The sequence below is a fragment of the Ursus maritimus genome, unplaced genomic scaffold (assembly GCF_017311325.1).
Source record: "Ursus maritimus isolate PB19 unplaced genomic scaffold, ASM1731132v1 scaffold_5, whole genome shotgun sequence".
Lineage (NCBI taxonomy): Eukaryota > Metazoa > Chordata > Mammalia > Carnivora > Ursidae > Ursus > Ursus maritimus.
The window spans coordinates 68,741,360-68,813,448 of NW_024426663.1; positions in this window are offsets into that span (position 1 = coordinate 68,741,360).

The window sequence follows — 72,089 nt, forward strand, 5'->3', positions numbered from 1 at the left end:
CCAAGCAACAGCTAACAGCCATGGCATACTCTGCAGCTTATAAAGTACTTTCACATTCAATTTATCTCTTTGAATCAAGCTTTCTGGAACTGAATTTTTCTCCTCCCCCCAAATAAATCACTTATTGATTTCTCCATTTCTTACGACGGCACAATCGTTCCTTCAGCCACTTAAGCTTTTTCAAAATTTCAGAATAATTTTGACTGGAGGCTTTCAGTAATGCCCTATCACCATCAGTCACCTAATCCTAAAATATGGGACACCCCCCCCCCAGAGTGATCCCTTCTTTCCCTTTGTCTCTGCCTCCTCCTTTGTCAGAACCTTCCTCACCTCCCAGCAATGGTCTGCTGACTCTGCCACCAGCCTACCGCCTCCAAACCATCCTGATGCCAGTGGCAGAAGCCTGTGACTCAAATTTTATTATCGTTGGATTATTCCTCACCCTACCCAAGGTTTACAGGACAAAGACTACAGGACAGTGATGTACAGGCATTCCCTAAACTAAATTCTAGACTGCCCACTAATCTCTCCTGACTTACAATGGACTCTTCCTTCGTAGAAAACATTTGCCAAAACAAGTCTTCAAACATGCAGTAAATTGGGGAGGGGAGAAGGCTACAATTTTTTTTGTGGCTCCCTCTCACTATAAGTGGAGTCTTTCTACACCCCTTGAATGCAGGGTGACCTTGTGATTTGATCTGACCAAGGGAGAGGAACAAATAGGATATATGCAGAGGCTTCACACTTGCTCTTTTGCTGCTCTTGGTATAGTGTTTATTATGTAAAGGGGTCCAGTCTCATCTGCTCAAGAATGGGAGGTACACGTCCTGGTCACCTGTTTACCTGGCTAAAAGCATGGTAACTGCCAGACGTAACTGAAGCCATCCCACATCATCCTGCCACCAGCCCACCCAGCAGCGAACTGAAGATGCCCAAGGGAACCCCGGTCAAGGTCAGCAGAAGAACCACCCAGCTGAACTCAGCCCAAAGCACTGACCGCAGAGTCCTGAGCTTCAGTAGTTGGTTTAAGCAGCTGCATTTTGGGGTGATGGGTTATGCAGCGACACATAACTGATAAAACGTCTGAGCTGATTTGGTCATTTTCTCCTCACAACTCCTTTCCAATTACTATTTAGCATCTTGGGCGCTCGATCGCAAAGTACCTTTCATGTGTCCTAGTTCCTCCCTTCGAAGTGCCTTGTAAAAGAGTCTGTGCGTTTTATATTTTTATATGCCACAAATGCACAAAGTGAATACCCTATAACTACTTAGGAACCAATTAGTGCTTTTCCAGGGCCCGGCCATCCATCTTATCAATTCACAGTCATCATCTCAACACATAACTTGATCATTAACTTTTAAAGCTTAAAAGAGAGCAAAGATGCAAACCATAAAAAATGAAATCTAGTTATCTCACCCATGTGAAGTGCAAAATCATGTAAAGTATATATCATATAAGTAACCGATTCATTGATTCATTTTCAGTAAATTACTCATAACTAAGTCTGCCTATCAATCAAAGGCACACAAGGAAACAAATATATAAGGGTAAAAGTTTCACAGAGGCAATTGTTTGATTTTCGCCAGGATATTATTGTTCTCCCAAGACACATATTTCGCCTATGTGGTTTGCAACTGTAACCTGACAGACTGCCAAAAACAAGGCTTCTATTCTAAGAGTGTCACTGATTCTCTTGTTGCTGTTCAATTAGATTTTGCATTTAAAAGAGAATTTCCCTTGTGTTTCTTATAATGGTGCACCTGCTTCTTGCAAGATTTCCTCTCTTGACAAGCAGTGCCTTAAATCTGGCAAGAAAAACAGCTCCAGGCTTTCTCGGATAATATCAAAGATCATTTGTTTGTATTAGATGTTTGTGTGGGTTTCCCTCCTCTCAAGAGCAGTAAAGTACTACTACAATTCCTTCCAAAACGACAGCGCACACAAAGTTTCTTGGCCTCCGTGGCACATTTCCACCGACACCTGCACCAACCGCCTGGAATATTAGCAAAGCTGGGACATAGTATATAGACAGATTCATCTGCACATCGTATAAGAGAGATTCATCTGCGCTAGTCACTTCCTTTTGGACACCAACACAGGGTAAATGTCGAATCAATAAATGCAGCATCACTTCCCATCTACTCTCTTGTAACCTTTCCTCATGAAATGCTTCTGATGGAGAAAATGAAGTTTACATTCCAAGTCACATCCCGTATGTTTTTATATTGTATTTCTGAGATGTCCAAAAGATCCTGAAGAGAAGCACCATCTTCTTTCTGATTCTAGACCTGGGAACTCCTACATAATTGGTTAGGGGTTAATCTTCAGTTAAAACTGCCTTCGGGAGAGACTGCTGGGATTGGCAGCAAAATGTCACACCTTCTTCAAATAGTTTTCAGAAGCCCTTAAAGCTATCTCCTTCCACTCTAACCCCTCGGACTGTAAATTAACATTGGGCTGCATCAGGAAGAGCCAATAGACGGTCTCTCCCAGATGTGAACACATTAGCATACTGCTTCCCTAGACCTTGTTCTCGCTGCCTTTTAAAATTTCAATACGTACAAATGAAATACAGATTTCAACCCATTCCCAGTTGGGATGTCTGCTCCGTCATCAGAAAAATAGGTTTTTTGCCTTCCTGCAGACTCAGCAAGGAAAGTGGTGCTCGAAAATTACGTGTTTAGAGTGACACCTTGGAGAACTGACATGCTCTGCACACATGTAATCCTCATAAACCTCCCCAGACAGCCCTTATTTCATTTTGCAAACTGCACCCTGGCCGGGCTCCACAGCACGTGGTGTGTGGCGAGACTGTCCTGCACCGGCTCTCCCTTCCTCTGGGCGCTTCCCTGCCTCCAGGCTCTTTGAAGGACACTTGTCAGTAATAGTCCACAGGAGTGAGGAGGCCCAGCCACCAACCAGGGTAAAACGGACAACAACAGGACAGCTTCCTCAATGAACTTTCCCAAGGAAAGCCACGTTCCCACAGGAAAAAACAACACGTTCCCCAAACCACCCCCACCCCCCCTCCTAGCGGTCCATTGAAAATGAGCAACAATGCTGTTGCCTTTTTGTTTGGTAAAGACTTTCTTCGCTGCAAGCAGTAGCGTGTTCCTCAAAGAATGCTAGTATTTCCTGTGGAAACTGTATGGCTGCCAGTAATGGCTCATAATTTTCCCTTCTTTTCTTTTCGTAAAAATGAAATAAACAAAACGTGGCATTTGACAATAGCCAAAATACCGGTTCACCTCACTTACCACCTGCAGATGAAAGTCGTCAGCACGAGGGAAGGCCCGGAGAGGCACATTCCGGGCGAAAATCGAGGCTGACGAGCCTGGGAAGCAGGACAGCGCCCGGGGCAGGTCTGAGCCCCGGCTGCACCGGGCAGCCAGGGAGCCCCCCGGAATGCGCGGGGGCTCCCCGGGGCGGCAGCAACCCCAGGCGTCCCTCTTTCGCGTTGATTATTATTGTCATTTGGTACTGTCGCTGTTAGTATTACTTGGCCCCTCAGTATCTGGGCTTTCAGGAGCCGGGGCACTGCCCATCCCTGCCTCCGATACCATGTGAGGTGGCAGCACGGCTAAAAACCACGCGAAACGGGCAAAGGAAAAGAACAATCCTTTGGCAACCGAGGCGGGGGCTGAGTCCCCCCTTCCCCAGAGTAAAGCTGCCGCTCGGCAGCCGCCGCCACCGTTACTATAGAGACCTTCCCCCAAAGCCTTTCTGCAGAGGCGCCGCCGCTGCCCGGGCCGCCGGGACTCGCGGCACAAAGGGGGCCCGGGGGCTGCGGGGAGCAGGGGCGACACCCGCCGGGGTCGCCCGGTGCAAACTTGGAAAGGCTCAGCCGCCCGCGCCGCCGCCCCCCGCCTCCCCGCCGCGCCCGCGGGGGACCTGGACTCACCGGGGGCGCCCGGCGCGCCGGCGACTCGGGAGCGCGGACCGACTGACGGACGCTCGGGTGGACGGCGGCGGCGGGAGCAGGAACGGCCGCAGCGGGAGCTGGCGGGCGGCAGAGGCGCTGCCGCGGCCCCGCTACGTCACAATGCGGCCGGGCCGCCGGCGCCGCTCCCCCGGCCCCCCAACCGGCGCGCTCGGGGCGGGGGCAGCCCCGGGGCGGCCGGGCGCGGAGCCGGAGCCGGGGGACGCGGGGCGCGGCGCGGGCGCACCGCCGGGGACGGGGGCGCGGCTACACCGCCGGGGCCGCGGGAGCCGCCGCGCGCCCTGCGCCCGCCCCCCCAAACCGGGGCTGCGAGTCCCGCTCCGCCTGAGTGCCGGCGACCCTCCCCGGCCGCCCCACGCCCCTCCCGCGCCGCCTCCCCGCCCGCCGGCTCCGGTCCGCGAACCTGCGCTTTCTTCTCCACCTCTCTCGCGCGTTCACCTCTGCCGCCTTCGCTTCTCCGCAGCTGGGCTGCTCCTCTCCTCCCCTCCTACTTTTTGCCCCCGCTTCCCTCTTTCTCCTCCGCCCCCAGCCCCCCACCCCCACCCCGCTCGGCGGCCTCTCCCCCTGGAAATGAAATCGCCCCTCACCGGGATCCACGCGTCAGCCGCTGCCACCTCATTGGTCCCCAAACCCGTCCGGCGGTCCAGCCTGAACCGGGAAAAGGGACTCGGGGAGGGGAAACAGAAGGTGGGCACAGTCCTGGGACACTGCTGAGCTTGAGAAGCCTTTGGCAGGGGATGTGGCTCTGGCACGGAGCTCTCGCCCCCACTCCTCCCTCCCGCTCGCGAGGCTCGCCCCCTCCAGTGGATGGCAAGGGGGCTTGGCCCGGACTGTCCTTTGCTCCGGCGTGGGTGCTGGGTGGACTGAAATAATGGCTTTTTAATTCGACGACGTTTAATATACCACGGGCCCTACAGTAATATGAACTTTACTTTTAGCGTCTTTTTCTTAATGGGAGGCGGGGGGTGGGGGGCGGGAGGGGGAAGCAGCTGGAAGAGGCGTGTGGGCAAGCCAGCAGTGGTGACTGCCTCTTTCCTTCCTTATTTCCGAAATGAAATCAGGGAGAGTGGAAGCATTTATGGTAACATTGGCTCAGGACCATCTCTCTTTTGCCCTTTGGAAAGCTTTAAATGGTTTTTAAGAAATCTCTTTCCCAGGAGAGATGACTCGAGAAGTTCACTCAGCAAAGCTATTGAGGGCCACTCTCTTGCTCCAGGGTGTGGCTACTTGCCTGATGTTGCCCCAGAGGAAAGTGTGAGGAAGCAAGTTCTCCGTCCATCGGTCCTCTTTGTTCCCTTGCCAGTTCCAAGGGAGCGAGAGTGGCGCCACGATCCTGGGAAAGTCAGCACTTATCTGGGTTAACGGCACTGGCGATGTGTAGCATGTGTGAGCCTGTCATTGAAAATACATCATCGATAATATATTTACTACATAGAATAAAGATAATGTATTTTGCATTAATAGGGTATAATAATGTATTATTACATATGTTAATAATAATACATATTTAATACATAGCAACCAGAAAGGACTTGATTGTTTAAAAACTGGAGTTGTCTGGATGACTAGTGTAATTCTGTACTCAGTGCCTGTGGAGTCCATGGGCTGCTCTGTTGGCGGGAAAGGCAAATTGTAGGATTAGGGGGACATGGCCGGCAATCCTGTTCTGGACCTGTTTGGACAAATACAATAATTACTGAAATGAGGACTACCTTGAAGGCCAGCAGAAGACATTTCACATGCTTTTAATTTGATTTCCTATTAAGAAACTAAATTTCTCCCTCTCTGCTTTTTGACATAAACAGCCAAGAGTGTGTCCTGGAGTGTTGTAATTTGTTTATTGTAATTGATCATATATAAGACCAAGTACATGCATGGAAAGTGGCTTCACAATTTTAAAAACACACATTATCCCTCAGTAGGAAAATATAAAATCAGATGACATCATATGGCACTAAAAATACTTGAAAATATTGGGCTTAATTCATTCACATCTGGTTAAAATAAAAATACTGTTTTTTGTATTCCCCCCCCTTTTTTTTTTTGCCTAGTATAAACTCTGAGAAAAGCACATCTTGCTTCCATCCAGTAGATATGGATGGAAATTGGTGTCATCCTTGACGTGGTCTACAGAGAGCCTAGTTCCACTGCCATCCTGTTAAATATTTTGACATCCTGTTTTTTAAAAATCAGATTTTAATTTATTGAAGGAGTAATTTGTTGAAGAATAATAAATGGACATCTTCCCACTGCTCTGAATATCTACTAGCTCTAACAGTGAGCCAGGTGTTAACTCGCTTTAAATGGTTCAAGAAGGGGACCGATTGTGTCGCATGTACAGAAAATGGGTTGTCCCAGGAAAAAAAACTCTCTGTTGTTGCATAGCCAAAGGAATAGCATGCCATAGTGTAAAAGAGCAATCTCGGAGAAGTTGTTTCGGATAGTTCCCCCCGTTTTTTTTTATAGTTCTTTTCTCATGGTTTATTCTCTTTCTAACATGTTTTTGATTACATGTTTACCATTGTTTCCGTGTGATTATTTTTACACTGTGATTTAAACCTACGCTTATATATACTTTCCTACATAGTCTATGAGTTCACTTTTGCTTGGATCATTTGTTGGTTTGCTTGTCCTGTGCAACCTGTTGCTAAATCCTAAACCGCAAACTGATATACCAAAGTGTGGAAGGAGTGAAGCAGTTGCTAGATTTTAGATTGGATGGCAAGAAAGCCAGCTTCCTCAATATCATGCCGACTTTTTAACAAGTTCATAAACTACTCCGCCTAGTCTTTTAACTGCTGATTCCCAATTACCAGTCTCTGATACTCGCTTTTCTAATCAAGCAGCTGCCACGGTAGGCTAGTGAGTACCAAGGGAATGGCTTCGCCACCGCAGCCACTGGACCATTTACCCCTTTTAAGAGTACTCCCCACAAATGCCTAACACGGCACAGCATGTGCACCTTTAAGAGCAGTTAGCGTATTTCTGCTTCGTGTCCATTTCTTAAAAAAAAAAAAAAAAAAAGATCTACTTATTTATTTGAGAGAGAGAGAGAGTGGAGCTGGCATGCACAGGGGGAGAGGCAGAGGGAGGCAGGCAGGCAGACTCCCTGCTGAGCGGGAAGCCCCTGCAGGGCTCCATCCCAGGACCTGGACATCAGGACCTGAGCCAAAATCAAGAGTCTGACACTTAACCGACTGAGCCACCCAGGGGCCCCTCCTGTCCATTTCTTACCCCCTACTAGACAATATCGCCATCAAGATGCCAGGGAGTTCATATTACTCTATTTGGATCTTCAACACTGAGCACATTTTTATACTCAAGAGTTAGCTACTGAAAATAATTAGTACAAAAGTGCATTTCACTGTCTATCATCTGCCAAAGAGCTGACATCTAATTGTTCATTCAATTATTACAATTAAACATCTGCCTCTATCCTTTTACCCGGTTTCCATAATATATCTTTATTGTGTGACAAACATTGATAAACCTGCTGTAACACTGTCAATGATCAAGTAGAAAGCCATTCTTTTTTTTTCCCCTATTCTTTAAATGTAGATTTTTCTTTAACAAAACAGCTCACTCTATATTAAAGGCTCAGATTTTTTATTCTCATTGCACAGTCCGGGTCATTGAGGGAGGTCCTGTTTGAAGTCCTTTCTGATTTCTGGTTGAGAACTATAATTTGGTTGGGGCAGACTATTATTTTATTCTGGAGTCACGTTTGTTTCATTTGCTTGTACAAATGTATGTAAGTAATTACAAGGTATTTATATCGAGAATCAGACTATACTTCTTATATAAATGTGATTGTATTAGTCAGGATAGGTTAGGTTCCGCTGTAGTAACAATCATGCAACAACTCAAAACTTTCATAGAATTATAAAAATGTGTTTCTTGCTCTCACTAGAGGTCAAGTTCAGGTCAGCTGCATCTGTGCTTCACGTCTGTTTGATTTTAAGACTCCAGCCAAATGGAGCAAGTTGCTAACAGCAATATTGCTCATCACTATGAGGGAGAGAGAACTCTGAAGGGTCTCTAGCCAGGGATTAGATGCTGCAGCTTAGATGTTAGACATATCACTGCTGCTCACAACTCATTGGCAGGACGGAGTCATGTGGCTCCACCAATCACAAGAGAACAAGGAGGAGGGACAACTGGGTGGCTCAGTGGGTTAAACATCTGCCTTTGACTGGGGTCATGATCTCGGGCGTCCTGAGATCAAGCTGTGCCTCAGGCTCCTTGCTCAGTGAGGAGCCTACTTCTCCCTCTCCTTCTGTCTGCTGCTCTCCCTGCTTGTGCTCTCTGTGTGTCAAATAAGTAAATAAAATCTTTAACAAACAAACGAACAGGAGAACAAGGACGGGCATCCTACAACGTACCCAGAGAATTTGGTAAATAATAAGATGGGGAAGCATGAACATTTCACATTTCACTGTAGATAAAACAGGATAAAATTCTCTATTTGACCTAAAAGCCATAGAGCTTAAGTAGGGGAATAGATTGAAACAGCAGAGTAACTGCCATAGCTAGTTTTACTTTTTGAAATAATCGCCAAAACCACACTAAAGAAACGTGACTGGCAAAAAAATGATGAGGAACCCAGTTTTTGAACAGTTTTGAGTTTCACAGAGAAAGGAATGGTTATAGGACATACTCACTTGGTTCTCCCCACCTCCTTTTTCCTGTACATGCCCCACCCCCTCATCTTCCCCCTGCTCTTTAGACAGTGCTCATTTCTGCTGTACCACGTGTCTTCGCCTGTCTGCGCTGAGTGTGACTAGGAATTTGGCATTCCTCACCTGACCAGTTTTCTGTGGTCATTTCTTCACTTTCCAGTGATTTTCCCCCCTTCAATATTTCTTTTCTCTGTTAGCCTTTTGCCTCATCTTAGACTTCTAATAAAGTTAGAATCGGAAGGGAGATGAAATTCAAGTCCAGCAGCTTAGCTGCTTATAATATAGCAGCTTTAATAAAAGATTTGCTGTAGAAGGAAGTTTATGGATTGTTAACTTGATTCACTGAGATTATCCTGGGATTTCAATTAATCCCGTTACTACGCTTTTACCTATTCCTACAGATCATTGGAAGTTTCGTTGTTGGTATTTTTAAATGGAAACCATTAAATCATGTGCAAAAATACGATCAGGGGAAGGACTGTCTTGACATGTGGTTCTGAGGCAGCCTGGGGAAAAAATATGGGAAGACTCTACCAGTGGCAAAGAGGTTTTGTTTTTGTTTTTGTTTTTGTTTTTGTTTTGGTAAATCAACTGATCTGGGGCCATGGCCTTTCCTTTGCACTCCTCCTCCATCGTGAGTTACTAGCAGAGAGCACAGTGAATTTGTAAAGCTGTTGAAATACCTAGAGGAACTCTGGATCCAAACTCTATTCAGGCAGTATGTAAGTGTCATGACTGGATTTAACTATACTTACTTTTACCCAATAGCCAGATTTTTGCAGGTTAGCGCTTTCTTCTACCTGAGGTTGACTTGGGCTCACGCTTCACCTGTGCCCCAGAGAGACTCTCTGCACATTCTTGTTAGGCTTCATCCGTAAACCTTCAGTTTTGATTTAAAAGTGGTATTTCTGGGAGGGGCAGAGGGGGGATGGGGTAGCCTGGTGATGGGTATGAAGGAGGGCACGTGTTGTAATGAACACTGGGCGTTATACGCAAATAAAGAATCGTGGAACACTGCATCAAACGCTGATGATGTGCTGTATGGTGACTAACATAACATAATAAAAATAAATAAATACAAGTGGTATTTCTTCGGCAAACTGCCCAAAGGACGGGTCTCTTTTCCTGGGGATTCTCCTCACATCATCTTTATTAATAGGTTACCTTTTCCTGGATACTTTTTATGGAAAGCCTGCTCCCTCTCAGGGTGGCTTATTGCCGTCAGATTGGTTGGAGCAGACTACCCCTGGGTTATACCCCATCTCCTTATCTGTCTACTGACGCCGCCAGTCTGAATCAGGCTGCCATTGACAATGGCGAGCTCCCAGAAATCAGCAACGGATGAGAAACGCCCCCACGTTTCTGTGTTCCGGGAAATGGCTTACCCCAAAGAGTCACTTCCCCATTTGATTGATAAAACTCATGGTCCACTCTCTCTCATGACTCCCTAAGATTCGCAGGTGGCTCCCTTGTTTACCTATGACAAGGCCAAACACAGACTTTTCCCTTCTGCCTGAACGTGCTGACAAGACTAGACACAGACCGTCCAACTTCCCTTTCTTTGTCTCATGAATGAATAGCTGAGATTAAACTGTTTGTCCCTCTGAAAACTGCTAGACACAGAAACAACATTTCCTGTTCAGCTAACTGACCTAGACTTCCCTTGATTGCAAAACAACCCCAACCTAAGTCACCCCACCTGTGACTTGTCTCGCCCTCCCTATAAAAGTCTAACACAAAATCGCACTGCAGAAACACTCCAATACTCAGGTTTACAGTGCTCGGGCTGTGGCAAGAACCTGAATAAAATCAATCTTAGTTGCCTGTGTTTGGCGTTGATACCATCCTCTCCCCCTTTTGGATTCTAGTGCCTTTTTATCTTCATGAATAGCACGCTAGTCACTGACATGAATGGAGGCCAAGGACCTGTAATTTAACCATATGATGGTTATTTCTAAGCAAACGTTGACATCCAACATTTTTGTCTGCAAGGGAAATTCCTAACGCCCTATAACAATAACTGAGCGGTGTTTTAAATCCTTCAAACTGCACAGTCTCATTATTCAACTTTTCCATAGGTTTCTTTTTTCTGTTGGTGACTTGAACAGCCCTCCCACATCAGAGCATCCAACTTAATAGTTAGGGATAAACGAAAATGCTGTAAGTTGCCAAACGGTCAGCATACTTGCTTTCATAATATGACACGTACACATTAACCATGTCAGTTATTAACTACTCAGCCAGATTCTTTATGCTCTACCATGGGATCAATATATTTTCCAGAGCTTCCACATTAGTAATTTGCCTACTGGGTTACACTACTTTCCAACACGGACCAATAGAAGAGAGAAATATTTTCTAAGAGGGGGGTGCAGGATGGGTGGTTTCAACAATTGGAATAGTCCACAGATTAAAGACCTCTTAAGAAAGGGAGGGGGATGGGGCGCTTGGGTGGCTCAGTCGTTAAGCGTCTGCCTTTGGGTCTGCCCAGGGTCCTGGGATCCATCGAGCCCTGCATCGGGCTCCCTGCTCTGCTGGGAGCCTGCTTCTTCCTCTTCCACCACCCCCCCCGCTTGTGTTCCCTCTCTCGCTGTCTGTCTCTCTCTCTCTGTCAAATAAATAAAAAAATCTTTAAAAAAAAAAAGGTGGGGAGGAGGAAGAGGGGGAGGGAGGGGAAGGGAGTGGGGAGGGAGGGGAAGGGAAGAGAAGGGAGAGGACCGGGAGGAGAAAAGAGAGCGGGAATTCATTTAAGAATGAAACCCTATGGCTGGGAAGTCTTGTGAAATTCTGTATACGTGCAGCCTTCGTCCTCAAGGGCACATGCGGACACTAGAGATTTCACACGTGTGCGTAAACACCGATTAAATCTGGAACTGGAGGTTTTGGTATTTGAAATGAATTTGATTAGATGGTTATAATAAGGAATGCAGGTCAGCAAGTGTGGTTAAATGATTTGAGGAGGAATGCAGGTCAACTTCCGAACACCGTACCATGTTCCCATGGACCTGTCCCAGTTGCAGAATATGAGACTGACGAAAACACGTTCCACTGATTACTTATCAATTGTAACCGCACTGTGTATTTAATTACGCTTGGTCCCTGGGCCACTACACAGTCTCTTGTCTTCATTTTGATAATCATTTCACTATAGCATCTAATCTGTGCTGTGAATATTACTGTGATATATATCCACTTGGATTCGGAGTTTCTGTTGTCTTTATAAGTAATTCACCTTTATTCTTACCTATTCTACCTTGAGACTAAAGCCACGCATTTGGAGACGATGGGATAGGTCTACAGATGACGCTTATCCCTCCAAGGGGTAACAAAGGGATTTCGATGCCATGGATATTAAAGCTGTAATGGACTGTTTTTTCACTTTATTTCTAAGCAGCTTCTGGTAGGGTAATAGAACAAAAACTTTTTCCCCTTGGATAAGCCATGCAAAGACATTAGAACTGGTCACCTCTAAACTGCAGAAGAAAGCCATCAGGAAATGGAATGCAGAAGTCATCATAATCCCCTCTGTTCCAAACCAGAATAAACCCTATGTCCAAACAGCTTTTGGGAAGAAAAACTCTGAAAATGAAGTAAGGTTTTCAGTCTTCTTCGATATGACTCTGTAGTGAGTTTTACTTTTTTCTCTAAATTTATAGCTTCCGGTTCCCAAGTCCTCAGCCTGGGGACATATGGTCCTCTTTAGAAGAAAACAAGGAGAGAAAAGCTAAATTCATATTGAACTGGATGAGGATAGCTGATGGCCGATGAAAAATGTTCCTTGTAAATCATGAGAAATGTTTTAAAGGCGGCTTGTGGATAGAATAGAGAAAGATGGAATTGTTGATAGATAAGTGCTTTTACATTTGAAGTCTAGGGCAACCCCGTAGTGTAGGGGTTAAGCACACAGATCTGGGCGTTAGGCTCTCCGGGTTCAAATCTCAGCTTCATCTCATACCATTCTCAGAGTTGGTTAATGTGGCTGGGTCCTAGTTTTCAGGACTACAAAATAGGATGTTAATAGTGCCTATTTCACCAGATTGTTATGATAAGCGACTAAGTCAATATTCTAAGAGCACTGCAAGTTGAACACACGAAGAATATTAATACGTATTTGTCAAACAAATGAACTCTAGAAAGCCAACAGAACCTGCGTGAATTCCCAGGCAATGTGGGTCCTAAAGCCCGGTGCTATGCTGGCCGGCTGTGCAGCTCGCTCTTTCTCTACCTGTGTCACAGCATGAAATAGCACTGGGATTCTTTGCTCCTGAAGCTAGAAAAGAAGTACATCTTGGATTCCTACACAGTATGTATACAGTTATCCACAGCCCTACTTTTATTATCATCACTGAGACGACATGAACGGTTATTTGGGAAACCTTTCAGTTTGGGTTTAAGTATTGTCACTGGTTCTCCAACAAATGAAGATTTTTAAAAATGTGGATCCTCTAATGTGATATTTAACTTTGGATTCTAAATGGCACTTAACATTTTTCCCAGACCTCCATCGCTGATTTGATGCACAAATCAGGAACAGACGAAGAGGAAGTATTTTGCAAAATGAAACATCTTTAGTCAGAGAAGCATTGTCAGTATCTTTAACTCCAGGGCTGACAATACGATTTTGATGGATTTACCATTAATGTGATAGAAAGAGAAAAACACAGCTCTTGGAAAAATACAAAGTAACTTGTTATGCACTTTTTAGCCAGCAAAGTAATTTTTTGGAGCACCTGCTGTGAGCTGGGCAATGTGCTAGAAGTTTAGGATATATTGGGGTGGATAGAACGGACACGCCAGAATGCCCTTATAGATAGTCAATAAACAAGTATATTTCAGTGTTGCTAAGAGCTATGAAGACAGAAAACAGCTTATTGTGGCAAAAAAAAATAAAATAAAATAAAGGTTCTCGGGGCACCTGGGTGGTTCAGTCGGTTAAGCGTCTACCTTCCACTCGGGTCGTGATCTCGGGGTCCTGGGATCGAGCCCCACATAGGGCTCGCTGCTCAGAGGGGAGTCTGCCTCCTTTTCTGCCCCTCTTCTCCTCATGTTTTCTCGTGCTCTCTCACTCAAATAAATAAATAAAATCTTTAAAAAAAAATAATAGGATCTAATATAACACTGGGTGGTCAGGGAAGGCCTCTGAGATTTGGAGAATGAGAAGAAGCCAACCCTGTGAACACTGAGAAGAGAGTCTCAGGCAGAAGAAATGGTTGGGACTGCTGAACATCCACCCACCAACTACTAAGAAGCCAAAAGAATGTTCAGAGTAGTTCTCAAATAATTAAGCGATTTAAGGAAGGTCATGTCAATCTACCTCTTGGATACCACCACATGCATAGAAAAACAATCAACAACACCATTCACCATACATTCGGGAAACACAAGTGGAAATGCTGACCCATGAGAAGTGCTTGCAAAGCATCTGTGAGAACAGTGTCACTGCGTTTCGCTCATGCTCGTCCCCAGACAGCGAGTCTTCAGAGAAAGCAGAAGCCCCTCTGGCCTCCTCCGTGGTAAAGAGATCAATCATTGTTATTGAACTTGTGTAGCTGAGGGGGAAAGGAGATGAATTTTTCCAAAACCTTGGACAATTGAGACTGGAACACAAAAGACTTTCCAGAGCAAGTCGGGTAGCAGAAAATCACGCTGGGGATGAAAAGGTCTACAAGGTTCATAAATAATGAGGGACATACATCACAAAATGTTTGCTATCTAATGTGGAATTTAAGAATTGTGACTTCAAAATTTGGAGTGCTTTTCCTCAGCTCGAACTTTCCACATTTTCCTAACATCTGTCATGACCTTGGCAGTGGCTTTACTAAGCTAGATTGACTAGGGGAAAAACTTGGAATCTCGGTACAGATTCGAGGAAATGAGCATTTTTGAAAAAAACACAATTCTATTGTTCACAGCATCCTGAACTACCCAGCACTGTGCGGTATTATATAAAAAGCATAACAAGGCCACAGCAAATACTTTAAGTCTAGCCTCCAGGGTCCCTTTCGGGCTACACTGTTCAATATGGTAGCCACTAACCAGAGGTAATTACTGAGAACTTGAACGGTGGCTCGTCCAAATGGAGAATGCTGTAAATGGAAAAAACACCTCAGATTTCGCAGTCTCAGTACAGAAGAGAGAACGCAAAAATATCCCACTAATCACTGTATAGTAGGTGGATATGCTGGATTAAGTGAAATCCTGAAAATTAATTTCACTATTGATTTTTTTCATCCGAATACTTCAACCCTTAAACGCACACATTCCACTCCATCGTGTTGCTCTTGGACAGCTCTGTTCTGGGGAACAGACCTCACCGTACCTGCTCCCTAACCATCTACCCTAAAGCATTCTGTTGCAATGGATGGCAACATTGTCAGAGGGAAAAACAGGTGGCTAACTGCTCTAGCTGTAGGTGGAAGGTAACAGATGGGTGCGACAGTTACACAGTACTGGAAAAATGGATGCTTGGTAGAAAACCCATCAGGAAGTGTTGGGAGAAAATTACTCAGGTGCTCTGAAGATGCTTCCAAAGAAGGAAACCAGGAGCGGAAAAAAAAAACAAAAGAAAATAAAACAAAACACGATGTCATCCTTGCGCCCAGGGACTGAGGGTCCTTCAGATGACTTGTGCTTTTTTCAACAAAAGAGCATGCATGATTCTCCGAACCTATGCCCCACCTCCCAGTCCGTCCCTCCAAACAACAAGTAAACAAGCAGAAAATAAGCCTTTGCCAGCAGTGAGCTAAGGCATCCAGTGTATATTCTGAAAATTTCATGGCAAGGGCCCCACTCCGTGTAGACTATGCAACAGATGTTGATGATGCTTAGCGTGAGCTGAGGACAGGGGAAAAACCTATCATATCTTCGTAGTTGGCTGCAGGAAAAATCTTTTCCCTTGAAAAGATCTGTGCAAATGTACGCCATTAGCAAAGCAGCTAATACGTCAGCCTTCAAAGTGACCAGACTGTACATTCACTGTTTTACTAATCCTCTGGCTTCCCCTGTTTTGAAAGGGTTCTAGAAAAATCCATTTTGGAATATTTTGCCCTTGGCTTTAACGCTTGGCAGAGGAGTTCACTGTCCTCTGCTCTTCCTTGTGTTAGTTATAAAGCTGTTTGTCATCTCTAGTATCCGGAACACCTGCTTTTTTTAAAGGACTGCTGGCTCGGGGAAAAGAACATAAGTTATTTTTATGCAAAACTCACCAGCTCAAGACTTTTAAAACGCCTCTCTGAAACACTGTATTTTCTTCCCCCATAATCAGATAGGAAATCTTAAAAATCAGAATTTTTCATTTTACTGGAGTTTCCTTTTGAGATAAATCACTGGAAGGCAAGTGACAGGACAGTTGGGCAAGACAGAGAAAGAGCCTTTTGCTCGAAATAGGATACACAAGGGAAGAGAATCACAGGCAATCATGTCTTCCAATAAAGTGAAAGAGTTGTAAAGAACTTATGGAAGCCTAAGGATGGAAAAGTTCCAAGAATTGATGAAGATCAAGAAGATGAAAGAGGCTCTGTTACTTCTTTGTATGGAACGTGACACATTTTAAAACCCCATGTTTAGTGTATATCTGTAGTTTTTGCCTACTTAGCAGAGCTTCTCCCTTCTGGTAAGAGCTATTATCTTTTTCTTCTGGGGAAGAAAAGGGGGAACTCAGCCTTCCTCAGTTGACAGATTTGTTTATCACTTGACCTGCCTCCCTCACCATCGGGATGGGCACATGGCCAAGACTAGTCCATCAGAGTCTCTTACTCTCATGGCCCTAGAGATTGCACAGGGATGGGGGATTGGTTGAGTGACTGAGAGAGAGGCATTCTCTCTTGCTCTGTAGGATTGTTAGCTCTTGGAGTGACAGGAGTCTAAGGCAGCCATGTTGGCCATTTGGGCTTCCCCCGCGTCAAGAGCGTAATGGAGAATGGAGCCCACAGAGAGAAAGGCAGTACTGAGAGGGGTAAGAAGAAAGAAAATGTTGATGAAAAAATGTAAGCCCCTGGATTTCTTACTCACATGTTCCCCAAATTCCCAGTCTGTTTTCCTTTTCAGCATAAGCTAGTTTAGCTGGGTTTCTGTCGCTTGTCATCAACAGACTCATAATTAGTAGACTATGTTCAAGAGCTAGTAAAAACTGTGTAAAAGAGAGAGAGAGAGAAAGCAAAAGGAGTAACAAGGGCCTCCCAAAGTAAAGAAAAGAAAGAGGAAAAGTGGAAATGATTACATAATTTCTCCTTCCTTCTCTCAATGTGTTAGCATAAATTACACACACGCACTCAGAAATTCTAAAGAGACTATCAATCTTAACTTACCCATTGGAATTGAACACAGACTAAATCATCACGATGAAATGGACTATTCTTGGCATACAAGGTGCTCTGCAGGCAAAAGTGCACATTTTTGAGCCATATCTCTCAGCTTTTTCCATATTGCTTTTCTGTTTCACCATTTCCCTCTTTTTTAAATAAAAAAATTGACTATTAAAAAATCAATCAACTAATATCTGCTCATTTAAAAAATATATATAAGTGGTAAAGAAGTCAACTCATTAGAAAATGAAAACCCAAACCTTACTTTTCAAACCTATTCTTCAAGCGTGTGTTTGAGAGTACTCTTCCAGATCCTCTCCAAAAAATATCTTTTCCTTTTAACACAAAATTGAATCAAAGTTGGCATCTTGTTCCCCACTTAAATTTTTAATAATTAAAAGCATCTTATGGACATATTTTCATGTAGAATATATAGGTCCACCTCATTTTATTTAGTGTCTAATATTTCAATATATTGATGGACACTTTGTCTTTAGTTTTTTGCTTGCTTTTGCTTTTGCTATTAGATCTAGCGATAAACAACCTTCAGTATATTCTTATACCCTTCCCCTTTTTAAAATTATATTACTTTTACTATTGTTACAGTAGTTTCCTACTCATGAACTATGAGCTAGTGATCAGGACAAGCGCCAGTTAAAATCTCCACCTTGCATGCGTCCTTGTGTGCACACACACTGGGTCTCATGAAATAGGCAGGAGCGAGGCGTGATTCAAGTGTGACATGAAGACAGACATGAATATAAATGATCTGGCCCAGGATGGATGAGGTCTACACCCACAAACACACATGCATAGTTGCCTTCCCTAGGGTTACAGTTGTTGGCAGATGACTGACCTCCCGACCTACGTGTCTGCCATTTTTGTTGTCGGCTTCTGTCAATTACCACCCAAGACAGTTAGTAAAACAGTTCTTCACCTTCGGGCAGATGTCTGTTGTCCATTTGTCTAGATCAAGAGGCTTACGAGCACCTCTAATTCTGAATTCCGTGGGGCTGTTTGAGTCCTGGCAGTGTTGACAAGACAGTTGCTACTCTTTAATCAGCCCAGTGGACAGGACCCATTTATTTTACCTTGTGCCTTGAATTCCTCTCAAAGGAAACTTCTGGAGCTTTAAAAATAGTTTAGATCTTTCTTTTTGCTTTTGTCTCATTATTAAACCTGCAGACAGTATCAGCCCTTTTTTGCGGGGGGAAGGGATGGGTGGTTTATGACACTTCAGGCGACTGAAGACTGAGTCAATTACCTGTAATATTTTCCTCTACCTTCTCCAGGCAGAAGTTGAAAAAGCGATCCCTTCTTGGGGAGGTTTATCACCTGGCTTAATTTTCTTTGTGCTGGCATTTTTATGCCTGAAGCCGGGACGTAAAATGTGCTGATGGACATAGATGGCTTGTTCTCAGATAACCTGAGCAGTCCAGGATGTGCTGGTGCCCGGCCTGGGACCCTGGGGAGGCAGCAGGGCTCACATTCACTTCTGTTTTCTTTTCTCTAGTTCTACCCAAAGTAAGAAAATAACATGAGAGGATTTTCTGGTGAAATCTCCAACGGTAGCCAGTTATTTGGCCAACGAACACTGGCCAGTGAAAACAGCAAGCATCGCCTCCTTGCTGACAAGGAAGGCAGACTCCTGATGGCAGCTTCCTGTCCAACGCTGAAATGCGGAATGGCATTTGAAGCGCAACCAGACTTCTGGGTTGTTCTTTTGTTTTCCATTGGCAATCATCAATGAGTGGTAAATGGCGGCCATCAAAGCAGGGTCCCTTCCTCACTCAAGGCCAGTACTTGACTGCAAAATTGTGGGGTAGGCAAAGCGTATGTCGCCCACCTCATTTCACTATCCAACTGCATTTTCTCTCTCAAAATAGGCCCTGACTTCCCTCGCCTCTAGAAATCCACCATCTTCTCTCTGGGCTGGACTGCCCAGGACCACACTTTATTCTTAGATCAGGACTGTGTACCACCTCCCAGACTTTTCTGTCTCCAATCAACACATGCCACCAAAACATAACTTATGTCCCACTCCATCTGGATCCTAATGGGATCTGGAGTCAAGCCGATAAAGTTATGCAAGTGAAGGCTGCTAGTGGGTACATTTCTTGGAGTATGTGTGCAGTTAACAGGCTCCTCATAAATCTGGTTGGAATCCCCTTTGTGCAAAAGAAATGCATATTACGGTGAGGCCTTGAGGCACTCTCTTGCGGGAGGTATTCAGTGACAGAGTTGCTTTCAGAAACTCCTTCAAGTACATTAAGAGGCAGCTCCCTACCACACCAGCCTGGCCTGGCTTGCTGCCTTGGCCGTTTTGACAGGAAACTTCATGGAATATCCTCACAGAGCTGCGACTATAACTCAGCAGTCATGACGCTCCTCCCCACAGCAGGCGAAGAGAGCCCTGCCAGGGAACATTCTCCGACACAAGGCAGCCTCTTGACATTGCACGAGAGAGGCAGTGAAAGATCCTGTTGTTTGAAATGTGTGGATTTTACTGATGACTTCTCTAGCACCTACCTCTCACTTCTGCCAGGGCTATCCTGCCCTTGTCTTTTAGAAGGCACACGAGTTTCTAGGTGTGCTGACTGCTTCTTCTGAACCTCGTTTACATGCCTACCACATTATGTTCAGCAAGGGAGCTCAAAAAAAAAAAAAACAAAAACAAAAACAAAAAACCCCCAAACCCACCACATGTTGAGTCAAATTGGGATGAAGACGACAGCATTGTTCGAACTGAATAAAACATTCAGTGATGGTTTTTGCTTTTTTGTCTTTTCAATTCAGTCCCATATTTTCTGATACTTCAGACTCCCCATTCATATCATGATTATTTTTTTCTTTAAACTGTATACAGATGGCCCTGGACATACTACGGTTTGTCTTCACAACTTTTCTACCTTATCATGGTGCGAAAGCAATATGCATTCAGTAGGAATGGTGGTTTGAATTTTGATCTCTCCCTGGACTAGCGATGTGCAGAAGGATATCCTGTCACCACGCTGGGCAGCCCCCGCTCCCGATCAGCCACTCGGTCGCAAAGGGAGACAACCAACACAATCACCACCATTCCGTCACCATGCAATCACTCTGTTTTTCACTTTCAGTACGGTATTCGATCAATCTCATGAAATATTCAGCATTTGATGATAAAATAGGCTTTGTGTGAGAATAATTTTGTCCAACTGTAGACTACTGTAAGGGTTCTGGGCACATTTCTGATAGGCTACAATCGTCGGTATTAATGCATTTTTGACTCAACGGTATTTTCAATTTATGATGGGTTTATTGGGATGTGACCCCATCAGAAGCCAAGGAAGATCTGTAGACTCTATGTAGGATTTCAATCTTATTTTCCAAGCATCAGCTAAAAATGCAGTAGGTCACAGAAGTGATTTTTGATTAAGATCCTAGGGAAGAGAATTTAATCTAAGGTTCGTAGGAAAAAGGCGATCTACTTGTATTTTTTAAATATAAGTAAAAATTCACTTCATAGACTGCAGTGTTTCCTCCAACTATGTCCTTAAATTCGATTGATTATTCTCTGGTCAATCCCTCTAGATCCATTAGTTCCTTTTATAAAGTAGTTTGAAATAGATGACTGATGTTCTATTACCAGGAGGAGATCTTCCTGGCTACTTAATTATTGTGGACATAGTTACATCTAAACACAGAACTTTCTAATTTTTCCAGAGATGAAGGCCTTTGTTCACCTTACGTAGCTTTAGCACAATATAAAGGAAATTTATAGGTACAGCATTAATTTTATATTCAGTGATGTAGCTATTTGAAGGATAAAGAATAATTGAAGACTTTGATTTAGATTGCATTAAGCTCTCCTATATCAGTTATAAAATAAAAATTTGTCTTTCCCTCAATTGAATATGTTCACATTCAAGACAAGAATGACCCAGTAGGGGAAACTTCGCATCTCAAGAAATTTAACAAAAATAAGATTGCAGTTATAAATCCCTAATCAGAGGATCTTAAAGTTGGTGACAGGACATTAGGAGCCAGCTAATTGGCCATGTAAGAAAGACCTAGGTCAGGAGGGAGATTTTTAAATCAATAGAGTAAACAACTGGCTGACATCGGCTAGATAAGAGAAACTTGTTTCTGAAAGCTGCATTTCCCCGTTGTTTGCAGTCTGTGAGAGGCAGAATTTATAATGTGAAGTGGCAGGTAGGGGAAGAATCCAGGGGTTTCCGCTCGGGGCTTTGCCATAGTCCTAAATCATCCCTATGGTCTCAGCTCATGCTTCCCTCCGTTCGCTTCAGGCCATTTGGCAAGGCTATAAAAATACCTGTCATTTTAGCATTTTGAGGCAAAGGCTTAGGAGGAAGGCAGAATTCTTTTCAAGAATTTTTTTTCCTATAAAATACCCTTATGGCCTGGATCTGTTTGGCTATGAGACTGGAACCCTTCCTCCTCCTCCCACCTAGCCTAAAAGGTCTAAAAGGTCTTCCACCTTGTGACATAATGACTCTCTGTTAGCCAGAACATTTTCCATAGCCTTCCATCTTGCATTAATAGTACTTTTGCAAGTCAAAAAAAAAAAAATTTTTTTTTATTTTTTTATTTTTTGAGCTTTGCAGCTGTTATGTTGTTGCCCAGTGCCAGGACCACCACTCCTACACGTGCTCCAGAAGATGTCATTCCCGTTGACTACAAAGTGAGCAGTGTCCCCAGGCTCTATGCAGCAAGGTAGCCCTCAGGCTGTCTAGAGGCCTGAGAGAATATAAAAGGGGGTAGGCTGTCACGGAGGCACAGGAATTCAGAGAAAGAGATAAACTGGAAAACAAATCCTTTTAAGAAATCTGTGAAAATAACGGGGAGGGGCACTGAGGTATTGACTGGGTATCGATCCAAATTATTTGGTTTGAAAGAGAAGGGTGGCCCCTGAAGGCTTGAGGACAACCCTGGGGCAGACATTTTGAATACGTCTCCACAAATACATACTTCCCTGCATTTCCTGTCAAAACAGATCACAAATCCGTGATCCTCAGGGAGATTAGTCCTAGAAGAGCTGATAAAGGATAAAGAGACAGCCTCTGTGTCTAGACGGAAATCAAGAGGCACTGTGAGAAGAGTCACTAACGAAGTTTGTTTTCCTCAAATTCTTCCTTTTCATTAATCTTAGCATATCTCAAAGGCTAGAGGGTAGGTTCTCTCACCCAAAATACCCAAGTCTGAGCCCTGAACACTGTACATTAATTCAAATACGGACATAATGGATTTTAATTAAATATTTACATTCTTTTTTTTTTTTAAAGATTTTATTTATTTATTGGACAGAGATAGAGACAGCCAGCGAGAGAGGGAACACAAGCAGGGGGAGTGGGAGAGGAAGAAGCAGGCTCATAGCGGAGGAGCCTGATGTGGGGCTCGATCCCAGAACGCCGGGATCACGCCCTGAGCCGAAGGCAGACGCTTACCCGCTGTGCCCCCCAGGCGCCCCTGAATGTTTACATTCTTAATAAAAGACTGAGAAAGTGGGTGGACAAAAACCAGCCTCAGATCATTGGGTTTTACAAAGGCACGTGCTTTCTTCTCTCTTTCCAGCATAATTTTTCAAGAACAGTCTAGGATCTTATTTCTTACACACGAACCTGCCTTGGCCCGGAAAACATTATCAGAGAGAAAAATCATGGAACCATCGCAGTGCAGATCTTGGTATGAAGCTGACATAAAACATTTTGACCCCCTGTGCCCTAAAATAGGCAGCCCCTTCTTATTTAAATTAAAAAAAAAAATCCTTTTTTAAAAATCTGAGTTTAGGAGGTTGAAATTAAGGTCCTCTGAGCTAATGTGTATCTGACTCAAAATATTTTGCATGTGAAACAGCCGCGTTAGAGAAAAACCGGTTCAGCTGCGGAACCATGTGACATCTATGGGGGGGGGGGCGTTTCATGGCGTGCCAAATAAGAAGCAGCTGGGGTTCCAGCATTCCTCCTCATCCCAGACAGTCCAAACCGGGAACTCAAGTGCCAGCTTGATGCGCACGCTGTGAGAGCTTATCTCTAAATAGTCTTCCCGTTAAATTCATCTTTCATCTATTCATAGGAATACTCCCTCTGACTCCAGCCCCCAGCAACACCAGAGGGGCCTAGATCTCAAAGGAGGAGTGAAGAATCCTTATTCTCTTGTGCTTTGATGACGAGGTGCCAGGACGGGCACAGGTCACCATGAAGTAGAAACCCACGAGCCGTGAAAATACAAATCCGCCAGATTGGATCAGCAGTGAGGCAGCTCGAAAACAAACATCCCTGACACCGGCGAAGCACCTGGTGAAAGGATTTTACCGAGAGCCAAAAGAGCTGGAAAATTCTATCAGGAGCTGGTCCCCCCACAGAACGGGGATGTACACGAAAGGCAAAGCATGCTTTAGGCATAAGGAACGCTTGTGGGTCCAAGAAAATGGGAAGATATTTTAGCTATTGTCACATTTGATGTTACTACCAAAAGGCTGCTTACTGCAAAGACGTACCTGCAGGATGCTCGCCTTCCGGCTGCCTGCGGGTCAGGATGAGGACAGAGATGCCGGGGCCAGGCGTTCAAGGTGCAGTTCAGACAATGAGTGCCTTTGTATCCCTGTTCGCTGTAAAAGCATCACTAGACTCATGTCACAGCAAACTCTCCAGGCTTCCTACAATGCTGCATCTGGCCCGGCTACCCTTCCAAGGGAGGATCTGGCCTATGTACATAGACAAGAGTCTTAGTCTCTTTGAGTTCTGGTAGGCAGACACAAAGAACTTGGAAAATTTGCCATTTACATTGAGCACAACCCACAGAGGAAAAATTGTGCTCAATCGTGTCAGGAGTAGCCACGTTATTATCTCCCCCCATCCCCTACTCACAACCACTGCAGGGTCAGACCTTTTGCACCGGGCCGGTCTATATTTCGGGAGAGGTTGGCCACTGGGAGACCACGCCTGCCGGGAAGTGGGGATGGTGTGACCTGACCACTGTGGGAGCTACTTACTCTAGGTTCGGGCCATGCCCTTAAAGTCTGCTGAGACCGCCGAGTGCCCAGCACAGGAGAGGTTAGAATGGCCCACCTGCTCAGGGCTTACCTAAATGTTCAAGACCCACCCAGACCTGCCGCGGACCTCCTCCCACTTGCCAAAGTAATTGTGGTCCTGCGCACATTCGAGAAGGTCTGAGTCACTCTGTGATTTGCAGATATATGCCTTGGGGTGAGGAAGCTGATAATGGCCCACAGCTGCTGTCACCACCCTAGATACCCGCTCGTTCAGGGATTGCTCTCTGCTCCATCTCCTGGGAAATTCATGTTCTCCTCCCCCTGCCAAACGACCCTGGTCCTGACATTACTCCAGTGATGGATGGCCTGGGTTCTGAGTCTACCTGACCAAAACACATTTGCACAGCCAAATAGTTCCATCAGTACGAAATAAACACATTTGCCCAAAACGACAAACCCGCAATTCCAATCTGTTAACACTTGTGAAAGATAAAGATACCAAACAACCAGTTTCCTTGGATTCTTTAGTCTCCTGTGTGAACTTTAACTATTGTTTTTAATTACCTTTCAGTTCCTACTTGGACGCAGGGTAAGTACAGATTTTAAGAGAAACCTACGCGCCAGGGTTAAGAGTTACCGATCCAGGCCCTCAGAACAATTGTCAGGCATCTTCGTGTAGAGTGACTTGTCTGATGTGGAACCTTTCATAATTTGGAACCCAGGCTTTAAAACTTTGTACTCAAATAGTTATGCACCCTTTAAAATAATCGTAATTCCAGTTATTCAGAGAAACACAGGCTTCCTATGTTTCTGCATTAAGTATTATCTATGGAAGAAAACGCTGATCTCATACTCATGACGTAATGTATACCAGAGGCCAGTTTGTTCAGGTGAGTGAACTAGACCTTCACAGGAGGGAGAAAACTCATGTTGGATCTCTTTGCCTGGGATGTGGTATTTGACATGACCACATCAGCTTATAAGTGATTGTTTTCTTTGGAGATTCTTCGTTGGGACTGATTGCTTGCGAAAATGTACAGCCATGTTTTATTCTGAGCCGTAAGAGTTGAGACATTTTGTTTATAAGGTTAACATGAAATGTACTCATCAGAGTTGAGGGTAAGCTCCATGGGGCAATGTAGTAATTAAACTTCTCTGTGAAGTTGTGGGTTCTTAGACGGCATGTCTCCCAAGAAGTTCAGTCCTGCAATCTTGTGATTACAAGAGTTGGCTTCAAACGGGGAGGTTTCTGTCCGTGTGTGTGTGTGTGTGTGTGTGTGTGTGTGTAAGCAAGTGCCTCTTAAGCCTCCTATCTACATGGCTGTTTGAAATACAGCTCATCAGGCTAAATTAAAAACACTCTTTGTTGATCTGAATATTTTCCTTTTTTTGAAATGTGCTGATTGAAACAGGTCTGCTCTATGAAGTCACACTATCTCTAAGGAATTAGAAAGTGGGAGGAACCGGAGGGGGCATGAAGGGCCTTTGTGTTTATATTTCAAGACTTTGCTTATAGGTTGTTCTAATAGCTTCCCATTAGTCAAATTAGAGGTGGGGCATAATGAAGGCCAACTATTTAAACATTTACAAATTTTTCGAGATCAAAACCTGAGGTTTCTAAAATTATCTGAAGAAATTGATAACTCAGTTACGTCTGGGACTTGATCAATACATACTCACACCGCACATAACTTCACAATTGTAGGGCTCATTACATTTCATTTTGCTGTTTTTTACTAAGATGAAAATAACCTTCTAGTTATTGGAAGTAGTTCTTAGAGTTTCAAGGAAATTTAAGGTCAATTTTCCAATAGTTTATACATGATACGATCACCTTCATGTCTTCGTGCTTCCGTATCCCAACGCACTCACACACACATGTGCAAATACACACATTTGGGGGATGTCCAGATTCTGGGGGTGTCCAGATTCGGGGAACAGGGAAAGAGAAAGCTTAAATTTGCAAGCAGACACTTTGACATGAAGAATTTACTGAGCATCTAATAAGAAACAGTATAGAAGAGCGCCAGGAAGGATGTCACCAACTAACTAATAAAATATGCAAATGAAAAAAATCTCAGCCCCTCCCTTAAACTCTTTAGAGGATTAATGGTAAATAACATAGGCACTTAAATTAGTTACTACCTGAACTTCACCCGATACAAACAGCCACAAAAATAAAAGAAATTTACATCTGATATATTCTCACACTGACTTGGTCAACGTTCTACTCCTTGCAATGCCCTAGATGGTCAGTGTCCATTTCTCTTTCCTTGCGGGGACCAGCCAAAGTCCCCCGGTACTTCAGTGCTGTTCTTCTTAAACCTGGTCCCCACCGCCCCCCACACATACACAGACACACGATTCATGCTTTTACTTGATTTCCTATCTGACTGCTAAACTTTGTGCCTACTTTCTCTTATTCTATCTTTTTTCCTGATGAAAATACTAAAATTATGTATTCATTTAGGTACTCGAGGAATTTGTGGTTCCTTAATTTCTAGAAAGCTTATCTTATGCATAAAGTACAAGGTGCCAGTAAGAAATCCACTGAATGGCTGAAGAAACATCACTGCAGGGTAGTCACTGACCTGTCCCTGAGAATCCAAGCAAGCTTCAGTCACCAGTGTCAGAGATGGAATCAAGTCCATCCCTTTATCAGCCCAGGTGGCCTCAGCCTTCTTTGGCAATTCCAGATGGCCTTGACTCCTGCTCTGTTCTAAACCTTCACTCTCGGTTTGTTTAAACCTCACTTCCTTAAAAATTCCACCAGACATCATTCTCTCCATAAAGCCTTCGCCAGTTGCCCTGAGTTGGAAAGACTCATTTCCTCTGAAGGCTGACTGTCCTTTGCTTATATGGTCTGTATCTTAGGGCATTTAAGACTTTCTATTTTGTACTGTTGGTATTTCTGGATGTGTGTTACTCTGAAGTCTGCTTGAGGGCACACTTTCTACTCGACTTCAGGGCCCAGTGTAATTTTATGCACATGCGCTGTTCTTAGGAAATGTTAGTTGAATAAATGAATATAAAATTGAATAAATTAATAGATAACAGAATACATGAATGGCATGTTATCTATGCTGTCAAGGTCCATACGTGATGGTGTGAAGAGTAAACAAGAGCTCGTGGTGGCAGCCTCCAATCCTAGGCCTCAGTTCCTAGATTGCAATCTCTTATAATGATTTTCTTTGTATGGAAATGATGAGATTTTCATTTCGCAGGATAGAATCACTCCAATTAACAAACAATCCCACATTAACCATCTTAATGTTAATAAATGTGCCATCATCAGAGGGAAAAAACCTCATTAATAAGCCTGAGTAGTAATCACAGAAGAAACACTATTTAAAGCCATGGTCTGGAGGAAATGAAGATAGAAAGGCCACTCTGTTAACATTCCAGATGGAGAATCTGACATTGTATTCACACCCAATATACGTTTGGTTGGTCGCACACCAAATTGTTCCATATGAGATCTGGGGAGGCAATGCCATGTTCTGTTTGTCTTGCAAGATCCCATAGGGAGAGCTTCATGTTTATAGTACATGCTATTAGTATTATAAGCATGAGTCAGTATTCAGTAAAACTGATTAATAATTCCCCTTCGCCTCTCCCATAGCATTATAATTTGATTCCTAGGTCTTTTTGGCATTGATGAAAAATTCATTAAATAATTAGAAGGTGGGGAAAGATTAGAACTGATTTTTTTAAATTAAAGTTTTAATTTGAGTTACCCGGAGGTTCATATGAAGTTTAAAGAAATGATTCAGGGAGATCCCACATATTCGACCTGGTTTCCCTCAACGGTAACAATCTTACAAAACTATAGTACAATATCACAACGAGGATACTGACGTTACTACAGGCAAAGAGCCTATTTGTTGCCCCTTTGTGGCCACAACCACCTACCCCTTTGCTTCACAATAGCATCCTGTTATCCTTTACATTTTTTTTTTTAAGATTTTATTTGTTTATTTGTCGGAGCAGGGAGAGAGAGAGAGAGAGTGAGCACAAGCAGGGGGGAGCAGCAGGCAGAGGCAGAAGCAGGTTCCTCTCTGAGCAAGGAGCCCAATGGGGGACTCAATCCCAGTACCCTGGGATCATGACCTGAGCCCAAAGCAGGCACTCAAGCGACTGAGCCGCCCAGGTGCCCCTCCTTTCTATTTCTATAATTTTATCATATTAAGAATATTGTATAAACGGAATCATACAGTATGTAATCTTCTAGGATTAGCTTTTTCACCCAATGTAATTCCCCAGCGATTCATCCACGTCCTCCCAGGGTATGCATTTGATCGCTGGGTCGTGTGCTATGGTACGGTCATACCACAGTTTGTCTAACCATTCACCTGTTGAAGGGCATGTGGGTTGTTTCCAGTTCTTGGCTATTATTAAAACATCCATTAGCGTTCTTGTGTGAATATAAGTTTTCGTTTCTTTGGGATTGCCCAAAGTCAATTGCTGGGTTATAGGCTAGTTGCATAGGTAGATGGGTAAGAAGCGGCCAAATGATTTTCCAGAGTAGTAGTACCACTTTTCATTCTCACCAGCAATGTAGGAGTGATTCAGTTTCTCTGCCTTCTTGCCAGCACGTGCTGTTGTTGTACTTTACTTTAGTCATTCTGATGGGTAGGGAGCGATATCTTACTGTGCCTATACTTTGCATTTCCCTAATGACTGATACATTTTCACATGCTTATTTGTCATCTGTATATCCTTTTTGGTGAAATACTTCTCCATGTCTTTTGCCCATGATTAACTGGATTATTTGTGTAGCATTGAGTTTTGAGGGCTCGTAATATACTGTAGATACTAGTCCTTTGTCAGATAGATGCTTCGAAAATATTTCTCTGAGCCTGGAGATTGTTTTTGTGTCCATTGAACGGTCTTTTATTGAGCAAAATTTTAAAATTTTGATGAGGTCCAATTTATTAATTTTACATTTTTTGGATTGGGATATTAGTATCAAGTCACCAGACTGTCTGTTATTAATCAATTACCAAAGATTTTCTCTTGTTTTTTTTCCTTCCTTCTTTCCTTCCTTTAGCTCCTGGCTGGAACTTCCAGTCCTACATTAAATAAGAATGGTGAGAATGGATAGCCTTGCCTGGAGGCTTTCACTGTTAAGTATGATGTTGGCCTAGGTGTTTTGTAGATGCATTTTATCAAGTTGAAGAAGTTTCCCTTTATCGCTAGTTTGCTGAGGGTTTTGTTATGATCCAGTATTGGAGTTTGCAAGTACGTCTTCTACATCAATTGATATGATCATATTACCTTTCCTCTTTAGCCTGTTGATATGGTGATTTCCACTGATTGATTTTCAAATGTTGAACCAGGCTTACAGACCTGGGATAAATCCCACTTAGTCATGGTACATAATTAATTTTATACATTGCTGGATTTGATTTGCTAGTATTTTGTTGAGGATTTTTGCAGTTAAGTTCATGAGAGATATTGGCCTACAGTTTTCTTTTTCTGTATTGTCTTTGCCTGATTTTGGTATGAGGGTAGTATTAGCCTCATAAAGATGAGCTGGGAAATGTTCCCTCCTCTTCTATTTCCTGGAAGGGATTGTGTAAAATTGGTGCTAATTACTTAAGTGTTTGGTAGAATACTCCAGTGAAACCATCTGGGCTTAGAAGTTTCTTTTTCAAGAGCTTTTTAATTACCAACTTGATTTAACGTTTGTAGGACTATTCAGGTTGCCTATTTCATCTTGGCTGAGTTTTAATACCTTGTGATTTTCAGGTCCATTTCTTCTAAGTTGTCAAATTTATGAGCATAAAGTGGGTTGTAGTATTCCTTTATCATGATGTTTGCAGGATCTGTATTGATAGCCCCTGTTTTGTTCCTAATATTGGTGATTTGTGTCTTTTCTTTCTTTTTATCTTTGTCGCTCTTGCTAGAGATTTATCAATTCTATTGACGTTTTTCAAAGAACCAGCTTTTTGTTCCATTGATTTTCTCTACTGTTTTCCTGTTTTCAATTTCATTGATTAATGCTCTAATCTTCATTATTTCTTTCCTTCTGCCTGATGGTGCAAAAGTATATTTTTCTATATTTATATTTTACATGTTAAAAGCTAACAGTTTCTGAGTTGACATGACAGCCAGTCTATAAATATTATTTTAACTGTGTTAAATACGGAATATTCTTTAAATTGGTAACAATGTTTAGTATTTAAGTGTTTATTGTCACGAATTTAGACAGAAAACAGGAAAATCAGTTCACTGTCATGGAATAAGTTCAAGTCTTACTTCAGTTTCTGTCTGAAAAGATTCTGGGTATTTACAAGTATTCTCTCTCAAACTAAAAAGTCATTATTTGAAGACAATTTGTAACATAACTCTAAATCACTGTGCATAGATATGTTGAGAGCTAGAAAAGTTCTATAAAAGGTCTTTCTTCCAGGGAAGGGCAGGGAAACTGCAGAGTAGAAAATAAACTGGAGAAAAATGAATTACCCACACAGGAAAGAAGGGATATTTTAGCTGAAATATAGCTGGAAAATTTAGGTAGAGGTCTTACAGGAGAGAGGGGAAAAGGCAGAAATGTCTGAGTCAGAGAAAGATCGCTCCCTAAAGAGAAGAGAGCTGCCAAAAAGAGCAGAGGTTTGCAACTGAGCTAAGTTGAGAATAAATGTAGAGAGAAAACAAGACATTTCTTAATGTGTGTGTGTGTGTGTGTGTGTGTGTGTGTGTGTATATATATATAAAATATGGGATAAATATATATGTATATAATATACATATAAAATAAATATGGGATAAACATAAATATATGTAATAAATACATATATATAAATAACATTTTAAAAGAAGTAAAGGGTAAGAGTAGAAGTAAAAATACTAGTTAATTAATCTTCGGGACCTTATGAATTTAAGTCACAGTTCCTGCCTGCCTAAAGTTTGCAATCTGACCAATTGAGTCTTTTATTGGATTGCTTTAAAATATATTTCACTTAAAACAGTTGTTCATATGTCAAAGTTTTAATTGCTTAAGAAAGACAGTGTTTTTAAAAACTGCAACTTCTAAATTTATTTGAGTCCGGGAGGTTTAGCCAGTGTGTCTGCCTTAATAATCAGTCCTGCTGGGCTATAATGTATTGAGTTTTCTGTAGACTACAAATCTGATAAGAAGCTAGATGCTGGTTGTTTATGCCCACTGGAGTCCAAGAACAATCAGTAGGTAACCCTATGTTATTTTTAAATTTACCTCTGGACATTAGCTTCTCCCAAGTCTCTGAAGATGCCCTCACTCTGTTTTGCTTTAGCTTCCTCCCTTGTCTCCTTAAATGTGAATAAACTTTCATCAGTGTTTTGTCTTTAGACCTTTCCTCTTCTACTCTTAAGTTCTGTGACATGTCAGTCTGGAATGTCTGTCCCTCCCCCATACCCTTCTCAATATATGTTCAACTCCCATGTGTACCTTTAAATTCAGCTCAGAAGTCACCTCCTTTCATAAGTTGTTTCTAAATACTCTTTCCCTCCAGCACTCATTCTGTTCCTATATACATTGCTTGTGGTCACACCTACAACAGTGCACTCTGTTCCTCATCTTACACTGGCTTTCCTAACTGGACTTGATGCCTGAGACTGGGTCTTAAGATTCTGGTGTTCCAAATTCCTAGCACAGGGAAAGCACTTAATAATAGAGGCTCTTGAACTTATGGATACATATACAAGCTAGTGATCGATGGCTATTTAATAACTACTCATTAAAACAGTTTTAACACAACCATAAAAAAAATACTCAGCAGAGTATTCTTCCTCTTCCGANNNNCAATAAAAAGGTAGTTTAAAAGATATTTTTAATAATTCAAGAAGACAAGTCACAGACTGGGAGAAAACATTTGCAAAAGGTGTACCTTATAAAAGACTTAACCAAAATATAGAAAGAACTCTTAAAACCCCAAAATTTAAAAATATCAGCAATTAAACAAATGAGCCAAGGTCCTTAACAGACACCTCACCAAAGAAGATATATGGATGGCAGATAAGCGTAGGAAAAGATGTCCAACATCACATATTATTAGGGAATTGCAAATTAAAATAATAATGAGATACCACTAGACACCTACTAGAATGATCAAAATGTGGAACAGCGACTACACGAAATACTAGTGAGGATGTGGAGCAATGAGAATTCCCATACGTTGCTGGTGGAAACGCAGAATGCTACAGCCACTCTGGAAGACAATTTGGCAGTTTCTTACAAAACTAAACATACTCCTACCATATGATCCAGCAATCGCATTCCTTGGTATTTACCCAAAGGAGTTGAACACTTATGTCCACACAAAAACCCACACATGGATGTTTATAGCAGCTTTATTCCTAATTGCTAAAACTTGGAAGCAACCAAGATGTCCTTCAGTACTTGAACGGATAGATGGTGATATATCCAGATCATGGAATATTATTCAGCGCTACAAAGAAATGAGCTACCAAGCCATGAAAAAACATGGAGGAACCAAAGTGAAAAAAGTCAATACTGAAAAGTCTACATACTGTCTGATTCCAACTATATAGCATTCTGGGAAAGGCAAACACAAAAGAGACAGTTAAAAAGACCAGTGGTTGCCAGGGGTTAGGGAAGGATGGATGGGCAGAGCTCAGGGGATTTTGAAGACAGTGTTCTGTGTAATCCTATGACAGCAGATATACACCATTATACATTTGTCAAAATCCATAGAACTTACAACAACAACAACTGTGTACCCTTATATAAACAATGGACTTTGGGTGATAATGATGAATCAATGTAGGTTCATTACCACTCTCACTGGGGACGCTGATAGTGGGCAAGGTTGTGCGTGATGGTAGGGGGTACATGGAGACCCTCTGCACTGCCTGCTCAATTTTGCTCTGACTCTAAAACTTCTCTAAAATAAAGTTTATTAGGAAAAAAAATATGTTCTACCTTTTCAGAGGGTAAGTAATTCATATAAAGAAGCCAACACTGTTACATAACACAGTGTAAGACCTAGCTACTCAAAGTCAGTCTGTGGACCACCTTCAAGGTCAGCACCTGAGAGCTTGTTATTAACATATAAGCGCAGATCTCATCCCAGACCTACTGAACTACAGTCTGTGTTCGAACCAGACTCTTGTGCAACCACGAGATGCACACGAGAGTTTGAGAAGCCCTGGTGGAGAGGACCAAGGATGGAACCAGGAGCAAGAAGAGCCAGGTTCCTTTCCGACCCTCTTCCATCTGCAAGCTGTGTAGCAGTGGGTGCCATATTCAAATGGCAGATTCCTAGTCCATAAATCAAGAGGGTTGGCCTGGCTCAGAGGTTGTCGCAGGGTGATTGCTGGACCAACAGTGTCAGCATCACCTGTGCTTGCTGCAAATGCAAATTCTGAATTTGAAACTCTGGGTCTGAGCCCACCTTTTGTGTTTTAATAAGCCCTCCAGGTATTTCGGAGCTAAATTTAAGACCCTTGGCTGGTCTCTAAAGTTGCCTTCAATGTGAACATTCTATGATGCTTTGGAAACATTTAAATGTCACGAGATTTTGTGTCTGTCTCTCTATCTATCTATCTATCTATCTATCTATCTCTATAGGATCCTTTTCAGATAGTGCCCTTGACCATTTAAAAGTATTTCTTTTATTGCTAGAAATTTCTATTGAATTTTTCAAGTAACAAAAGCAGATTCTTTGGACGCTGATACAAAGGAAACAACTGATTTGAAGACACCCTTCAGACAAAGAAACTCTGAGCTTGCTGCCCATTAAGAGATGAAGACTTTAATCTGACGGAATAGCTTTTTTTCCCCTTTTGTAATTAGCAAACCGCATATTTTTAGTGCCATCGTGGCTGACTAGGGTCATTTTCATTATCATAATTCCCACTGAATGCTAAGTGTGTTCCTTTTTATCCAATTAGAAAATCTGAAGAAAAAAAAAGCAGACAATGTAAATTTTAATTTGGGTTAATCACAGAAAAGAATGCCATGATCAAATACTAAGCCGTGAATCAGGGAACAGCTAATAGGATTCAAGAAAAAAAAAACCCATGAAGGCAGTAACTTCTTGTCTGGTTCAAGCAGGATGAGAGAATTTGGCTTCATTTGAAATTTTGTCAAGAACCACACAGATAAGCACTATTTTTAACTCCTGCTTTGATCACGAGAATTCACAATGTAAAAATCAAAGGGTTCGCATTTTGAAAGGGGAAAAAGGTGGGTACCTAAACTGTTAGTGCTGTTAAATAATAAATACTAGTATTTATTATCAGACAGTGGTTAATATTACTGGAGGCAGGGACTCGGCATCGTGCTCTTGTCGATACGTGGGGCCACGTTTGCAGTCACCCTGTGAGCAGAGCACCCACCTCCAGAGAGCCCGAAGGGTCTTCTTTCCTTGACTCTGACTGTGAACTATCTCATATGTAAATGTAACAGTAATGAACAGACGATGCCTTCCCATACTTTAGATTTAATTTACTTTAACCATTTCCTTTCCGATATGCAAGCCCTAGTAACCCATCACAGCGATATCAGTCTTGCATCTAAACCGTTAAGCTGCAGGAGTCACAGTACTGTCATGTTTATTCTCCTGGCCATGTCCGATCCCTCGGTCTTTTGAACCTTGATGGGTAGAGCAATCCCACCAACATTTCCAGCCAGATTTTCAAAGGCACAGTCTCCATTTTAATGAGATAAAATTGGCTCTTTGCCTCTTATTTTGCAGAAAACAACTTACTGGCTTTAAGCATAAATCAAACAGAAGCCTTGAATATAGGAGACTCTAAAAAGGGAGGGCCCTTGAAAATCCGGCCTAGGGGAGCCTGGGTGGCTCAGCGGATTAAGTATCTGACTCCCGATTTCAGCTCAGATTATGATCTCAGGATGGGGAGATCGAGTTCCCAGTAGGGCTCTGCACTTGGCAGGGAGTCTGCTTGAGACTCTCTCCCTCTGGTCCTCTCCCTGTTCTCTCTCTCTCTCTCCCCACTAAAATAAATATTTTTTTAAAAAATCTGGCCTAAATGTATTGCTGATGACAACACATCAGTAGGATTTTGATTTCCTATAGGGTGTTTACTGCTCTAAACACTCTACCTTCCCAAAGGGAAAATGACACATTTGGGTTACAGAGAGCCAGTGCGGGCCAACAGTGAGATATGTAGCGGGACAAAGGATGTGACTCTGGGGTCACTGCGAAAACATACCACAGAGAAGTTGCTCTGAGAAGCGTCTGTCCAAAAGAATCACCAAGGTAGATGAGAGATATGAGGGAACGAGATAGAAGGGAGGGGAGAATAAAAAAAAAAAAGAGGGTGTCAAAGGAGAGGAAATGAGAACATGGAGAAGGAAATAGAGAAGAGGAAGAAAACGAGATGGGCAGGAGAACTGGAGATGAGGGGAAAAAAAAAAGGCAGAGAGAGAGGCTGGAAATGGGGATCTGAGGCAGAGCCCGAGATAGAAAGGAGGCAGAGTCAGGGCCATGGTCAAAGGGAGAGGGGCGAGGTGGGGGTGTGTTTATCTTGGGAGGGTCTTCACGGGTGTGGACCTGGCGATTTTGTCTACTGAGGTCATGATAATTGCAAGGTAGACAGCCCGCCGAAGCTTCTCCCCAGCATATGTCTGGCAAATGCATCACTGGCATGGCTGAAATTAGTGGAGAGCCAGCTCTCCTAAGAGATGCCGTTTTCCTGGAGGAAGAAAAGCCACGAGGTGAAATCTCTCAGCTGTGGGCGTTGGAAACCAGCAAGTACCAAGTACCGTCAGAGGGAGGATCGTCACATCCCAGTTAGTCTAGAAAAATGCCTCAGCCTTGTCTGTTTCCTCCATGACTCTGCCAGTAACGAGGGTTCAGTCACTGCAGGACTTGCCAATGCCCACGGAGGGCCTGTTCTTGCTTAGGATTTACACTGGTCCCCTTTTGTGCCCTGAAGGTGTCTGTCACAGCCTCGCTTGCAGCTTTATGTTCTATGATAAATGTACACCGTGGTTTTCTACTATTTATTTTTACCACATAGGCCTAGTGGGAAATTTTAGGGAAAAGGTCCAGATATTTTCTCAGTTTTACTTACAGTGCAATAAAATTAAATTTATTTCTGTCCAACCTGACCTGAAAATGTATACTGCATACCTATTCATCTCTTTGTTGTATGTGGGCTCTATGTAAACTTACTGAGAATGCAGGGGTTTGTCGTTTGCATATATTACGGTATCAGATTTCTGCTGTCACCTGTTTCATACCTGTTTGTCCTGAGACAGTCTTTTATGGTAATGAGCTGGATATTACACATGTAATAAGGATTCTAGACATAAGAAGATATGAGTTCTGCTTTTGTCTTACTGCTTTACTACCTCTAATATCACTGAGTCCTTTTTAATAATTGTAATATTCCACTGTATTTTTAAATTTGCTGTCAGATTGCTTCTCCTAAAATGCTAGAAACTAAATGACCACCAGTAAAACACCAATTAAAGAAATCTTCAAAAGCCCTTGTTTGGTTTGTGTTAGAAGTAACTCCGACCTAAGCAATGTGGAATGTGTTCAGCACAAGTGTGAATCATTGCTATGTAACCCTTAAGAGCACGCTGAAAGGCAGGTTTTCGCAGAAGAGAAAGGACCTTAAAATAATCTTCAAGCATCTGGTTCACACCTGGAAAAGTCAATTTTATGGTTTCGCACCGTGATGGTGTTAGAACTCTGATGGGAACTGTCTTTGGATTTTATATTTTCTTATTTCAGTCTATTTCTACTACCAAATCTTAATTTGACTGTGTTGAGCCTTTTTGTGGACGTCAAAGTTGCCAAGGGCGTAGCCTCATCGCACTGCGGCATTCTCGCAAATGCTTTGCCAGTGCTAGCTGTGTGTGAATGCGCGAGTCTTCGTGCTGTTGTAAGGCTCAGAAGCTTGAAATGTTCGCTGTCTTCAAAGTTTTTAGCCTAAGAGCATGAACACACCCATGCTCGAGATTTGGATCTAAAACCTACTTATGCAGAGGAGTAACGTATCAGGTGCTTTCAAAATTATGCAAAAATGACACCGAAGGTGGGCATGATATGAATTTTTTTTTTGCATTGTCCTGGTTTCTGAATATGATTCTAGTTCATTCCTTCATATTATCAATGACAGTACATAGGAAGGCGTTCAACAAACCTGTTGGTTTTTTCTTTGCATTCCCTCTTTTGGTCCATCTGTTCTTAAGTTTTATGCACGTAATAGTTTTCTTATAAGGTGAGAAATGTCAATAGAATGGATTGTTTCTTTCCAGATGATGGCAAACAAACCTATGTATCTACTTTTCACATTATCTTTATTCCTGGAGCCCCTCATCTTCGTCTGTCCTCTCTAAACCTCCTACTTATGTATGTCGGCTTTCCTCATGTGGGTTTGCTCCAGGGGATTCATGAACAGGTTTACACATGTGTGTTGGCCACACACACATGACTGTATTTTGTGACTAACTTTAGATGCTTTCTTGTTACGTGGTCATTGTTTTCTTGATATTTTTGGCTCTGATTCTACCCCTTGATGTCTCAGATAGGGATAGGCCAAGTCTTGAAGGAGGTCAAGACTGGGTTCAACATTTTCCTTTTCAGTCTTTGTCATTTCCGCCATCTTTCCCTCTTCTTACTTAGTGGCCTCATGCTGTACCCCAAGGCTCTTTCTGCTTAGTGATGTCCTTCCTGCCCACATAGGCTCCCCCTAGGTAGCTTCTCCCATTTCTCATCCTTTCCCAGGCCCACAGTCCATCAAAATGCATTTATTTTGTGTCCCAGAAACTTGCTCTTTGATAGATGACGGGAGCAGTAATGAATTAAACAGTAAACTCTCTGTCTGAGGTAAAGTGAGGCAACACACTCACTTTCACAGAGGGCGGTTCATTTTCCCAGCCCTGCAGCTCTTTCTTATCCCCCAGCTCTCCTTCCTGTGCCGCTCCTCCCAAGCCTTTCCCTGACCCCCTCCCTATTGTCTAGTCCATGACTTATTCCTTCACAGCACTTCAACATTTGGACTGCAAGTATTTAATGTTTACCAAAAAGGACATAAGTCGTAACTCTTCATTTTGATAGACTTCTACACAATGATCTTCCATCCAGAAGCAGAACAATGCATCCCAGAGACCCACTTCGTGGCCTCTTTGGGTCATTTGTCCTCTTCCACCCCAAAGGGAGCCACAATCCTAATGAAGCTAATTTCATTAGTGTGTGTTTTTAAATTCATAAAGTAGATGGGGCATCTGGGTGACTCAGTCAGTAAAGCATCTGATTCTTTTTTTTTTTTTTAAAGATTTTATTTATTTATTCGATACAGATAGAGACAGCCAGCGAGAGAGGGAACACAAGCAGGGGGAGTGGGAGAGGAAGAAGCAGGCTCATAGCAGAGGAGTCTGATGTGGGGCTCGATCCCATAACGCCGGGATCACGCCCTGAGCCGAAGGCAGACGCTTAACCGCTGTGCCACCCAGGCGCCCCCAGTAAAGCATCTGATTCTTGATTTCAGCTCAGGTCATGATCTCAGGGCCGTGAGATGGAGCCCTGCCTCCGGCTCCAGCTCTACACGCCGTGGGGAGTCTGCTTGAGATTCTTTCTCTCCCTCTCCCTCTGCCCCTCCCCTTGCACTCACATGCACTCTCCCTCTCTCTCAAAAAAAAATAAGTTTATGAAGTAGAATGTGCTTTTCTGTCTGCCTTCTTTCACGCACTATAATGTTTATGAGATCCATCCATGTCATTGCATATAGTTGTGGTTCATTCATTTTCACAGCTGAACCTCCTTTCACTGCATAACTATTCCACTGCGTATTTATCCATATTACTACTGATGGACAATTTGGGACTATTACAAATGACAGTGTTATGAACACTTTGGTCCATTGTTTTGATGGACATATTTATGCACTTCTGGTGGGTAGATGCCTAGAAGTTCAATTAGTAGGTCTTTGAATAAGAAAATGTCCAGTTACATATAGACTGTAAGTAATTATTCCGAAGTGGTTGTACCAATGTACATTCAAACCACTAAAATACAAGAGGTCCCCATCCGTACCAAAGCTTGGTCTTAGTCATCGATTTAAACAATTTTAGCTCCTTTGGCAAATGTGTTGTTACATAACATTGGGATTTTTTTTTTTTTTTACTTGCATTACCCTAATGACTATTAAGGTTTAACATACATTCAAATTTGTTGGTCATATGGATATTATCTTTTATGAAGTGCCTGCTCAAATTTCTTGCCCATTTTTCTATAGTGTCATAGGGATTTTTAGGAATTCTTTATTCATTCTGAATATGAATCCCTTGAAGAATATACATACTGAAAATGTCTTCTGCCACATATTGGATTGACTTTTTACTCTGTTAATGTTTTTTGATAAAAGAACTTTTAAAATTTGATGTTATCTTGTCCAATTTATTAATCTTTTTCTTAATGGTTAGTGCTTCTATGTTCTGTTTTACAAATATATTGTCATCCCTAAAGCTCAGAAAAATATGTTCCCATGCTATCTTCTAGAAGCACTGATGCTTTACCTTTCACTTTTAGAACTACAGTCTACCTGGAATTGATGTTTGGGTACAACATGAGGCAAGAGTGAAATTTCATTTATTTTCATATATAGATATCCAATTGGCCCATCATCATTTATTGAAAGGACTGTCCTTTTTCCACTCTGGGCAGGACCATTGTTGTCATAAATCAAATGCCCTTTTGTGTGTAGGCCTGTTTCTGAATTCTCTACAATGTTCCCTTAATTTGTTTTCCCTTTTCTGAATATTGTTTTGATAATCATAGATTTATGTCTTAATATCCACTACTGTGAATCTCCCAACTTTGATCCATAAGATTATCATGGCTATTTTTGGTCTTTGGCATTCCCATATACATTTTAGATTTAGCTTTTTTTATTTATACACACACACACACACACACACACACACAAACACACATAAGTGAATTTTTTAAATTGAGAATGCAAAACCTGCCAAGAACATAATGGTAAAAAAAATGCCTTTTGTGAATGTGTATTTAAAAAATCTAAAATAAAATTTAGCACACTACTATATCCAGCAAACTTCTACTTAAAAATATACTCTCTGGTGGGTACTCACATACTTAGGTAAGTCACATAATGCTTCTGCACCTCTATTCTGTATTTTTCAATATTCACTTACTGTTTGGTGAGATCCATAAGAAATCATGTATATAAAGCACTCGTGAGAGCAGCACGTAGGGAGCCAGTAACAATCGGTATTACTGCTGCTCATCTGTGACAGCACTCCTTCGTTTGGTCTCTGACTAAAACTCATGATGCATGTGTCTATTTCTCTTGCTAAATTGTAGGGTCTGTGGTGGGACCATCCTTGCCCTGGGCAAGAGCCCACATCCCAGCATCTATACTTTCCTGAGCCCCACATATCATAAACACCAAAACGCTAAATTTGTTTTAAAAACCTGTGGGTGCTGAGTCATTTCAGATTCAACCCTGGAGACTGGCACAACATAGCCTGCCACCCTAAACACCAGCTCTTACGACAAACCTGTTCAGCTCCAGGGACCATCTTGTCCACATTTCTTGTCTCATGTCCTGAAAACAAGGGTGACTGCACTAGAATGCTGGGAAGATTTGTTGCCTGTGCCCCTTCCCACGTCAGAAGCCAACGTTCCTCTGAAGTAAGGGGAAGATTTGATGAACACAGATGTGCTTAGGAAAGAGAAAAGACAGTTAGCAACTGTCAAGTTCTCTCTTTTTCATAAGATGAATGTGGTAGGTTTTTGTATAACAGCTATTTCTTTGTGGTGTCAAGAGTCTCTCTTCTTGCTTCTCTTTGTGTTCTGATTCATGCCTCTGAATGTATGACATTCACAAGAGTTGCCCATGGAGGCTGATATATTAAACAATTCGTATATGCAGGTCTAGACATAACCTGCTTGGAGCATGTTACTAATACTTTACATTGGTAACAAAAGAGATACTCAGAGCTAAAAATACAAATAGCTTAATTTTTATAAAATATTTAGTGACATTTCATTGTTTTCAAAATTTAAACATTTTTTAGCTTAAGTAATTCTGATTTTTTTAAGTAATTTTGATTTTAAAAGTTAATTTATATGAATCCTTCTTCAATTCTCTCAAAAAATGGAAAAAGAGGGGACACTTATTTTTTGGTTGCTGAACACCCTGATATCAAAGACAGACAAGACACCTCAAGAAAGGAAAACTGTAGGCCAGAATCCCTAATGATCATAGATGGAAAAATCCTAAATAAAATACTAGCAAATTGAATTGAACAGCACATTATAAGGATCCTACACCGTGTCCAAGTGGAATCTATCTGTGGGATGCAAGGATGGTTCAACATACACAACTCAATCAATAGGATATACTCCATTAACAAAATAGAAGATAAAATCACATGACTATTTAATAGATGCAGAAAAAACATTTGAGAAAAATTTAATATCCATTCATGATAAAAACTCTGCAAAATTGGTAGAGAAGGAACTTACTTCACCACAATAAAAGCCTTACATGAAAAGCCCACAGCTAACATCAAAAACACTAGAGAAAAACTGAAAGCTTTTCCCCTAAGACTTGGTTCAAGGCAAGAATGCCCATTTTTCCCCACTTCTATTCAAGATAGTACTGGAAGTCCTAGCTAGAGCAATTAGACAAGAAAAAGAAATATAATGCATCCACATCAGAAAGGAAGAAGTAGAATAATCTCTGTTTGCAGATGTCATGACCGTATAGGCAGAAAACCCCAAAGATTCAACAAGACCGTTAGCACTGATAAACAAATGCAGTATACTTGCAGGATACAAGAGCAACATACAAAAGTTGGTGGCATTTCTATATACTAACAATGACCTATCCAAAAAGGAAATTAAGAATACGATTCAGCCTTAAAAAAGAAGATACCTGGAGAACATTATGTTAAATGAAATAAAGCAGACACAAAAGAGAAATACTACCTATCTCACTTCTATGTGGAATCCAAAGTAGTCAAACTCATCTCATAGAGGTAGAGAGAGGAATGACAGCTGCCAGGGGTGGAGAGAGCAGTTTCAGTTTTGCAAGATGAATGGGTTCTGGAGATATAATGTGCAGCATGGGGATGATAATAGTTAACAATGCCTGTTAATATTGTATATCTGAAATTTGCTAAAAGGCTAGATCTTAATTTAAATCTCCTTAACACACACACTCATAAACACACACACACACACACACACACACACTTAACTATGTAAAGATGGTGGCTAAGTCATCCAACCTGATTGTGGTGATCTTTCCACAACATATACGAATACCCAAACATTAAATTGTATGTCTTAAGTACACACAATTTTTATATGTCGAAGATATCTCAATAAAGTTGTTAAAAATTTTAATTAATGGCTTTAAAATATTTACCCATATGGTATGTGGGCTTCCATTTGCACTCTCGACATGGTCTGGAAAACGTAACGTGGGTCTCTTCTTGAAATCAAAGACCATGATCTTATCCCTACTCTAACCATACACGAATACAAAACACAAAACTCGGCACATGATAGGTCCTTTCTCTTCCCAGAATGTTCAGTTAACAAATATATTTTGTGGACTAAACTTACGGTGGGACTGACAGGTATTACAGAGCTGGTAAGCCTTTTGACAACCCCAAATTGTATTTTTAGAGACAGTGATACTTAGGCATTATCTATTGCAGCCCTGAGCAAAGTCACTGCATTCTCAGACACTCTGCCAAGAAACGTACTTCTTCCTTCTTAACCACTTCCTTCCCCAATAGCGCAGGCTCTCCTTCAGAACCCATCTCTTGGGGCTATCAGATTAAACTGAGCAGGAAAACTGGTAGAAAGGTTAATACGATTGGATCCAAAACTTGGAATGGTTTAAATTCAAGGACTTAGTTGCTAATTTTAGTCCCCGGGTAGGATATTCAAAAAGTTGACTGTGCCTCTGTTTAAATAATCTTTCTTAATGATGATGTGAAGTAAAAGAAATTAGTTTTAAAATGTCCCGGAGACAGACAGAATTTTTAAAAAATCTTTGGCTTTGTGTGGATGCCCACTCAGACTGGGTATAGATGAACATAGCCACATAAAGTTGCCAGTTTAGGGGGAAAAAAAAGAGGACCCATACAATTTGGGGTTTATTACAAAATGTAAAAAATATGATATAGACCTCCCACTGAGTTGCTCTGAATTAAGTTAACCAGTTTTTACTTAACTGTTGTGGCATTTGTCTTTAATTCTTTCCTGCTTCTCCCTCCCCCAATCACCATCCCACATCCCCCCCAAACCTTTTAAAGTAATATAAGAATGATAATACATTTGATTTTAAATATTTTAATTTGTTTTAATGCTTTAGCCAAAAATCTGTGTTTAGGTTCACCCTGTTAACTGCCAGTCTGGCGCAGGGCACAGTGTTCATTTTGGAATCCTAATCCTTATTTAGCGGAACTCTGTCCTACACATAGCTCTACATAGGATCTTTTCTTTCCTGAAGTAATTGAAAATACCCTGGGTGGGACTTCAACTCTCAGAATCCCCACTTTGGAGTTTTAATGGCCTTTGTGCTTTCCAGCCCAGCACCTTCTATTAAGCAAGATGTGCTTTATAACCCAATAACTAAGAACAATAATTGCCTCCGTGTTTATCAACTCAGACTCATTCAGTTGTGTTTTCGTCATGCGTTTTGCCACGTAAGGCAAAGTCAAAGACTTGCAGTTTGCTTCTATTTATCTCTTGCTTGCCAAATGATCCTCTTCTCTCAAACTTCCCAAACCCCCACAAACCAAGACAAGAAAAGGAGTTTACGTTCTTCTTATGTGATGCCTTTATTTGGTCCTTTCATATTTCGGAGGCTTACTTCTCATCCATAAAATTAAAAATAGAAGTGAAAGTCATCTTTGTTTTCATAATTAAACCCTCATTGCATTAAATTGGGTTTCACTGGCGAGACTTAAAGGCATAACCTCCCGCTTATTATCACCGTCCTTTACAATTCCTGCACTCATTACTTCTGTGGCAGACGACTGTGGTTTGTGCCTTTCTCTTGTTGCTTTTTAAATATATGTCCCTTATTGTTCTTTGGAAAGTGGCCATTGTTAAAATGGAGGTTCTCCCATACTTCCAAGTTTATGTTTGCCAGATGCTCTAAAATAAATGATTATTCAAAACATACTTGAATCTTTTTTGTTTTCTCCCAAGGCTTAACTTTTGTATCCAAAGATCGATGAACTTAAAATATCATTTTCTTCTTATGCACTCGAAACTCAGTCACATTCATATGCAAGACTTTTTTTCTGTCTATATACGATGCTAGAGGCGTTACCTTGACAACTCCATAGGGTCACCAAGGTGCCTGAGGAGGGGAGGAGGAAGTGGGAGGGGAATTGTCAAGATGCAGGAGAGCATGGTGAGTGTCTCTGTTCCTACCATCATGATGGGAAGGCTAAATACACCTGCATGTTAGGATTTTGGGTGTCTGCACCAATGGCCAACCCAACATCCCTTACCAAACAAGTGTCATGATTTTCTTTTTTTTTTTCTTCTAAATATTTTATTTATTTGAGACACAGCATGAGAGAGAGAGAGAGAGAGAGAGAGAGAGAAAGAGAGAGAGCATGAGCACGGGGGACGGGCAGACAGAGGGAGAAGCAGACTCCCCCCTGAGCAGGGAGCCAGATGTGGGACTTGATCCCTGGTCTCCAGGTTCATGAACTAAGCCGAATGCAGATGCTTAACCAACTGAGCCACCCAGGTGCCCATGTGTCATGATTTTCTAGTAAAAAAGTTGTTTACTATGCAGAAGCCTTTAAAAGGGAGATGTTTTGGGGTACCAAAAGCTCTATGTCACCAGCAAAAATAAATCCAGGTTGTGATGATGTTTTGCTTCATCGATAAGATTTTTGTTGCAAATTCTAATGTTATCATATCCCTCCATCTTCTTAGAAAGCACCAGTAACTGTCACAGAGGCAAGCCAAAGAAGAATGGAGGTGAAAAATACATAGCCCGTGACCTTAGAGGAGCCAGAGAAGAACATGGGTAGTTGTAGGAACTAAGTATAGACTGGTTAAGTCCAGCTAAGCTTCCAAAAGCTGCATTACCTGGATATGCAGTCAAGGTAGCAACAACAGCCCAAGCGAGGTAGCATCATGGCCCACCCAGCAGGGAAGACATATTCAAAAAGAGACACAGGAACTCAGGGGCAAATGAGACGCTTAAACCTAAGTTAAAATTATAACACAGCTACCATTTTGGAATTGCCTACTAAAGTTTCCAAAAGCAAATTTGGCTCTTGGGGCAAGCTGAAAGAAAGGCACACAAACCAAGGGAGGCATAGAGAGTGGTATTTCTGTTACACACATGCATACACACACACACACACACACACACACACACACACACACACACACACACACACATTCCTTTTGAACAAAGCAGACTCCTGCCCTTGATCTGGATTCCCAGATTCCATCGATCTCAGCAGAGCCAAGAGGGACTGGCAAAGGGCCTGGAGTTGGAGAGGGTATGTGACGTTTAAAAACATAAACATCATTAAAAATCATTAAAAATGTTTGTAACCCAAAGTGAATTCACATGCAGCTGCAGAAATTTGCCTCTGACAGGTTAAATGGCCCGGGCCTCCAGTCCTTACTGGTACTGAAAGCCAGGTCCAGGCTGTGTCTGCTGCCCAAGGTCACACGGATTCGGAGCGAGGAGGAGGAGGAGGGGTCACCATTTTGCACATGTGGGAATCTAAGTTTTAAAATACTTCTTCTCCAAGACACATTCTTTGCACCTTGCTCCTTCGGCCTTACAAGTCTTGCTGGTCGGCAGCAGTAAAGTAAACTCCTGAGTTTGCCTTTGACAGAGCACATTGTTGAAATCTCCAGCAAGAAAGGATTTTCCATAACCCCAGTGTAATTCAGAGCTGAAGTGAGTAATCTTTGGTTCCAGAACAAGAAAAATAGCATTTAAGATGGCAAGAAAGCATTTTTTTTCCTTATGGAATTAATGTAAAAACAGATTTGGGGATTCTGTATTAGAGACTGGGGAAGAGAATTGAAGTATTTACCTTGTTTTAAAACGAGGTAACATGGAATCAGATTTTGTTGATTTCTTAAAACATTTAACCCTAAATAGAAAAATACTAGCATACACAAATAAGCCTGGAACAGTGAAAAGTGTCTTTTAATCTATTTATCATTTTAATAAAAAACATGCAGAGGGGTGCCTGGCTCAGTTGGTTAAGCGCCCGACTCTTGATCTCAGCTCAGGTCTTCACTTCAGGTCCTGCGTTTAAGCCCCACATTGGGCTCCACGGTGGGGGTGGAGCCTGCTTAAAAAAAAAAACCAAACATTCAGAATATGGCAGGCTTGAGTTTTTACTTCACAGATGGGAAAACGTCATCCAAACTTTCCTTCACAAAGTCCAGCCCCTTAAACTTGTAGCATTGACATTCCCTGGGAGCTTGTGAGAAGTCCAGAATCTTGCACCCCAACACAGACATACTGGATCAGAATCTGCATTTGAGCTGGCTCCCAAGTCGCTCAGGTGCCCATGAAGGTATCTGAAGCCCCGAAGCAAAGGAACCATTCACAGAAGTCAGTAGGGAGTAGGCTTTGGAAGGCCACCCTTCCCTCCGGCAACCAAACATGTATACATTGGCAAGCCAAGTAGAAAAAAGCCTTTGCTCTGCAGTACGAATTCAAAATGAGTGCCCTCATACTCCCTGTAAACATTCTGGAAACTCCACCTGATTTCTTGACTTCTCCACTTCTTTCTCTGAAATACTTCCTAGGGTAAATACCTTTACTTTTTTGTGCGGATATTTTTTTTCCTTGTGACCTGGGAAACTTGAGTAAATAGTAATGGAAAGATAACAGAAAGAAAAGTAAGGGTGCATAGGAAAGAAAAGTGAGCAAGTGAAAGACAAGGCAGGAATACAAAAGAGCAAAGACAGCATGAAAGAGAAATATCTACATATTTGATTTCTAGTGAAAATAGACTGTTTATCCAAATATAAAAATGACACGATAATAGTTTTTCATTGTTGTGCTAATCACAAAATGGTAAATTTTCAAATGCTACACAAAAGTAGGAAGAAAAAAAAATATGTCGGAAACATTATCATGAGGGGGTACACTTCTTTTGTTCTTATAGTGACTCAGCGTCCACTTACCCTTCTCCAGGTAATCATACCACGAACTTTCTTTAGAGAGTCTCCCCTCTTCTCCCCCGTCCCATCCAACTCTCAAGCTGCATGCTATAGGTATTATGATATATGAATATGTGGCTATATGGATATACATGTGGATATATACTAGAACGTGTGACCCAGCACACAGGCCAATGCCAATCAAAATCTTACATTTTCTAGGTCACAATGTTGATTTGGGTGTGGGCGCCATGTCCCAACTTAGCGGACCAGGCCCAATGCACCTAGAATTGTCAAATGAGCAATCAGGAAAAGACTTTCTCTCTTTCATGCTAGTGCTGAAATGGAGAGGAGTGGCAAAAGCTGTGGCAGCCGTTTTGTCACCATGAAGAGAGACACTGCTCTGAAAACAGAGACACCAGAGAGGAAGCAGGACAGAAACCTGGAAACAGAGAAAAACTGTCTCTTCCTGATAAGCCTGTAACCAAACCAGAACTCTACATTTTTCGGCTGAGCCCAAATGTTCCCCTTCTGCTTAAGTTAGTTTGCACTGAGTTTCTATCACTTGTGTTGAAGGCAAATATAACTGATACATGATTGTAAATGTATATTTCCATGTGTACATCTACATGGATGGATTTTATTATACATAATTTCATACTGAATTGATTTTTTTTTAAAGATTTTATTTATTTGACAGAGAGAGAAGCAACGAGAGAGATAACACAAGCAGGGGGAGGGGGAGAGGAAGAAGCAGGCTTCCTGCTGCGCAGGGAGCCCGATGCGGGGCTCGATCCCAGAACACTGGGATCATGACCTGAGCCGAAGGCAGATGCTTAATGACTGAGCCACCCAGGCGCCCCATACTGAATTGATTCTTTACCTTGTATATTTAACCCGATTTTCTCAACCAAAAAATATATCGTGAGCATCTTTTCTGGGTAATTATATTCAGATATGCATTGTCATTTTATTGGGTATATAATGTTCTATACTTTGTATATTAATTTGCTGAATTGGTTTCCTACTTAGGGACAGCTATAGATTGCTTAAACACATTAAAGAAAATCCTCACACATATCCATTAATTTAACCTAAATAATGATCTCCTTGAGAAAAATTTTTAGAAGTGGAGTTTTTAGGCCAAAGATATCTAATTTAAGGTATTACACACCCACTCTGCCTCCCAGCAATCTACAGAATTACATTCCCACCAATTAGACTTGGACATTTCAGCATTCCCTACAGTCACATAAACATCTGTTAATTTCATGAGTAAAAAATTATACATATAATTTCTTTTCCATTTCTCTATTAGTGAGAGTGACTATTTTCCACGTTTATCAGTTCTTGTATTTCTCCCTTTGTGAAACACCTGTTTTTTTTACCCATATTTCTGTTGGAAAGGTTTGTTTTGTTGGTATGCTAGAGCTCTTTACACAGTACATGTAATAATTCTTTCTTATCTATTACCTGGCTTGTATTTTGTTTTTGGGTTTACTTTATTTTATTTTATTTTTTTTTAAGATTTTATTTATTTGACAGAGATAGAGACAGCCAGCAAGAGAGGGAACACAAGCAGGGGGAGTGGGAGAGGAAGAAGCAGGCTCATAGCAGAAGAGCCTGATGTGGGGCTCGATCCCATAACGCCGGGATCACGCCCTGAGCTGAAGGCAGACGCTTAACCACTGTGCCACCCAGGTGCCCCTTGGGTTTACTTTAAAAGCTTACTTCATGGTACAGAAATTTTACATTATTATGCAATCAAACTTATCAAAATATAATTACAGATCTTAAATTACTTGTATTGCTTAGAAACATTTCCCTAGTCTAAGATTATAAAATTATCCATCATACCATATTTTCTTCTACTATTTCATGCTTTTTTCCTTTCTTTCCCTCATCTTTTATAATTTTATGTACACATTTAAAACTTTGATTTACCTTTATTTTCCCATAAGGGATTCAGCTTTTCTTCCCCCAAATGTTTAGCCAATAATCCCTCTGTAACTTGTTGGAAATGCTCTTCATCTTCTCACCAATTTGAAGTGCTGTCCTTATCATATACTTGACTACCAAATATCTTTGGGTCTACTTCTGGCTACTTTATTATGTTTCAATTCACACTGCTTCTGTGTCTCCTGTAGCAGTTCTGTTTTAGATAATGCAATTTACAAATTTTAATATCCTAGCAGGATAAACATTCTTATAGTTCTTTTTTAAATCCTTCCAAATTTTCTTAGCTTTATCTATTTTTAAAACTAATTTTAAAAAGTGACAAAATCCAAAAGAAACATTGCTTCAATACTGAAGACAAACACATGGATATTAGGGAGTATTTTGAAGAAAGTGAATCAAAGAATAGCCTTAAAATTTTTTTTCTAAACAGAAACATGGCATTTTTACTTATGAAATTATGTTTAATGCCCTTTAATAGAATTTTTCAGCTTTTACAGTCCTACAGAACAATGCTTAATCAGTTTATTCATGTATATTTTATTTTTATGTAGTCTTTTTATTACGACTTTGAATACAACTTTTTTTATATTATCTTTTTTGCCAAGTTTGGATTATTACCATGATAAGACTATACTCTTATTTATAATTTTGGGGAGATTAAAAAGTTTTTCATTAAGTCAGGAATGGGTCCTTAATTTAATCAAATACCTTTTGCATATACTGTGATTCGTCTTATTTAAAGAAATCAATGCGTTTCCTCATATTGAACTGGACACCTTGGAATTAAACCCACTTGGTTATGTTGTATTACTCTTTTCTCTGCTAATATATGATTTAAGAATTTTTGTGAGGAAGAAAGGGAAGGGAGGAGAGGGAGAAGGGGGAGAGAGAATCTGTTCGATGTTACTATCACACACATATGCTGGTGTCATAAAAGAATTTGAAGAGAATTCCTTATTTTGTGTTGCTCTGGAACAAATTTAGATCATATTGGAGTAATCTGTTTCTTGGAAGAATGAAAAAAATTACCAAAGACTCCTTCTGTGTCAGAAGCTTTTTGGGAAATTTTGACAACATTCACAATTTCTCCCACAATTTGCAGTCTGTTTATTTTTTCTTGAAAAAAAAATCCAGATTTTAAAAGTTATTAGTATTAAGTTGTATGAAATACTTCTTGAAAGTATTATTTCTTTATTAGAGAGACAGAGAGAGAGAGCGAGAGACAGCGCACGCGTGAGCAAGCACGAGTGAGGGGAGGGGCAGAAGGAGTGGGAGAGAGAATCCCAGGCAGACTTCCCACTGAGCTAGGAGTAGCACAAGAGGCTGGATGCCATGACCCTGAGATCATGACCTGAGCTGAAACCAAGAGGCAGACACTCAACCAAGTGAGCCACCCAGGCGCCCCTAAAGTATTTTCATATGATGATTTTCCCATCATCTGTAGTCATTTTCCCTTTTCATTGCTTATGTCATGAATTTCTGTTTTTTCTCTCCCTTTTGTTCTCACCCATATTTAGTACTGGTAAAAAAATTTATTTTATGGTATTTGATTTTATTTCTCCCCACAGAACCAAGTCTTAAATTCATTTATAATTTCTATCACTTTTCTCTTCATGGATTTTTGCTTAGTTTTAAAAATTACCTCCTTCTGTTTTCCTAGAGTTTATTTTGGTTTTCATTTTTCTCACTTAACAAATGGCACCTTATTCATTTATTTCCATTTTTTTTCTCAGTAATATAAATGTATACAGGTTAAAATGTTTTTCTATCACTAGTTTTTTCCCAACATTCTGTAATTGTGATTTTATTGATTCTTTAACCTGAGAATGACTTAACAGGTAAGTTTTTCTTTTGTTTCTAATTTTCTTTATTGGTTCTAGCATTGAATGCATTTTGGTCAGAGAATGTTGTCTACAGTATTTCTACTTTTGGGAACTTAGCAGTTCTTTTGTTTCAAAAAATACGATAAAATTCTGCGAATTTCTATGGGTCCTTGAAAAAAAGATGCATTTTATTATTTCTAGGATTGGATCTTTGACAAAGGCATATCTGTTAATTATTGCTATACACATTACTATTCAAATTTTCTGCATTTAAGTTTTCTCTTCTTTGTCAATAAAGAATTAAAAGAAAGGTCATTGTTATTTCTGTAAGTATATCTTTTAGCCTCTCTAATTGTGTATTTTATTCATATTTTTACAGAATAATTATAACTGCTCTGTAGATTTTAACCTGCATCATTAAGTGATAAAAGGTTTTCAGCTTGAACTCACCTCTGCTTGATATTAGCATGAAGTTTCCCGCTGCCATTTTGGATTTTTTTAGTAGATTATACTGTTTATTTTATAGACAAGCCAGTGTATTAGATTTCTTGTCATATGAATGTTCTTTTCTGCTATTAACACCTTGTGTCTCCTTTCTTTGCTATCTTCTGTTTGAACATATTTAAAAAACAGACTATTTTAAGCTCAAATAGCAATTGTAGTTAGTTTTAAATAATACGTTTAAACCTATGGCTCTCAAGGTATCAATTTTCATTTAAAGCATAGTTATTTCTCTTCAGTTTGAGAAATTAGGAAATAAATGTTCATTCGAGCAATCATAATTTCAGTTTCTGAGTGCTCACTGTCCTTGTTCCATACCTGAAAGGGCTGATATACAAATTGATTTATTATTAATTTGTGCCCCACTTGTACCTCTGAGTTGGTGGTCTAGAGTAATATCTATTGCATTGCTAATAATGGAACGAAGGGATTAGCAACTGCAACAATAATTATTTGAGAACACAAATTTTAAAGCTTAAACTTCTTGTAGACCAGTTTATCTCATTACCTTGAATGAGAATGGAGAGACTGTTTCAAAACTGAAAATTGTTAGCAGAAACGACCCACTCTTGCTTTGCTTGACTTCACACCCTTCAGTGACTGCATGGCCATTACATTTTAGATTTCACTCCTGCTTATCATTAAAATGCAAGAGAGGGAAATGTAGTCAGTCTTCCTCTAGTACAAATAACAGGAAAACAAATCCACTGGAAGATAATGCTCCACTCCACTTTGACAGTGGAAATCTATTTTCTATTGATAAAGTAATCACATAGCTTGATTTCTTTCTTATTTTTTTGAATTACAATATTCATTATGGCATGATATTAAAAATTAACCCATGGCAGGGGAATAAGGGAGGAGAATGGGAATGATGTTTATTTTCCCACCCACCAAATTGTGGCCAACTGGCAGAAAATACCAAACATGTCAGCATATCACCCTGTTCTGGCTCAGAAGGAAAGTAATAGCCTCCATTCCCCTCTAGTCCCCCGGCACGAGAAAGAATTCTGAGAATCATAACATTTTCTCTGCAGGTTTGCCTTTCTAGCGCTATGCGTGTGTGTGTGTGTGTGTGTGTACAATGTGTATATGTGTGTGTGAATCTTCATGTGCACATGGATGACTGCTAAAAAATGTATTGTTCAATCCCTCTGTTCACATATAATCAACATTCCCACTTCCTTCCTCCATTGAATTTTGCAAAGTGAGCCCTTGCAGTACCCCGTGCCTGCTTTAGCTCGCCAAAGAATCAGAATCAAGAGGATCTGAGTCTTCTAAGGGATTTCTTAGGGTGGTACGGCAAAGAAGTTTGCATGGCAACAGAGTGATTGAGGAATAACGTGCTATTTTTTCACTCTGCTTTAGAAACTGAGAGGTTGTCTCCTTTTCTTTTTCCCCGTTACTGTTACATTTTACCAACAATATACAAAGTATTAGAAATCTTTTGGATTTGATTATGATTTTGGTCCAGAAAAATGTGTAATCCCCAATGAAGAACATATTAAAAGGGCCAACTCCTTTCCAAAACTGTAATCAGATGTTAGTATATGAATAGCTTTTGGCTTGGGTAGGAAACATGTTCCTTTACCCCATCTTTTTAAACTTAAGCTATAAACTATAATAGTAATTTGTTTTCTTTATCAGTCAGCGTCCTTGCAAAAGGACAAGCAGCTGGCACATTCAAATTGGATGATTTGAGGATTGTTCAAGAAGAGACCTTTGTAAAGTTATGAGCAGGGTGTAGAGAAACCCCAAGGGATGGTGCAGGACTTGGGGTAAGTAATGTTGCTAAAAAAAAAAAAAAGCACCTTCTCTCCAGGCCTGGTAAGTCAAGGGAAGGAGATTGCTATCATAACAGGGGGAAAAAAAACTGGGTAAAGAAGGCTGGAATCCTCAATTCCCTTGCCAGCTCAAATCAGCCTGCAAGGAAGAAATGGAAATAAAAGCCTGAAGCTCACTCTTCTTCCCTCAGGTATCTTGCTGGTACCCCACTGGTCAATCCTACCAAATCTCAAAGGGCAAGGGAGCCCACAACTCTTGAATGTAAGTCGGTCCCCTGGCGTGCAGAGGACGAAGGGGCAACTGTAAGAGATCTAGCACCTTTCCATTAAAATCAACCAGTAGCTAGCCAATGATATGGAAATAGCGTTGTATGGTGACAGATGGTAGCCATACTTGTGAGCAAAGCACAACACACAGAGTTAATGAGTCACTATGTTGTACACCTGAAAGTAATGCAACATGGTATGTCAACTGTACTTTGATAGAAAAATTAATCAGTAAATTTTAAAAAAATCAACTAATGTCTATTCAACAACTACACTTGAAGAACTCATTTCCAGAATTCCATCATCCATGTAGATTGGAATCCAAGGAAAATTTTCCCACGGCAATATACTCTCTAGGTTTTAGGAAATTGCTAAGGTAAACTGCAAGTAACTTGACCTTTGCTGGCATAAGATTTGCACTCCAATACTGACTTCATTTTGGGCTGGATGTGTAACTTTGAACAAGTCCCTTCTGGTTCCTAATACTCAATGGTATCCATCAGAATGGTGATGATCATATCTTTTTTTACTTTTGTAATGGGATGTTACAAAAGTAAAATTATATAAAAGTATCTGGTGCATATGAAAATATTCTATGAACTACAATACACTTGCAGTTTAATTTACTTTGGAACAACTTTTCTGAAGCCATGACATTTTCAACCTTATTACAAGTCAAACTGTCTTCCTTTGAAAAGGAGGTCCTATTGTCGTAGTTGTTTGGTCATGTAACAGTTTAGACATTTGTATCTTATGGAAGTGAGTAAGCGCTCAGAGTGGATACAAAGACTTTCCCCGGGGAATTTCCAATTTCCTTCATCACATCAAGAGATCTTATAAATAATGTTATATATAGAGAGAGACCGCTTTGCTCATTAATTACATACAGTTACCGCCAAAGAGAGGGTCTGGCTTGCCAAGAGTACTGCTGATCTGGCTCTAGCTAGGGAGATAACGATGTGATGCGAAAGGCACTGTGTTAAGGACCTCTGGGTATTTCTTTTCAGCTCTCTCCCTCTTGAACTCTGAGCTGGTTCCAGAGGTTATGGAAAGCCTTCGAAAATGCAATCCATAAGTAACATGGGATGTACGCTCTGGGCCTAGTCCAGCGACAAGAGAGTGTTTTAATTTGGGAGATCTTAAAAAACCTTTCTAAGAAATACCACAAGTAGACCATATATATATATATGTGTGTGTGTGTATATATATATATATATACATATATATGTATATATATATGTATATATATATAGAGAGAGAGAGAGAGAGACTATATATATATAGAGAGAGAGCAGACAAAAATACAGTACAACAAAACAGAACAAACAAAAATTCCTAAAGGATAGAAAAAAAAAAAAGAGAGAAACCTAGGCAGGAAAATCTATTCACCTTGAAATTTAAAACACACAAAATGATAATCCTAATAAAAAAATAGTCTTGAAAATGTTTAATAAAAAAGTAAATATAAATGAATCAAATGCTTAACATAAGCTAGAAAAAGAATGAGAAAGCACAGGAAACTAGAAGAGTGTCTAAAAGACAGAAATAAAATTTAATTCATTAGAAAAGAAAAGCACAACAGAATATATACGTAAACGCAAATGTTGCCTCTTTGAAGCAAAGAGGAAAGGAGTCACAGCTGGGAGAAGTGATTGCTTAAGGATGGATTTCTCCTTTTTCTTCTTTTCTCTTGTAGTTTTGCCCCAACGGCAGGCTGGTTCTATTGTGCTGCAGCAGTGATAACTACGAGTGATGAGAATTCCAGGAACTATCCTATATATCTATCTGGCCAGGGGAATGAGGAAAACAAGGCGCCAAGGCTGGGAGAGTGAGAAGAACCCCAGAAGGAAAGTTGGAGAGGAGCATGGCCCAATTTTCAGTATGAACCTGTGCATGTCTCAAGTGCAGCCGTAAGGTATGGGGGATTTTACACCCATCTCAAAGCAACTAACAGGGCAGTGAGACGAAACACCTGGGGAGCGACAGAAGACCTGAACAACACTATCAACTATCTTGATCTGGTTTACTGACTATTACATTCGAAAACTAAAGGATACATTTTTTTTCCCCCCAAGTGCTCATGGAACACTGACAAAGATAATCATACGTAGGGCCATGTAACATGTTTTTATAGAAGTAAAAGGATCAAAACTACATAAACTAAGTTCTTTGACCCTAAAGAATTAAATGAGAGATCCATACCAATAACACATCTTAGGAAAATCCTACGTACCTGGAAATTAAATAACAGTCATGGTTTAAAAATGAAATCATGAGGATAATTAAGAACACTTTTTTTATTTGTATTTATTTATTTGAGAGACAGAGAGAGAGCATAAGTGGGGGGGGTAGAGGGAGAGGGAGCAGACTCCCCACTGAGTGGGGAGCCTGATTTGGGGCTTGATCCCAGGAGCCTGGGATCATGACCTGAGCCAAAGGAAGAAGCTTAACTGACTCAGCCACCCAGGCACCCGAAAATATTTTTGATTTGAATGACAAAGAAAATGCAGCATTTCAAAATCTGTAGGATGCTGCTCGCACAGGGATTAGAGGGAAATGCTGCTTTAAACAATTATATTAGAAAGAAAAAAGATCTAAAAGCACTGACTTGAGTTTCACTTCACAAAACTACAAAAAGCAAAGTAATAATAAAGGTAAGAGCACAAATCAATGAGATGGAAAATGGATAATAAGCAAAGCAAAGCCAAAAATTGGTGGAAAAAAAGAATACAAATCACCAACATTACTAATTAAAGAGGTTACCAGTATTACAGATAATATGGAACAGTAAGACAATGCTATGAATAACTTTATGCTAAAAAATCTGAATATGGAGATGAATGAATATATTTCCAAACAATATAAAATTGACATAAGAAAAAAATAAGTAATATGAGTAACTCTACACCTATTAAGGTAATTTAATTTGTTACCAAACCCCATCTAGGAAGAAAAAGTCCAGGTCTGGATGGTTTCACTGGTGGATTCTATCAAGCAGAGAGGAAGAAATAATACTAATCTTACTCAAATATATTTTTTAAAAAAGAGGAAGAGGGATCACTGCCCAACTATTTAGTAGAGCCAGCATGCATGGTCAATTGAGTCTTGGCAAAGTTGCCAATGCAATTCAATAAGAAAATGATTTTAACAAATATTGTTGGATCAAATGGATATCCCCAGGGAAAATACAGGCATCAACCTTCATGTCACCCGATACCCAATACTTAACTCAAAAAAGATCTTAGACACAAATGTAATACACAAAATGAGAAAACATCTAGAAGAAAGCATAAGAGAAAATTTGTGCAACTTTGGGGCAGGTAGATTCTATCCTAGATGGAATACTGAAAGTATGAAGCATAAAAGAAAAATTAGTAAGTTGGATCTCCTCAAAATCGGTAACATTTTCTTACTGAAAGACACCACTAAGAAAATAAAAATAAGGTAAGCCAAGGATGATGGGAAACTCCTGGCAAATGAGGAATCAGACAAAGGACTTGTGTCCAGAATACATAAAGTACTCCTGTAACTCAATTATAAAGACTTAAAACCTAATAAGAAAGTGGAAAATTGGAAGAGATACTTTACAAAAGAAGCTATACAAGTGGCTAATAAGCCCATGCAATGATGATCAGTATCATTAGTCATCAGGGAAATGCAAATTAAAACCACAATAAGATACAACTCTAGGGGTGGCTGGGTGGCTCAGTTGGTTGAGCATCTGCCTTCAGCGCAGGTTGTGATCCCAGGGTCCTGGGATCAAGCCCTGCATCAGACTCCCTGGTACGGAGTCTGCTGCTCCCTCTCCCTCTGCTGCTCCCCCTGCTCGTGCTCTCTTGCGTGCTGTCAAATAAATAAAATCTTAAAAAAAAAAATACAACTCTATACTCATTATAACGGCTAAAATTAACAAACACAGACCATATCAAGTGTTGACAAGGATGTGGAAAAAGTGGAACTCTCCAAGTACTGCTGGTAAGTAGGTATAATGGTACAATTACAATAGAAAATAACTAATAAGCAGTGGGTCTTAGCTACCTGTTCCCATTTATAATGAAACCTTTTAAAAGAGTCTATATTTGTCCTCCAAATTCTCAGGTTCCATTATCACTCAAGTCAAGCTTTTTAATCCTTACCAGCTACACTTAAGCCTCTCTTGCCAAAATGACCAACGAACTTCCTCTCTACTCAATGTTTGTGTTCCTCCAGAATTTATAGGTTGAAATCCTGATCCCTAAAAGGATGGTCTTAGGAGGTGGGGTCTGTGGGAGGTGATAAGGTCATTCTTGGGATTAGTGCCCTTATAAATCAGAGCTCAGACACTTCCCTCACCCTTTCCACCATCTGAGGACACAGCAAGATGACAGCTGTCCACGAACCAGAAGTGAGTCCTCACCAGACAGAGCATCTGCTCTTGCCTTGCTCTTGGACTGCCCAGCCTCCAGAACTGTGAGAAATAAATGTATTTATGTCACTCACTAATAGCTTGAACGAACTAAGACAGATACTGGTACAAAGAGTGAGGTACTGCTTTAACAAATGCCAAAATAGCTCTAGAGCTGGACATTGCATGGTGGCTGGAGGAGTTTTGAGGTACATTCTAGGAAAAAACCTATATTGCCTTGAACAGACCACTGAGGATGACTCTGGCAAGAACTCAAAAGAGGAGGAGAGCTATAGAGAAAGCTTTAATCTTCTTAGATAATTTCTAAGTAATCCTGAACGGAATGTTGGCAGAAATATGGACTATGATAGCTATTCTGATGAGGTCTCAGAAGGAAATGAGGACTATATTAATGACAACCAGAGAAAAAGCAATCCTCGTTTTGAAGTGTCAAAGAATTTGACTGAATTGTGTTCCTGTTCTGGTGTTTTGCAGAAGGTAGAACTTGGGAGCAATGAAACAGACTATTTAGCTGAAGCAATTTCCAAGCCAAGTGTTTAAGGTATGGCTGGTCTCCTTCTGACTGCTTATAGTAAAATGTGGGACAACTGGAATGGCTTAAAGATGGAATCATTAAGCAAAAAGGAAGAACTCAAAGATTTGAGAAATGTTCAGCCCATCCACGTTGCAAAAAATGAGAACAGCAAGGGTATGGCCCACCATCACTTTGATAAAGAGATTAGAATATCCATGCAGCAAAGATTTAATCAGCCATTTCAAGAGGAAAACTGGTGTTTGAACAGAAAGGGAAGGAGATTGGAAGGATGTTAGAAGACTGTGGGCTTCAGGGATTCAGACACAACCCTAGAGCTATTTAACTGTGAAAGTGCACCACTCTTCAAGACAAGGGAAGAATAATTCTCAAAGTGATTCAGAGATGATCACCACCATCTCCTTGTTTGTAAAAGGGGAGGCCATCTGCCAACACTGTGGGATGGGAAGTCCCAGAGCCTTAGGAGGGGTCCCATCCCAATCTGGGAAAGCCTCAGCAGCAAGACTGCCACCCTAGTGGGTCCACAAAGTGGGACTTCTGCCCCAATGTGTCTGGAAGGTGGGACCTCTGTCCCACCTGGACCTGGAGGGTAGACATCAAGCCAAAGAGGATGATACTTGAGCATTAATATCTCATGGACTTTGTTGAAGTTTGGACTTACTTGGGACCTGTTACCATTTTTTCTTTCCTATTTCTTTTTGGACTGGAAGGATCTATCCACTCTGGATTCTCTGTACTTCTTATCAGTTCACACATGTTCCTGCCTCCAGACCTTTGCATGTGCTGCTATCTGTCTCAAAATCTCCTGCCCTAGGTTTTGGAATGGATGCCATTCTCTTCTTCCAATTCTACACTCAAATAGCTCACAATACACTTCGCTGATGACTTCAAAATACAACTCCCTACACTTATCACTCTTACTCCTTTGTTTTACTTCAGAGAACAATATTTTATTTTATTTCCTCTCTATTCCTTCAGTGAAAACCCCAGGAGTTCAGGGATTTTGTGTTTTCCATTTACTATTGTGTTCCTGGTGCCCGGAACATGGTACGTACTCAATAAACACTTGCTTTCAGTTTAAGACCACCACTATTTATTTTCTCGAAAGATTATGTGGTGCACTCTCAAATAATTGCTGTCTCTTCCTGTTGGGGGATTATACCCTCCTCCCCATGGAATTTAGGGCATAGCTGTGTGGCCCTCCTGGGGCAGAAGCCTAATAGCTTGCACGTGGCTCACCATGTCCTCTTGGCCACACGGCCATAATGACCAGCAATGTTCTAGACAGAGGATGTTCTGTCAGCCTGAGCCCCAGAGAAAAAGCTGGGAGCTTAGCCAGTCGATCATATGCATCTGTAGCATGCATAGTAAATAAACTTTGCTGTATTAAAGCCACTGAGATTTGGGGACTGTTTGTTTCCAGAGTATAACCTAATTTATCCTGACTGGTACGGACACGTAGGCAACCGTGGACAAAGAGAGGGCCCAAGAGTACCTAAAACATTTTTGACAAATAACCCAAGTTTCCCTAAGCTGGCTCTTCCCACCCAGTGCTTTGCCACCACCACACTGTCTTTGAAAAAATAAAGACCAACCAAACAAAACAGCAATGGTACATTTATTGTGACATGGTTCGAAGTTCTTATTTCTTCGTGTTTTCATGAAAAAGCATTTTAATAAAAAAGTAACTGAAGTATCTTAGGGATTTAAAAATTATTTCCCAAATGTGGCCTATCTTAAAATTGAATAAGAGATATAAATAGTATAAATAGTATAAAATAGCTGATTCCAAAGCTTACTCATCTATCTTAAAATTGAATAAGAGATATAAATAGTATAAATAGTATAAAATAGCTGATTCCAAAGCTTACTCATACTGAGTAAGAATCCTTGGGACTGGTGTCTTTTTTTTTTTTTTTTAAGATTTTATTTATTTATTTGACAGAGCACAAGCAGGGGGAAGAGGAAGAGGCAGAGGGAGAAGCAGCCCCCCCCCCCCGCCCCCCGAGCAGGGAGCCCAATGTGAGGTTCGATCCCAGGACCCTGGGATCATGACCTGAGCTGAAGGCAGATGCTTAACCATCTGAGCCACCCAGGCGCCCGGGACTGGTGTCTTCTAATCTGTATTATTATTTAAATTCCCCCACTGATTATGGTATAGCTAGTCCAAAAACCAGTTTGAGGTAAATGTCTCTATATTTATAAGCCTAGGAGACGTAAGGGGGATACACAGCAAGAGTCCATCAAGAGCCTGTACTCTACCCCACTTAGAAACGTATCCAAAGGTATGCCGTCTATAAGGCCTCACTGATTCGCAACACTTAAATTTTCAATAGAAATTTTTGTAGGATAACTTTCTAAAGAAGAAAATATTTGCTTTAGTTTCAGTTGTCATTAAATGGAAATAGTTTATACAAAATTCTCAAGGTAGTGTCTCTTAGATCCACTCTTGTAGGGATAGATTGGACTAAGAACGCCATTATAAACCCAGTACAATTGTCTCCTGTTCAGGCACTGTGAGACAGATTTGGATCCAGCGGGAGGATTTCCTTTATTAAACCACAATAGGAGTTAGTTATTTATATTGTTTTATAAGCTGTAATTCAGATAAAGTAGTAGCAGCTACCAAGAGTCTTATAGGAAACAGGAGATTTTTATTGTTAGGTGCCCACACTGGATGTGAATGCCATGGGGCTATTTCCAAACACAGGCAATATAACGAAGTCTTGCCTCTTACACAAGAAGGCCTTTAACCCCATCTATACCTTGCCCTGGGATTCCCTCCCTCACAGCGATGAAGAAATTAAAGAAAGGGCTGCAGCCTTTTGAACTTTTATTTGACTTTGACGGCAGGGATGAAAGTCTCAGAAAATTAAAATGCTTCTTTAAAAAAAAAGGGGGGGGGCGCGCCTGGGTGGCTCAGTCAGTTAAGCATCTGCCTTCGGCTCAGGTCGTGATCCCGGAGTTCTGGGATCTAGCCCCGCATCCGGCTCCCTGCTCAGCGGGAAGCCTGCTTCTCCCTCTCCCACTCCCCTTGCTTGTGTTCCCTCTCTCACTGCCTCTCTCTCTCTGTCAAATAAATAAATAAATAAATAAAATCTTTAAAAAAAAAAAAGAAAATTAAAATGCTGGAGGAGGGGGTGTTTGTGCTACTAATAGAGAAAACATACTTCTCTAACAATGCTCTGACATCAAACCAGAAATCTTACCCCAGTTTGTAAGGTGTTTATTTTTAGGAGCAAGGGTCAGTCTATATTGAGGGATCCCTGTCCAAAATGAGCTGCAGAGTGCAGTGAGGGTCATCAAACCAGAAGCAAAGCTGGCAGTGATGTGGTTTGCTGGATAGCAAGGATCAGTCTCTATGCTTTGACAGCGAGACTCAGCCTCGTCTGGATACATATGCAGCATTCAAGGCGAACAGATAAACAGCTACCATTGCTCAAAGACGAAGGGAACTGGTCTACCACATCGTGGCTTCTTCGCCTTCATTTTTAGTAACACAAATACAAATAAGATTTCTCCTTCCCACGAAGTAACTAATTACTAGTTATTTCAAGTCCTAGCATTACTACAAAGAAAAATAAATTCCTTTCTGGCACCACCTTAAAAGAATAATTTCAAGTGGATTAGGTTCCTTTAATCTAGATGAACATAATAATACCTTTTTTTTTTTTCAACCTTCCCTCAATCAAATCCCTCCCTACACCATGCTCTCTTCATTCCCACTTAAAAATAGCTTTTATTTCTTGGATTTTTGTGATTTAACTTTACCAACCAAGTACAGATTTTGGCAAATTATCTGCATAATTTGGAATAAATGTGCAAATGAAAACACCAATGTTTAAATTATTCAGGAAACTGAGGAGATATACTTCACATACATGCAGAGCAAGAGAAAGAGACAGGGACAGAGAGACAAATAGGACAGACTATTCCCTATGGCTCTAGAATCCCAGTTGATTCTGCTGTTTTGCCATTTGTCTGCTCAAATCAACCCATGCATTGAATGAAGCTGAGAGCTGACTAGAAAATTTTACAAGTTTCTGCTTTTTCTGGAATTTACAATGTTTGTAACTAACTATTGTTTTATATGCATTCCCCTCCTCCTCATTATTTCAACTGACTGATTTTAATACGTACGGGATCAGGGGTTTATCACAGGCTGTCGTCACCTAAAAATAGTTCCGAAATGTTGTTGAGAAAGGTGAGAACATTCCTTCAGGTCTTAAATCTACCCTACTGTTTTGAGAAGTGAAATGTGCTTCTCCCTTTCCCACACTCCCTGCAGTTTCTAATCCCTACACAACTGTCGAACAAACTTCAGCTTCTCCTCAAAGGTGGTCAATGGAGCAAGGTCTTTTTTCTCTAAAGAGATTTTCAAGGAACCTTCCAAAAATCCACTTTACCTAGTGAAAATCTTACTTTATTTAGGGAAAACTGTGAAGAACATAGATATTTTCGTTCTTATTTCTAGTTTATCTGTAACATCCAAGGCAAAAAAAAAAAAAAAAAGGAAGGAAGGAAAAAGATCAACTGTTCAAAGTATTGTAGTTCTGCAGCATGCAGTTCTTGCTAAGCTATGCTACTTTTGAAATCTGAAGAATTAAAAAAAAAAAATCCACTGCACCCTCTATTGTGTTTCAGAGTACTTCATAGCCTTTATTTTACTTGTTATATGTATAACTTATTAAATAATTTTTATGTAACTATTTTTAATATCCTATTCCTTATTAACCTACCTACAAGTTCCATGAAGGCAGGAGTGTGCCTTAGTTACTTCTGTGAAATATATATTTAATAAATACATAAATTGATTTGAACAGGTGAATGACTCAGCATAAGTGGACCTATCAATACAATGGGAACAGAGCCACCATTTGTACACTTAGTGACCACAATCTGTTCTAGCCATTTACAGGGCTTCATCCTCAGTGCATGGATCAAAGATGTGACGACATTTAGAGAGTGGTCTGTAAGTTGAATGCTCTTTTTGCTAACTTCTAAGAAGTTTCCAGAAATAATGATCCAAGGAAAACAGTGAACGAGCACCTCCTATTAGACACACATTGGATAAGCTTCTGAGAATCTGAGAAAGCACTGGGACATCCTAAGCAGTCTAATACAGCATCAACACATTAAGAACCTTGTCAGGGGGTTTGTACATTAGTCGATCTCCTTGTGGCATTTTAAACTTGGAACTATGGATCAAGAAATGGGAACAGTCTGACACTGCAAGTTACGTAAAAACAAGTTAGCTTGCCACCGTTTCATGGAAGCTGGCAGAAGATACAAGACTCCTGGATCAGAGACAAAAACAGCTTATTACCCACAGAAATTGCAGTAACATTTCTATGCTGGTAGCCCCAGGTCCTACGGGGCACTGTGAAGAAAGCCGTAACACACCTGAACATGCAGTGGGTTATGCCACAGTGGGTTATACCAGAACTCAGATAACCTGGATCTTTGATAATGGGCAGTGAGCCTGTCTGGGCTTTGCTCTAGAGGCAGATATTATAGTGTCCAAGACTGCTCACTCTAGAAATCCTTAGAAATATGGCCCAGAAGAAAAGACAGTCAGTATTTTTTGCAAAATGGAACCCTGAGAGACTCATGGAGAATTGTCTCCCAACACCCTGTCTCTGGAAGGTTTTCCCCTCTGGAAGGGACTTCATTAACATAAATGATACACAAAAATGTGTACAAAGAAATACACAAAGGTATCTCCAAGTATTGTCCATAACTCACACACACACTAACGTCAGGAGGATGGAGTAAGGTGAGTGAAGTGTTAGAAAGCCAAGTGTCCAGCGAAGACAGGGCAGGAGGTGAACACCCTTTCTCTCCCCTGGCTTTGGTGTGTCCGATGGGAGTTACAGAATTATGCCAAAAACAATGATGAGAAAAACCCCAAATACACTGTTCTTCTCCCCTGTCAGAATACACGGTCATTTGGGGCAAGTTAAATCCCTTCTCTTTATTCTTATTTGGAGCTCACGAAAGCCGAAACAACCCTTTTGAAGGCTACTTTACCTCTGCTTAACTCGCGGCTGCTTTGTTCTTCTCAAAGGCCAGAGAAGACCAAGAGCAAGAGTTCAGACATGTCGGGGGTTGTGAGGGTGAAAGAGGAAGAGAAGAAAAGCCATTTGTCGCCTGTCAAGCAAGGACCCAGCAGTGCTGACAGGGCAATCCTGAGAATCTGGCTCACTCCTGCTCCTGCTAATGCCCTTATGCTCCAAGTGGACAGAACTGGGGAAATCTGAGTCAGAGGGAACCTTAGGCTTGCAAGAAAATTACACATGGTTTTTTTGGTTTTTGTTTTTTAAATAAAGAAAGCGACAAGCCCTTGCCTTTGTTCTTTAGAGCGTGAGGGCTTCCCATACAACAGGCTCTCGGGGCGCACAGATAGTGGAAAGGGTTTTTCCAGCGGAATAAAGAGTTCTTGAGGATTTATAAACTGTTTCATCTGTCAGAGAGGATTTATGCAGACTCGGCACTTAGCTGAATTACCCTTCTCAAGCAAAAATTGAGAAAATTGCTTCAGTCTCTCCAGAAGGTACCTGCAGTCTATCAGAAGCTAAGACGTCCTTCCTATAAGCCTACAAACTTACGGGAAGAGAATTGGCATGTCTGTATGGACGGCTGTGGGGAGATGAAGAAGTCCAAAGACAATGCATCCCAGCTTTGCTCCTTATGCTCCTGGCCTGGGTGCTTTCTCCAGTCTCATCCCCTGGAGAACGTAGGGAGGACGTTTGGAAGTCAAGGGCAGGTACACTTTCATTTCCCGAGGGACCTCTCTCCCCGTACACAGTGTGCCCACTGTCACCTAGCACATGTGCTTCTATTTAAAGATTTTGCAGGAATGCGAGGCATGGTGCAGAACACTCTACATAAATTAGTTTATTAATTTCTATCAACAGTCACAACGGGTGCTGCTACTGACCCCATTGTACAGATGCGGACCTGAGGCACAGAGAACTGAGGAACCTAGCAAAGTCCTGGGGTCGTGGTGGTCCATCTTCGATGTTGACTCTGGCAGCCTGCTTCCAGGGTAGACTCTTCTAACCATTCCATGAGGCCACCTAGGCCTCTGCTCCTGGAAGTCACAGGATTGGTGATTTGGCTGCTGACGCCTGGGACTTACAAGAGAATTGCTTTGGGCAACCTGTCCCCACGGGGGCCACTCCAGCCACATTCAGCGCTCTTAATTTGCCAATGACAAGTTTAATCCTCTCTCCAAACCCTTCAGCTCTTTTGCCTTTTCCCCTCGTCTTTTTTAATTCAAAAAGCCTCATCAATTCTAATTCTTTCTAAAATTGCCGAACACCCTCCCATGCAGAGCTTGGCACTGGGTAGGGGCTGCAGAAAGACTTGCTGAATGAATTTAGGAGGCAGACAATTCCCACCCTACTGGGCTCATTAGCGTCAAACCATTCATGGCACACATCCTGTCTTAAGGATGTCCCCTCTTTGTTCTTTCCTTTGACTACATAAATTCCCACATTCACACCTTAGAACATCTGCTCCATCAGCCTGGGATCACCAGTACACCATGCCAAACTCACTGGAGCTAATGGCCCCATTATAAAAACATTTTAGAAGGCTAAGCTTTTTCCCAAAATCTTATTTAAATATTCAGTCAACACTCCCAGAAAGTACTCCAGTCAAAATAGTCGTTTTCTAAGACCCCATCGATAACATATATTCGATTTGCCTGGGGTTTCTGTCCAATGAACATCATTCTCAGAGCAATCAGATCTAAGACATGATGTTCTGGTCCTGCCCAGGGTCTTGCAACCATCTTTAAAGCAAGAGCTAAGAATTAAGAAGAAAGTCGAGAAGAGAGAATAAGGTCTTATTTGGGTAGAGACAATTTCCTAAATGTTACGTAAGTTGTCTGAAAATGTGACCACAAACAATCAACAATATTAACTGGTAAATGTTTTTCATAGCTTATGTCTACTCAGCTACTCTTGGCTATCTGCCCTGGTTTGTGCACGCGTGTGTGCACATGTGTGTGTGTGTGTGTGTGTCTCCTGACAGACTACTACTATCAGCTGGTTTTTAATTCTACGGTCAATGCCATCACCAAACACTAAGACCTGACTGGGAGCAAGGAGACTGCTCTCGCCAGCTCCCCGTATAAGGATGCAGGCTTGCTTTTCATGGCTCCTTCTCAGAATCCCAGTTCTACGTTGTGAAAGGTCACAAAATGGTGAGATTTTTCTTCAAGAAACCTCGAATTCTCATTTAACTCTGGCTACTCCTCCAACTCCTCTCCAGTCAAATGATCCTGTTGGAAATGGAGCCAAGGAAGGAATTTCACTCCCTTATTTTCATTAGACTTGTGGCTCAGAGTCCTAAGTGGACTTCAAAATACTAGACACGTTCCAGCCCGTGCTCTGGGGTCTAGACGGTGGAAGCGCATTGGAGGGCTCCATAGATGGTTCAGCAGAATTCTTGAAAGTGATCTTTGCCTCCAACTACCCTTCGTTACCAGGCCACATCCTTCCTAGGCTCTCATCCTCTTTCTCAGAGTTCGTCAGTGACTCTTTTTTCCTCCTGCAACAAATTTAAGCTCCTCCTGGCTTGTGGGACCCTCTGTACATTTGTGTCACCCGCACTATCTGTTGCAGAGAAGCTTCTGAGGTGGAGATTTGCATGCAGGAAGCATTGGGCCTCCTTTGGGAATTCTTATCTTTGGGGGAAGTGAGGGAAGCCGGATGAGGGAAGCAGCGAGAAACATCAGGCCATGATACGGTCACAACAGAGGCCTCTGACAATCCCATGGGATGCATGGAGCTGGAATGGCCCTGCAGAATGGCCTCTTCATGGAGGCAAGAGGCCCAGCCCTTGTATCTTAAATTCCATCAATCACTGGATATGGGCTGTCCCAGGAGAAAGGTTGAAACCTTGGCCCAGAGGGCTCCCTTCAGCTGAAAGCAATTTCTGGAGGGATCTCAGCTGAGAGATTCAGCAAACAACCATCCAAGTGGCTGGGGAACGGTTGTTTTGGTCTTAAAGCAGGGCTCTGGGTAGTCTACCATGGCTTCCAGCATCTATTTTCCTTCTCCCCCATCTCCAACATGTATTATTCTTCCGGTCTGGTCCTGCCACATTAGCAGGTGTAGTCTCGGGTCCAGAATCCTGCGTCTTGCCTCCAGCTATTTCATTAACCTGGTTCTCTAATCCAGGTCCCTCTGTTTCTTTAACCTATTGAGGTATTATCTCTTCAGGTCCCTGCTTTTTGTTGCCCTGGCTAGGGCTCTGTTATCTGCCTATCTTCAGTCTGTGGCATAAATTAGCATTTAAATATGGTGTCTCAGTTGAAGCAGCAATGTCATTGGTTTGTGCACCTGGGGGGTGGGAACAGTAAGGGAAGAGAAAGTCTATTTGTCTCCCCGTTTGGATTCTATGTTCCTTGAGGGCAATGACCTGGTTTTGATTCCTCGTGTATTACACAACGTATTAAGAGTGCTGGGCATGTGGAAAATGCAGTGTCTTCACACGCACACGAAATATGTATATAGCACTTTTTTAGCCAAGCATTAGTCTAGGTACTGGGGTTTCAGGGGTAATTATGAAAAGGCCTTACTCTCAAGAAGATTGCGTTCTGTTTATTAAGAACTGAAAAATCAGTCTACTTATTCTACCACAACATCTTAGTCATTATCTAGAATGAGCAATAATTATACAGAACTCTAACAGTCAAATCTCATGTCTTCCTTACGTTGTGGTTTTAAGTTAACCTTGAAATCTCAGGGGCATAACCCAACAACTCTCAACCTCATCATACCTTCATGGGGGTTGGGTGGCTCTCCCCCATCTTGGAGCGATGCCATCGGGAACATGTAGCCTCCACGTTTTCTTCCTCAGGAAAGGGACCTTGAAAGCACACTGGCTCCTAACTGCTTCAGTCCTGCTGCTCCTGTTCATGGGCTGCAGTGAGGCACATGGCCTTAAAATAAATGCAGAGGAGGCTGGGAAACGTAGTGAACAAACAAATTGGTATCGAGCATGAATTGTCTCTGTCACAATAGTCAATGTCTGTTCAGTACTTCTGTAAGTTCTAAGAGCTTAAATGTTCTGCACCCAATTCCCCTGGAGTGGGGGGAGAGGGGGGTGGGGGTGGTTTCGACACCAACAACCGTTCTTAGACACCAGCTCGGTGTTCTACAATTCCAGTCAATTCTGACACTATCTACCCAGCTCCCTCAGGTAAAGGGCTCCGTTCAAAAAGAACGCCTGCTCCCCACTGACTGAGATGCCCATTGCCAAGGCCAGAGGGTCACCTGTGCTTCGGAACGACTGGCTCTCCACTGGAAGTTCCAAAGACCTCCCGGTGAACCAGACACCTTCACTAGAGCAGCTCACAGAACTCAGAGAAGTCTTTAACCAGATTACTGGTTGTTTATAAAAGGATAGAACTCAGGAAGGGCCACATGGAAGAAATGCATAGGGCAAGGTATGGGGAAGGGGCTCCAAGCTGCGGTGCCCTGGACAGGTGCAGCACTCTCCCCAAACTGTCCTGTGCTCACTAACCAGCAACTGCTCAGGACTGGTCTTTTTGGGTTTTCACAGAAACTTCGTTACACAAACAGGACTGATGAAATCGTTGGCCATTGGCCTCCAGCTCCAGCTCCAGCCCCTCTCTGTCCCAGAAGGCCTCGGGGTGGGGCTGATAGTTCCAACCCTCGAATCACCTGGTTGGTTCTCCGGGCAGGGCAACAGCCCTCTTCCTTAAGTGCTTCCAAAAGCACCTCATTAACATAACAAGAGACACCTGTAAGGCCCCGTTTCCCTTTGGGAAATTCCAAAGGTTTTAAGATCTCTGTGTCAGAAACACAAAGGCCAAATATGTATTTCTTATTATAAATCACAATATCACAGTGCTTCATACTGATTACTCACAACCCTATGAAGTAAACACTAATATTAATTCTCTTTTACAGATTAAAAAAGAAAACCTTGGCACGAAGAAGAGGAGTAATTTACCCAAAATCTCATAGGCAGTAGTAATTGGTGCACGTGGGCTCTCAGTTCACCCTGTAAGCTCCAAAGTCTATGTTGTTTCCACCAACTATACTTTAAAAATACAATAAGGACTGTAAAAGAAAGGCTTTTCTCCTTTCAGGACAGATCTTTGAGAAACGTCCTAGAGAATAATCTCTTCCTTTACTTTCCTGTGCCTTGGAAATATTAATCCAACCTCCTCCAGAGGTTTCCCTCTTTCTAATCCTTCTTGCGAGTAACATCGCGGTTCCCTCCGGGCTCTGCATGAGAACACTTGGGATTTTTAAATTTGTGCTTTTTCTAACGGTCATTAGTAGTTCAAACATTTCAACGCGCTCCCTTTGAACTAATAAGCCATACAAGTCTGCCAAGAGCCTTGCTATTAAACTGAAAACTATTGCTGATTAAAGTTTTATTGTCCCTTTCCAACTAAAAAAGAAAGAAAAGATCCTCACAATGACATGTCCAGAGGCTATTGAAACATACATGTTCTTTATGAATAGGAGTCTCCCTGATTTGGAAAGCAAAGTCCTTCTCAAGGGTTGGGATTTTATGTACAAACCTTTATTCCTCCTATTCCACCCTGACGCCGCCTATCTTCGTTTCCACGACAACGAGGAGACCATAGATGACTGAAATGAGGTTTGTCTTAATGATGGGCTCAGAAGCTGGATTAACTGGAAATGCCTGCCCATGGAGGGGAGAGAAGAGCTTCTACTGCCCCCTGCTGGGCTCCACGTTTCCATCCTCCCATGCGGTCCTCCATCTCTGACTCCGAATCGCAGGCTTTTGGCTCCTTTCACAGGCGAGATGCCCTCTGACGTTTGTCAATCTTTCTGTTTCTGTGTTGATGGAACACTGTTATGCAAAAGAGATAAAAACTTGAGTCTTCCGCATCATGCTAATTCATAAACAAGGATAATCACTAACCACTTCTCCACAGCGCTCAATTGCTTCCAAGTGTTTTTCATTAAACCTAAGTGAAAACACTTCCCACGATGCAATTTTAAGGGACTATTATTAATCACATGCCTTGATTAGCTTTGGACAGTGGAATAAGCGACTGGCTGAATAAAAATGATCTGCTTCTTTCTGAATATCCTCATTGTATGAGACGGGTGTGTGGAAGGTTTTGGTTTTTCTGAAAAATATAGTGAACTATGTACAGTGAGTGTTTTTCCAAGCTGTATATTCATTTGCAAAGTTTGGCATTTAATTTCACCTGGCTTTATATTTTAACTATCTGATTATAGAGGGATTGTTGATACGGATGTCCTCAGGCTCTAAGGCAAAACGTTCCAAATCTTTTCCACAACGCTTAAGAGAATAAACAATTTAATGTAACGACAGAGATTTAAGAAATGAACAAAGTCTCGTAGTAGTTAGAAAATTTCTAAGTATGAAGTTTTTATTGGCTTCAAACTCTTAATTTGTTTTGTATTCTCCGCCCCTCAGTTATGTGAAAACACATGGCTGTGAAAAAAAGATGTCAGGGTTCCACAGAAAGCAGAAAATGGGCAAAAGGATTGTTACTGGTAAAAACAAACAAATTAGCATGGGTAGGTGAATGGAACTCAGGGTTGAGGATTTGTGATTTTAAACATAAATTGCATACTGTGTTTCTGGGCAAGAGTCTTTATAGTAAAAATGGGGATTCTTCCTGAAGGAATGTTTTCAATTTGATTCAGTACAAAGTAATATCCTAGCAAAGTTATTTGTGTGATTTGACATGCTTGATTCTAGAATTCATCTAGAAGAAGAAAGTGAAGAGACCTGGCAAAACTGCGGAAAAGAAGGAGGTCTTTGCCAGATGACATCAGAATATACTGGAAAGATACAGTTTGTAATCAGCGTGATAATGTTGCAGAGATAGCAAAGTGATCAGTAAAGCAGAATGGTACATCAAAAATGGTCACATTTATAGATGGGATCAGATAACAAATGATACTGGAATGCTTCCTTGAAGGAAAAAGTTAGAGCCCTACTATATACCATAGAATCATGAAATTGCAGGGGATTCAAGGGCCAAATGAAAAAACTAAATATTGTTAGAAGAAACCGAAGAGTCAGGGCGCCTGGCGGGCTCAGTCGCTGGAGCATGTGACTCTGGATCTCAGGGGAGCTCAAGCCCCGAGTTGGGCATGGTGCCTACTTTAAAAAAAGACGAAGAAGAAATTTAAGAGTCTGTGTAGTCTTGGGGCAGGGGGAGTGGAAAGGGCTTTTAAGCTTGACATCATACTCAGAAAGCGTAAGTCTAACATACTTGACCACATTCAGATGTTCAACTGCTTCCTGAAAAGATGTCTTTCTTCCAGATGCAGTGTTGCCTACCCTGGGATTTAAGGAAGGCCCACAAAGCTCCCTTTAGTCTCCCACCACACTTTATACTACGGTGCAGAAAGGAAAGGACTGAGCTCCAAGTACCCCTAAACCTAAGCGGGGCCCCATGCGCTCCGGGTCAGACCCACCTTTTCCTGACCCACACAACATTAAGTGGTCTTGAACACTGCCTCCCTCCATGTATCCCTCCTTAATTCGAAGTGGAAACAGTCATTCCCTAAAAGACCATCGGTACTCCTCTTGTTGGGAATTATATCCATTTACATGACACACTTTATCCAGAAATTCAAGCTTTCCAGGGCCTCATGGAGACTTATCCATGGACAGATCTGGCTATTCCCTAGTCCTGCTTTCCCCAAACTTGCACATATCCATGATTCCCATACATAATTTGCAGAATCTAGTGCAAAATGAAA